Consider the following 72089-nt stretch of genomic DNA (forward strand, 5'->3'; position numbering starts at 1 on the left):
CTAGAAATGTAAGGCTCAAAATCTTTTAACTCTTTAGATTCAGTAAGAGCCAATTGATCCCACAAATCAGATATAGCAGCATAGAAATCTTGAATGCTCTGGTCATTTTGTTGAAGAGCACAAATATCATATTCTAACTGTTATTGTTTAGCAAAATTAGACAGAGTATATGTTGGGTCAAAAATATTGGTTTATACTTTACTTTTCTAGCAAAATGTATTTTTCAGTCATGTAATAGGTGTTTGCGGTTGTGTTTATGGCTGTGAATGGGTTCACGTCCGTGAACCCATTTACGGCCCATGTGTCATATATATAGATGTTAGGTGGGTGAGGAGTGTACGGCCAGAGGAGCTTAAGTGTGTGTATTCTAAGGTGTTCTAGAGAGAGAAAGGAGAGAAGGTGCAAGTGTGTGTGAATATTATGTATTGTTCATCATTCCCATCTTGAATACATCATAAATTCATATTATTCTTCTTCTCTTTCTTCTTCATTTGATCTGGCATCATTGTTTGATTGGGATTCCGCACCATCAAACGGATCTGATTGATACTCAAGCGAATTTGGAACTTACAAGTGGTATCAGAGGTTGGATTGTATCAATCATTTTGGCCAGATCTAGAGCGTATTTGATCTTATTTTTGAAGGATTTTTGTGTTTTTGGATAGATCTTTGAAAATTAGGGGGGGGGGGTTTGTTTTGCGTGTTTTTGATAAAAACAAGTTTTTGATCGAGTTTTGGAGCAAAAAGAGGTGAAAAACGCTATTTTTCTCGTAATCTGCGAAGTGTTCACGGCCGAAGGAGGGTTCACGGCCGAAGAAGCGTTTGCGGCTAGGGTTTCTCGGCGGCGCCCATAATCAGTTTGCGGCTAGGGTTTCTCGGCGGCGGCCGTAATCACGAATTAGGGTTTCTCGTTCGTTTACGGCCCACGAGAGTTTGTGGTCATCGGACAGTTCACGGACCAGCACGTGTTCGGCCCACTTTTGTTCAGCATTCAGCAGCCTCATTCAGTGTTCAGCAGCTTCGTTCATCATTCAAAAAATATTTGGGGTTGCCAAGATTCGAACTCGCGCTGCTCCCTTCCTCAAACCAATGTCTTACCATCTGATCTAGCATATCACACGCTAATCATCTTCCGTTTTTAAATCTTAGGGATTCGCTTTCTCGGTTCCTACTTTCACATTTTTAACATTTTCAACCCAAAAATCAATTTCTTTTCATTTTTTAAAATTCCATTTTCAACCAAAATTTTTGGTTTTTAAATTTTGACTTTCTAAATTGTCTTTTGACTTAAAATTTTGACTTTGACTTTAAACTTTGACTTTATCGTTTAACCTTCAAATTTTCAAATTTAGCTTTTCGGTTTGACTCTTAAGTTTGACTTTTCAAGTTTGACTTTTCAGTTTGACTTTCTAAATTTGACTTTTAAGGTTGACTTTTGAGGTTTTAAGTCAAAGGGCATATTTTTAAACAATGAGTTCCTCAAAAATTTCGGTCAATGAAGTTTCATGCTCTCAATCTTGTATTAAAACTATCAAATTTTTATGTGAACAGACTGATTTGATGCGTAGAGAGATAGAGGAACTAAAATATGAGGGGTATCAACTTAGGAAAGACCTGAAACCATTAAAAGAACAACTAGAGGCCAAGACTAAGGACTTTGGGAAACTACAGGCGGAGTACAGTGACAAGTGTGTCCATTATAGATATCTTAAGAAAGATTTTGATGCTGTGACTGCCGAACTTGATGCATTAAAAGCAAAATATAAAGATGTTGAATTCAACTTTAAGAAATTTGATGTGTCAAGTGAGGTAGTTGTATCGATGATTGAAAAACAATTAACATTCAAAGATAATCAAACTAAGGGGTTAGGGCATCACAGTCTACCACCTCTCTTCAATGACAACTATAACCCACCCCTTGAGACAAATAAGGAAGAAATTCCTACTCAGTTTGGCCAAACCCCTGAACCAGCTTCAGTTATGACTGAACAATCAGGGCCAACTGAGGGTGTTGAGATGAAAGATACTAATGTTTCTCCTTCATGTGCAGGTAAAGTAGTAGAGGATGAGAACAAGGAGAACACTATTAAACAAACCAATGACTCCTTGAACTCAGAATCTGTTGCTTCTAACTCAGTTACTTCTGATCAACATGATGTTGGTAAATACAGGCCACCAATTCAAGCTAAACAGAATGTCTGCTGCAAGTGTGCTTGTGGGAACAATAAAAGACAAGGCAAGGATACGCCATCAGGGGCAGGAAGAAACAACTTCCCAGTGAAGAAAAAAACATGTTTTCACTGTGGAACACCTGGACACATTGCTAAAAACTGTCCAAATCGCGCATACGTTCCCTACTATGCACAAGGATGGCAGAACGCGCCAAGAGGGAAATACCCGAAAAGAAGCCCTTCAAGTTCACATTTGCGAAATGGTGACTGGAATGCGAAAAAGGCCAAGGATTCATCTTCCAACAACAAGAAGGGTATGTCGGCCAAGAAATCCAATCCAAGAGATGCTCCAGCGAAATCAAGATCAGTCAAATCAAAGTCATCTCAACGATCGGCTTCCAGTTCAAAAGCAAGAACCGAGGCACCCATCCGCTCGAACAAGAAATGGGTTAAACCTAACTAGAGATGGGTACCAAAGGTTCAATCTCCTAAATCTCCTAATGCTTCTAATATTTCTACATTAACTGTTTGTGATAAGCAGGATATGTCGTGGGAGAGAGTTCCTTGCATAGATGACAAAGGTCAACCCAGTTTCAAAATGGACTGGGTTCCAAAGACCAACTGATCCCGCTCTGTGTCGGAGCAGCTATGGAAACATATCATCAGACTTCGGTTTATTGGTAGTGGTTGTTCCAGGCACATGATAGGGGACATCTCTCAACTGTATAACACTCAAAACTTTAAGTGAGAGTATGTGTCCTTTGCGGGAAAGGAAGAAAGGAAGGGGTCACTCATTGGGTTTGTGCTTAACGATGTGAAGAATTTTCGGATCTGTTCTGAGACTATGTGTGTTGTTCTCAGACCTTCTGGATGCAAATTCAATCAGTGACTTACGGTTTGAGTTTTCTTCTCGATAGTCCCGAGTTTATCTTAAACTTATTCATTTTGAAGACAATTTTTTATTTCCTTATATGTCTTTCTTTAGTAGGTTGTTTTGGGAAGTGATATCAAGATAAAGTGATAACCGGCAGTCTAAACCAGTGTAACGTACTGAATCTGAATTGTCTAGACTCTGTGTTCAATGTGCTGGTAGGCTCGAAGGATTCGACAGTGTGGATTTAGATAGGATTGTTTGGCCTGAACATACGACGCTCGGGTAGATTGAGCAGTGAGATAAACACGTGAACCCACGGGATACACTAAATTAATACGCATCTAGAACTATGGCTTAACTTTTCCTTGATGTACGGACTTATATCCTTAATTCTGGTTCTAATAGGGCGACTGGGGGGTTCTGATAAAGTAGGTCTGTAGGAAATTATTTTCTTGCTTTCTATTTGTCAGTCATATGTTGCTTCCTCTGCGTGATTGGAAGAGATCCGACCTGGATTGCAACATATGCAACTCTAATTCTACGCACCTCCTTATCTATGAAATTCTTTCTATCTGTTAGCCATATGCTGTACCCTCTACGTGATCGGAAGATCCGACCTGGGACACAACATATGCAACATTCTACCTCTCAATCCCTCTATCTCTGTTAGTCATATGTTGTCCCCTCTGCATGATTTAAAGAGATCCGACCTGGGACACAACATATGCACCTATTTCTAAATCTGACTTCCTCCTTAATAATTGTTTACTCACCTAAAGTAAGGAGTTCTTTGGAAGTTCTTGATAAGCAGGGTATATCGGGAAGTGGGGAACACGTTCTAGTGCAACTAAAATTGAACCATTTAGAGGTTGTCTGTAGATCTTGCTGCTTAATTTAAGTGGACAACAGTACCCGTGGTCGTCGTCAGCTAAATGGTATATTTAAAAAAATTTTGTTGATATCCTTTGTGTTTAAGTGGATCACAATACCGGCAATTGACCAGATCTATTCATGAAGGTGAAGGTACTGATAAACAAAGTTAAGACTGTCTCACAACTTTGATCCCAAATATTTTTGTTTTTGTTAAATTTGTTCATAGTTTTTCTCTATGTACAAATTTAGGGGGAGAATTAAAAAAAATCAAAATTCAAAAAAAAAATCAGAAAAATCAAAAATAAAAAAAAATTAGAAAATTAAAAATCCAAAAATAGTGTTATATTCTGTTTTATTTATTGTTCAGAAAAATCAAAAATCCAAAATATTTTTGTTTCTGTTTTTTTAATTTTTCCAGAAAATATGAAAAATTCAAAAATATTGTGTGCTAAGTTTTCTTTTAGTTTTGTTTTGTCTTGAAAAGTGATTTCAGATGTAGATGAGACTCATGGAGACTGTATCGAGATTTTCTAAGCCAAGGCTTCATCCGTGATCATCGAAGAATTCTCATTCGAAGGAGCAAGAAATGAAGACTATTATTTCAACATTCAATCCTTCAATCCCAGAAGCAAGGTGAAGCTGTACTTGAAGATTATGTGACAGATTGCATTGAAGCCTCCTCAATCAATTTGCTGCTATTCTTGTACCTGTTGGAGTGATCCAGAAGATTAGATCTCTCTATTATTCTCTCTGAAGATTCTCAAGCTGAAAGCGCCATTTTTCAAGAATCTTTTCAAGAAGCCTCCTCACCCAACGTGCGTTTAAAGTCAAATTCTGAAGAAAAGCCCAACTGCTCAAGATGAAATCATTTATTGAAGATTCATCAAGTTCATCTTGAAGCTGTGAAGAAATCAAAGACAAAAGCTGAAGCCAAGCTCCAAATGAAGATTGACAAGAAAAGCCAACTACTTTTTAGGGGGAGCTTGTTGGGTCAATTAGAAAAGAAAGCTATAAACCAAGGGGGAGACTGTTGGGTCAAAAATATTGGTTTATACTTTACTTTTCTAACAAAATGTATTTTTCAGTCATGTAATAGGTGTTTGCGGTTGTGTTTACGGCCGTGAACGGGTTCACGGTCGTGAACCCATTCACGGCCCATGTGTCATATATATAGATGTTAGGTGGGTGAGGAGTGTACAACCAGAGGAACTTAAGTGTGTGTATTCTAAGGTGTTCTAGAGAGAGAAAGGAGAGAAGGTGCAAGTGTGTGTGAATCTTGTGTATTGTTCATCATTCCAATCTTGAATACATCATAAATTCATATTATTCTTCTTCTCTTTCTTCTTCATTTGATCTGGCATTATCCGTTTGATTGGGATTCCGCACCATCAAACGGATCTGATTGATACTCAAGCGGATTTGGGACCCACAGTATACAGTCTCTCCAAGTGATTCCAAACTTCCTTTGTTGTGTCATATTTAGCCAACTGCATACCAATAGACCGAGTAACAAAATTATTAATCCAAGTAATTACCTTGGGGTTATCAGTCTCCCAAGAATCAACCAATAAATCAAACTTCTCAGCTTGAGGCACTGAGGGTTTGGCTTTAGTCCCTGTGACATAGCCCCACATATTCTTCCCACGAAGGAATTTCTTCATAACGTAACTCCAATACGTATAATTATTTCCATCTAGACGAGTACTGATTAACTGAAGGGAATCATCCTTTCCAGTCATGTTGACAATGAACAAATAACCACAATAACAATATAGCAATCTGAGAATGAGAGGAGTAACAAACCAGCGGAAGCAATTAATCGGACAACAAGAAATCGAACAACAACAACGAATCAACAGCAATAAGAAACGAATACCATCAAGAAAACGAAATTCACCAACAATGAAACATCAATAGTTTCGATCCGTGCCACAGATGACTGCTACAAAAGCATCTAACAACGTATCAAACCTCCGCTCTGATACCATGATAACATTGCCATATGATTATGATAAAGAGAATTTACAAGGGTTCTATATTGATATTGCCATATTTATACATATTTTTAGGCAATATTTGAATGAATTTTGATTAATATTTTGGTTATTTGCATAGATAAGTGGTACTTATAAGATCTAATAAATTTTGCAACCAAAAGAAGTCATCTTGAAGAAAAAGGACTAAAACCGAAAAATGATGGAACTTTGGAGGATTGGAGAAGTAAAGAAAATAGAATCCCACGGAAAAACTATAACCACGTCGTGGACTTCACTTACACGACGTGGCATGGGCGATTCTAGAAGATGAGTACACGGAAAGTCAAAGTCCTTTCCCGATAAGGATTCATCCAAATTCACGACGTGGAGTCCTAGTCCATGACATGGAGTTCAAAATCCCAAAAAGTATATATATCCTTGGTGTTTTACGACTTGAAAAGGTTAGCTAGAAAGAATAGAGAGTCCAGAAGTCGATTTTTAAAGGAAAAGAAGGCAAAAACTTAGTAATAACATCCAAGGAAGGAGAAGGAGAAGATCATAACTTTATTCTTAGTTTGGTACATTAATATGTTTTTAATAATGAAGATTGTGTGTTTGATTGTTACTATGAGTAACTAAATCTAGCTGCTTCTGTTAGCTAGATGAAGATTGAACTCACGGATTAGTTAATTGATTATGGAATTTTCTTGTTGGTTGAATGCTTGTGTTTGATTGTTAATACCTAGCATGTTAGAATTTGATACTTAAATTTCTTTAACTCATGTTCTGTGTAGTTTAGTGAATATTAAATTGCATGAACTTGACACCTAGTAATTTAGTGACAACTGAATTGCTAGAGCTAGGATCCAACCAATCTTAGTTAAGTGATTAAAGTATTAGTTTTGGCTGTTCTAGAGAACATATATTGTGACTATAGTATTGTGTTTGTTTAGTCAATCTTACATAGATCCAATAATAATTAATAATTGATTCTGTGTTAAATTATGTGTGACCATGCATAACTCTACATGAATTAATTCAACATTAGTAAATTTGGACTTGAATTGCTAATAATATATTAATTGGTAACCAACGAGAATTGTACATAATTAAGAGCTAACCATTGAGGGAAAGTGGATTCGAACTAACGTAAGTGTTTTAGTAATTGATTGAATTTGAATAGTTGAGAATTTAAGTCTGTCTAAACTTGCAAAATTAGATAAAAACCATTTTACTTTTGCTTAGAATTTTAGGTTAATTTAATAGTAAGTAGGTTAAATAATTAATTCCGTTCCCTGAGATCGATACCGGACTGTTTGTGCTATACAATTGCGAAAAGGTACAGTTCCTTTGGTCGAATAGCTAGTAGGATAGTAGGTAAAATCAGGTGTAGCTATTAGGACATATCAAGTTTTTGGCGTCGTTGCCGGGGAACAGCTAATTAGTTTAGAAATTTATTTTCTTTAGATTAATCGATCCTTTTTATGGGGTAAAACCTGCAAATAGTTAAAATTTTGAGTTAGTTTTTTTATTTCAGTACTGAACTCACGACGTGGACCTTAAGTCCACGACGTGAACTTAGTTATTTCACGTTTTTGTTTTTTCTTTAGATTTTTTTGCGACAACACGACGTGGTGCCCTTTACCACGTTGTGGTGAGCAGTCAGTAAACATTTTTATTTAGTTTTTGTTCAGTTTTATGTTTTTATTTTTGTTTTTCTTGCAGTAGTTCATGACCCGTGGATCCAACACACCTTTGATACCACCGCTTGAAGATCCAGAGTCTGCCCTTCACAAAATGACGGATAAAAACGTAGGAGAAAACCAACCACCAAAGAAGTCACCTTTCAAAGACCTTAAATCAGTTTTTGGAAAGAAGAAAGGGAAGAAGGTAGGAGAGTCGAGCAATCAAAAGAAAGGCGAGAGCAAGATTGAAAGCTTTGAACAAAATCCTAATCCAAAAAATCCCGAATACGAGACTGAACCCGAATTTGAAGAATGCGATTTCGAGGACGAGCAAAATAACGAGATGTCGAACATTGCTGATATGTCTATGGTGGTATACAAAAAAAGAATCCCAGAGGACACCGGTCCCGGTCTAGTGCAGCCCGCGATTCCAGCCACTACCACATTCGAGCTGAAGGGACACATTCTGTCCATACTAAAAGAAGTACCATTTTCTGGAAAGGATCATGAGGATGCTTACAAACACCTAGGTGAATTCAATGACATTGCTGACTACTTTAACATCCCAAATGTTCCGCACACTACAGTTTTGCTAAGAATGCTACCTATCACTTTCAAGGGAGCTGCCAAAGATTGGTTAAAAGCACTTCCACCCGGTGCAATTACCACTTGGGCACAGATGCGTGAGCAATTTTTAGAACACTTTTGCCCCCTTCCAAAGTTTCTAAACTTAAGAAAACCATAGCAAATTTTGAGGAACAACCGGGGGAGTCACTATACGAAGCATGAGAATGCTACAAGGGATTAATAAGGAATTGCCCCCAAAATGACGTGAATGAGCAACAAGAAGTATCTATGTTTTATGATGGGTTTAATGTCATGACAAGGCAACTCCTTGATTCTCAAGGACCATTGACTAAGAAAAATCCGGCTGAAATCAAGGAATTAATTGAAGAATTTTCCAAGCATTCTCGTGAGTACCATAATCCTAGACATGATGGGGCGAAGGGAATTAGTAGTGGAACATCTGAAGACATGGCTGCTATTCTGGCCATGCTAAACACTATGGATCGAAGGATGACAAAGATGGACCAGTCAATACATGCTATTAGAGTTGGTTGTGAAGGATGCAGTGGTCCACATTTGACTAAAGACTGCCACTTGGATGATAATGGAAATAAGAAGGTGCAAGTTTGCTATTCGAGTGGAGATAAATATGATGAATATTGGAGGAAGCCGAAGAAAGATTGGTTGCCGTATGAAGAACATAAGAAGAAAAACGAAGAAAAATATAGGCAGACTGACCGAGGCTTCTACCAAAAAGAGCAACCACCACCTGAAAAGAAAGTTGATCTTGAGTCCATGCTACACAGATTCATGGAGGCTTCAGAGAAAAGACATGATGAGAATGATGCGGTGATAAGGGAACATAAAAATCTAATGCGAGACCAACAAGCTTTGCTAAGGAATCACCAAGCTTCGATCCAAAATATCGAAGCCCGACTAGGTCAACTAACCACTTTTGTAAATGAAAAATTATCTCCAAAGATTACCGAGAAAAAACCTCAACCACATGTTATGGTTATCGAAACTGAAGAGGATACCATCTCTGAGTTCCTTGAAGCACTTGAAGTCGATCCATATCAGTCCGGACCAAAGCCGAAGAAGTCAAAAATATAAGAAAAGAATAGTGCTGAAACTTCGAACCCACAACATGGGGATTCAGTCTCCACGACGTGGGAGTGGGTCTGAACAGAAAATTTTTAGTGATGTTCAAGCTTATCATCATCCTTTACCATTTCCATCTCGAGCTCATATTCACCCACTGGAGCAGGAACATTTGAAATTTATGAAGCAAGTGAAGGATATTTCAATAAATACTCCTTTTATTGAAGCATTGTCTCAAGTTCCTGAATATGCGAAGTTTTTACAAGACTTATTAGACACTCGCCAGCAATTAGAAAAGAATTCCAAGGTGATCTAAGAGCAAAGTTCTAAAGTGATATTGGGAGAGTTACCAAAGAAGGTGGGAGATCCTAGATGCCTCACTCTTACATGTGAATTTGGAAATAACATGAAGACTTATGCTTTAGCCGATTCTGGAGCTAGCATAAATCTAATGCCTTTTTCATTCTATCAGAGGCTAAATCTTTCGGATTTGAAGGCTACAAGAATGACGATTCACATGACAAATGGTTCAGTAACTCATCCTCGAGGCATAATAGAGGATATATTGGTGAAAATTGGGAAATTAGTTTTTCCAATTGACTTTGTTGTTCTAGACATGATGGAAAATCATTTTTGTTCGCCCTTTACTAAATACTGCCAGAGCTTTGGTTGATATTCGCGAATCCAAACATACTTTGAGAGTTGGAGATGATGAAGTTACCTTTGGAGTGGAAGATGGTTTTCAAAGTAATAGTGCTCAAGGTGAAGTCTTCAACATTGATGAAGAAAATGAACTTGAGGAATTGGAAAAACTTATGGAAGAAGAGATTCAAAAAGTTAATGCACAAAGACGAGAGCATCTATACCAACAGTTTTTGAAGTAATTGCTTATAAAACTCCAACATCTTGGGTGAGTAAAGAGGGTGAATAAGATTTAGTATCAAGTGATGAGGACGAGGTTACTTCTGAAGAAAATAGACTAACTTTGGACAAGAAGATGGTACCCGTGGAGCTAAAGAATGTAGAAAAAGTGGGACATAAACTTATGGTGAATAAAGGAGTTAAGAGGAAGCTTGCAGAAAATGATGTAAAGGGTAAAAAAGAAAATTCTAAAAAAGCATTTCCTAGACGAGTTCAAGCTTATAAAAGTAAATGGAAGGAATAAAAGATACAAATGGTGATGGATACTCTGAAAAATTCAACATAAAGCGGCACGGAGTCCGGCTCATGACTCCAACAAAAAGAAGCGCTTCTCGGGAGGCAACCCGAGCTCGGTTTGAAATTCTTTTTGTTTTTGTATTTTTAGTTTTTGCATTTCTAGTTTATTTTTAGGATAATAATCATCTAAGTCATCTTAATGTTCAGAAAAGGCAGAAATCTAGTGTGGGGTTCATAAATATTGTGTAAAAGAATTTTTAGAAACAAAATTAATGTTTAAAGGAAAAAAATAGACTTTTTGTCATTTTAGCGACACCACGTCGTGGCCCAACAGCCACCTCGTGTTAAATTGATATGACCCGATGACTCTAAGACCAACAAATAAGCCCATGACGTGAATTCGAAATCCATGACGTGGACTTTAAAAAGTCACCGGGGGGGGGACCGGTATAGGATACTTACCTTTTGACCAACCCCATTTGTTCAACACACGCACGAATGAAGAACGCGCAACCCCACACCCGATTTTTGCATTCTCCTTCCACAATTTCTGGCGTTAAGTGTTTCATAACAACATTTGGTAAGTTTTGCATTCTGTAATTCTTGTTGATTTCCGCTCATTTTATGCATTTAGTGGTTAGCGTTGTTCTTACAGTTGAAATACCCGAAATTGAGTCGTTTGGTTGATGATTTTCCACTGCATGTATGATGTCAGACCTTAGATTGACAAAGTTAACAAACCCTAAGTGCTATTGTTGGTTCGTTTTGACCCTACTTGGAACGATCGGGATTCATGACATGAACCGTGTCCATGACGTGGATTTGACACCCACGACGTGGATTTTGGGCGACCAATTTTCTGTTTTTTTCTTGTTATTTAATCTCTTGGTGGGTTTGGTTTGTTTTGTCTGGTATTATTTATTTCTGGAAGAAATGGGTCCTCAAAGAGCAGTTCCACAAGAACAAGACCCTATTGACGTGTCAACTATGCACCCGCTCTACCAATTTCCTCAAAACCTCTATCGTGCTATGCTAAACAATTATACGAATCGGTTGGAGTGGTTGTACAACCGCGAGTTTGCGATTGCTCCTATTGTGGATAGGGCGTGGTTACGTGGGGTAGGGATGGTTGCGGAGTTAGAAAGGCATTGGTCGAAATGGTTTGTGGGAGATGGATTTTTGTTCACATGCAAAGTTTGGAGGAATCTCTTTGCTATTCAAGAACCCGTTTATCGAGAGTTATCGGTTGAGTTCTTCGCTACCATAAATTTTGAAGACAAGACCACCGATCCCAACTACAATTGGGCGCTTGCTTTTCGTTTGAGAGGTGTGTACTGCGAGTGTAAACTTAGGAAGTTTGCATGGCACATGGGACTTTACATCGAAGAAGATACACAATCACCATATTTTGTGCTATTTTTACAAGGTTGTAATCGAGGTTTCAGCTCGGGGGTTATTGATGTCGATTTTTGGAGAACCATTTCTAATCACGGGTATAATTCTCGTGATGCATGCGAAGGACAAATCCGGAATCCCGTTTACCGGTTTCTGCATCGCCTCGTCACTTTCTCTATCAATCATCAGAATCGCGGGGATAAGGTGCCTATTCAGAATTTGTTTCATTTGTGGAGCATAATTACACCCGACATTTTTTGTGACATCCCATATATGCTTTCACGACTCATGGGGAGGAAGACGACTAATTCTAGACCCGGTAGTCCTATTACGGGTGGACACTTAGTCACCCGACTTGCCCGGTCCTATGGTATCTTGAGTCCTAATTTTATTAGGAACCTCACGCGCTTTCCGGACAATGGATTGACTGTCCAAATTTTGAGTGTAATGCGGGTCGTGGTGAATACGGGAGGAGGTTTTGTTATACCTCCAGAGGACATTGAGCAACCCGTAGAAGAACAAGGGGAACAACCTAGGCAAAGAGGGAGGCGCAATGTTAGAGCCCACAGAGAGAGAGGCCAACCACAACAACCACCTCAACAATTTGAGGGTGGGATACTGACCGATCCATTTCAAAGTCGGGTGGGTTTGTATTTGGATAATCTCCATGGAGGTGTCAATTACAACACCCAAGTGCTCGACGCTTTATGTACACATATGCATATGGAGCGACCTCCCACAATACCACCTCATTGCCCATACATTCCAACATGGGAAGAGTTATGGACGAGACAAGGAGACAGAGCAGCAACAAGTGGAGCTCAAGGCGATGTTGATGACTATTAGTTTTTATTTTTATTTTTTGTTTGTTTTTTGAAGTTTGTTTGGTTTTATTATGTTTAAGACTCATAACCAAATTCTGGATGATTGTTTTCTTTTCCTCTATCACTTTCCTTGTTGCAGATTTCGTGAGCGGGATGTTAAGAGTTAGAGATAGGAGTTTTCGAGAGAGGCCGTATCATTTAGAGTTATGATTCGAGATCCATTTTCTTTGATAAGTGTGGGTTTATATTCATGAGAGAAACAAGTAAACAATGAGGGAAGAGTTACGAAGTTTAAGAGTGTTGAAAGCGTCTCAAATTATTTATATAATAAAGTTGATTCTGTGACACGCAGTTTACATGACGTGGACTATAACTCCACGTCGTGAATCCAGTATACATCACGATTTCAGACAAGACTTTTTCTCGACATCACGTCGTGTTCTTTACTATCATATCGTGGAAGTAAGATTTATAAGATTCTTTCTCTCGACCATACGATGTGGCGTTTGCTTTCCCACATTGACAAATTATGCTTTTGAAGATTTTCTACACTACATTTGTTGAAGATTAAAGTCTCAGATCCACATTTTTGTCGGCACATTAAAGCGTATCAATGAGATCCAAGTTCCATTCTCCATCATTAAAGATGTCCTAGTTCAAGATGTTCAAGTTATCTACACGTTCGGAATTCGATCTCGCCACTACTACCCTATGGGAGTCTGTTCCTTTTTCTTCCTTTTCTTGTTTTTAATTTATTTTATGCATACAATGAGGGCATTGTATGTAATAAGTGCGGGGTAGGTGGTCGAAAAAGTAAATTACTAGAAAATTTTAAAAAATTAGTAATAGATTTGAAATAATAATCTAAAATTGAATCTAGTGATAGTTAAAAACTTAAGTTGCTAGTATTATTTGGGATGATCCAATGCGAGCTCAAATGTTTAATTGAGCCAACACATGTTATAGTATATTTATGGCTTCCCAAGTTTTAGCGAAAAGTCATGAGATATGAAAGGTAATCTGTTAGTTTATATGACATAATAAGTTTTGCAGCCTGTACCTGAAATCTATCCAGGAGAGCTTATGTAGTCATTGCACTTAGACTAATACCTCAAACCTATAAAGGTTGAAGTTAAGCTCCCTTGCTTAATCATGTAGGATTTGAGCGAAAAAAGTGAGTTACAAAAAAAAGAGAAATTACCGAAAAGTTGAAGAACTTTGGAGCTCTCAAGTATGAAGATAAAAATATTAACATTCTGAAGAATCAAAAAGTTGAAGATACCAAAAATCAAACAAAAAGGTGGTGAATTCAAATAAATCAAAGATCAATTATTCAAAGAAGTGAAAAATTCCAAAGAGCTCCATTGTGGTATCAAAAGTTGTAATTTTTCTAGATTATGTATGCTTGGGTGGCTTAACCAAAAATACCTTGAATTTAAGAAAGATGTCTGAGGATTGATTTGGAGGGTTGCAAAAATGAGTGTCGTATAAGCTAAGGGGTGAAGGTTCATAAGGATTGTGAGTAGCTAGGATTGAGGAAGTTTTAGGAACCTTAGACACAAATATGCTGTAACATCCCAAAAATACAATCCAAAATTTTCATTTTTAATTTAATAATTTATAAAACAGATTATTGAAAACATCATCGAGTTATCTCATTTCATAAAAACCCATAAGTCACATGTCTCAAAAACATGTCATAAGATAATAATGTCAGAGTAAAAATCCCAAGAACATCATAGTGCGCAAAATCGTGGTGTGATACCCTGCAGTTATGCCGGCTCCTTTCCCTTCGAAGAAGAAGTACCTGAAACCAAAACTGTAAACAGTAAGCACGAAGCTTAGTGAGATTCCCCATCATACCACATACTGCCTAGCATATCTGGGTGTTGGCCTACCCCTTCGGTCTCTTTCAACCGGTAACTGCCTAGCATACCTGGGTGTTGGCCTACCCCTTCGGTCTGTTTCAATCGGTAACTGCCTAGCATATCTGGGTGCTGGCCTACCCCTTTGATATCTTTCAACCGGTAACCGGGGACTATTTTACCCCTACCACTACCACATAATGTCCAATCATATATACATAAGTCATATACTGCCTAGCATATCTGGGTGCTGGCCTACCCCTTCGGTCCTTTCGACCGCTAACAGGGTCTATCCTACCCTTCCTACCACTATCGCATAATAACATAACATACTAGCACATAAAGCATAACAGATAGTGGCATACCAGACAATTATCACAAAGACATTCATCTAACCTATAATCAACTACTAGCGGGCCGGTATTGGTGCCTTCGACCCACTTCTATTGGAAGGTAACTCACCTCAGTGTTGTAGAGTAGCTGAACTGTCCTCGGCTCTGAGATCGACCCCACTCAAACTCCTATACATATCAGATTTCCTTTAATTACCCTTTCATACTCATCCCCCTTAAGGGTCAATTTTGGTCAAAGTCAAAGTCAAAGTAAACATCCTGGTCAAAGTCAACAATCTGGTTGACTCAACTCGCCGAGTTGGTCCATCAACTCGTCGAGTTCCATAATCCATAAAACCCTGAAATCTCGATCTTACTTGTCGAGTCCTTTCATGAACTCGTCGATTTCTTCCCTGTAATAGAGTTGGGACTTTTCAACCCAAATCTTCGAGTTCCTCCTTGAACTCGTCAAGTTCTTCAGTATTCAAAACCCAAAAACCATGGCCAACTCGCTGAGTCATCTCCTAGACTTGCTGTGTTTTCTCAATAATAGAAAAGGTCGGGGGACCACGATCCAACTCGCCGAGTTGGATGAACAACTCGTCGATTCGTCTTAGTCTAAATCCATTCAGTCACTTCCAATCAAGTTCAATGCTTCCAAACCATAGATCTTGTCCCCTGGGGCAGATAAATCACGTAAGGATGGTTCATAAGTTGCATGGGACCTTCATGGCTATAAAGTTGGCACCTTTATGCCATGAAGTCCCTTAAAGTCTCTAGATCTGAAAGGTTTTCCCCACATTGGACGTCCAAGTCCGAAAGACTAGTATTCTTAGACCAAAACATGGAGAAATCACTCTAAAACTAGATCTAAACATTGAATAGACAAGATAGGAGCTTTATACCTCCAATGAACCAGAAATGGAGCTCAACTTCTGGATCTACTCTTCTCCTTCACGTCCTTGCTCCTTCTTCAAGAATCCTCTTCTTCAATTTCACAAAGAATACACAAAAATGGCTCAAAACACTCAAAAATGAATTAGGGTTTCGTGGCTAGGGTTTGGGATGATGAAGGCTATAAATGAGGCCAGCCTTTGAAGGTCAAGATGTTTAAATAGGGTGCTAAACCCTGAAAATTAGGGTTTCATTCTGGCAGCCCTACTTGTCGAGTTGAGTCCTTCAACTCGTCGAGTAGGCTTTAAGTTCCGCATCCAAATTCCATTCCTACTCGACGAGTTTGGGGCCTCCAACTCGTCGAGTTGCTGTACAAAAATGAATAAATTTGATTTAAAATATATAACAGGAACCGGGGATTACAAATCTCCCCTACTTATTTTAGACTCATCCTCGAAGTCTGATGCGTCTGGAAATAGCTCTGGATAGTGAGCCCTCATCTCATCCTCCGACTCGCAGGTCCATTCTGAGCCCTTGCGGTGCTGCCATTGCACCTTCACTAACTCTACCCTTTTGTTCCTCAGATCCTTCGTCTTCCTGTCGAGGATGGCTACCGGTCGCTCGATGTACTTCAGGCTATCATCCACCTGAATATCCTCTAAAGGCACCAATGCGGAGTCTTCCACCAAGCACTTCCGCAGCTAGGAGACATGAAAGGTGTTGTGGATCTGACTAAGCTCGACTGCCATATCCAGTCGATACGCCACCCGACCCACCGGGGCCAATACCCTGAACGGACCAATGTATCTGGGGCCCAACTTGCCCCGCTTCTTGAACCGGATGACACCTTTCTAAAGTGACACCTTCAGGAGTACCATATCTCCTACCTGAAGCTCAAGGTCTGATCGTCGTCTGTCGGCATAGCTCTTCTTCCGACTTTGGGCCATTTTGAGTCTACTCCGAACCTGCTGGATCTTTTCCATCGTCTTCACTACCACTTCGGTACTCCCCATGACCCTCTGTCCAACCTCACCCCATCATATCGGCGTTCTGCACTTCCTCCCATAAAGCATCTCAAAGGGAGGACGGTCGATGCTGGCGTGGTACCTATTATTATAGGAAAACTCTGCCAAGGGAAAGTAGGTATCCCAGCTACCACCAAAGTCTAATACGCATGACCACAACATGTCCCCCAAGGTCTGGATGGTCCACTCACTCTGACCATCCATCTGTGGGTGAAAAGTCGTGTTAATGTGCAGACGAGTACCCAACTCGTCATGAAATTTCTTCCAGAATCTGGAAGTAAACTGTACGTCTTGGTCAGAAATCACGGAAACTGGCACTCCGTGTCGAGCTACTACCTCTCTGATGTAGATGTCAACCAGCTTCTTAGCCTAAATGCTCTCCTGGATCGAGATGAAATGAGCACTCTTGGTCAACTGATCCACGATGACCCAAATTGAATCTACACAGGGATATCCAACGGCTGCGTCTTGCCGTGAGGTCTCTAGTGCTCGACCTTGACCTTCCTACAGGTCAAGCACCTCTCAACGTACCAGGATACATTCGCTTCATGCAGGTCCGCCAGTAATCAGGACAAAGATCTCTATACATCTTCGTCGCCCGGGATGGATGGAAAATCTGGACTTGTGCGCATCCTCCATCAGGATCTGGCGCACACCGCCTGCGTACGGAACTCACACCCTGCGGTGAAGTGTCAACAACCCGCGGCTATCATAGTCGAAGGAGGAAATATAGCCTACTATACGCTCACTCTTCCAGTGTTCCTCCTTCATAGCCTCCTGTTGGGCCTCCTGGATCTGCTCCAAAAGCGGAGTCACTAATGTCATCCTCAGACAGATGTCTCTGATCGGGGCTGCGAATGCCTTGTGGCTAAGTGCATCTGTAATGCCCGTGTTTCTAGGCTAGGCATTAATGATGATGTAATATCCTAGGTTAACCTTTGTAAACCGTTGTGAAATAATAAAAATGTATTATTTTGAGTATTATGTGTTTTATGCTTAATTGTGTAACTTAAATGAATTAAGAACAAGAATAAGCGTAATAATAAAATATTAAATAAGCCCGATATCTATGAAGGAATTTGTAGTGGTCGTGGCAAGGTTTCCGAAAATATAAAGAATGCCGAAATCCGAGTTATAACGAAGAAGTTATGACCTGTCGAAGTTTCGCGACAGAACCGGTACGACACTGTGTGACGTAAATAGTGAATTTAAGATAGAGCGATATTTAGCCTTAGTGATCTAAACAAAAGTCGTACAATACGTTAAACCGAGAGCGTGCATAAAAAGAACGTCTAAATCTGACTTCTATAAGGAAGTTATGATTTTTCGAAGTTTCGACTTAGCGGTATGCAGCCCAAAGTTCAAATATGAGATCGAGTGATTTTTAGCCGAAACAATCTAAACGAGAATTGAAGATCTCGTCGATAGTAGTCCAACGTTAAAAAGACAGACGAAAACAGACGTCAGATGAAGGAGTTATGAATTTCTAACGAAGTTTGTGTCCCGGCCTACTAAAAATAATATAATAAAAATAAAGTCAAATTAGCCGACAGAGTCTAAATGAAAGTTATAGAGCATAATCTCACCTACACGTGTATATAAAGAACGTCGAAAACGGAGCTCGTATACGAGATATATGAATTTCTGAAGTTCGGGGCACGAACTTCCACCACTGTCAGAGTTCACGACGTGAATAGGGTGTTCACGACGTGAACAAGTGATGGACGCTTCCAAAGCAAGTGGTCTGATGACGAACACCATGACCTGTGCAAAACCAAACTCACGACGTAAACATTTGAGGTTCACGACGTGAATTCAAGATTTCAGCCCTATAAATAGAAATTGAAGGGCAGCTGATTTTGGTTGCTACTTTCTTACTTTCTCACTCCCTATACCCTCTCTAGCTGTCTTGAAGTACCCCCGAAGCCCCGGTATCATCCCGACACCCGAAGCGAGTCCCGAAGCCCCGAAGATCCCGAGAAGAAAAGAGTTTTAAGCCGAAGCTCTGCCCGCGAGAAGCCCAGTTTATGAAGATATCCCGGTTTCATCAAAGAATACTACTTAAAGAGCCGTAGTGATGTCCGATAATCGTCTTATCAAGTGAGTGTGTAGTTACTTTCACCTTACACATAGATATGAAGTATTTGTTATAAAATACGTGCTATGTGTGTGTGTATATATATATATATATATATATATATATATATATATATATATATATATATATAGTTTGTTTACTTGAGATGGATGTTGAATGAATGTTTTATACAGGTTTTTAAATGATTTAAACTATATATGTAATTTATATCTACCAATATGTTGGGTAGAACATGGGTAGATGAAATAGTTGGTGTGTGAGGAAAGATGAGTTTGAGGATGAGACGAAATATGATATAGATCATGAGATGAGGGTGATAGGTGAAAAATGAGTGAAACATTTACCCGAAACGATGGCCCCATCATTCAGCAGAGTAGGGATGACAACCACAAACTATTCTAGACAGTCTAGTGGAACACTAGCAGGCTCGCGACTTGTAGGTGTTGTGGACTTGATGTTCACCGGTGTACTCTAAAAACCCATTGACCTGTATTACGAGAGGAGTCTCGAAAACGATACTGTCAATAAACGAGATAAACCTTGGTAACTATGGATTTAGTGCCTGTTGAGAAAACCTTGGCAACGATGGATTTCATGGCGATTCGTTAGGATAATCCTTAGGAATAAATGAACGAGGAATAGCTGATTCTTAGGGTAAATCTCTATGAAATAAAAGGAGATAATGGGGGTGGGTAATTGGGTTGATTGTTTGATGATTGAAATTAATATAATTATTTATTGTGGGTTGAAAACCCTATATGCTCACCAGGCTCCCAAGCCTGACCTACTCAATTTTATTTGTATTACAGGTAGTGGCGCGAGAGCATAAGTTGGATGAATCATCAAGTTATTTTGTTTATAGGCATGTAGTTGTATATAACTGTTGTAAGGCTTATAATGTGCATTTTATGCTTTTGGTCTGTATCAGAACATGACATCCCGAGTTTTGTTATATATGAAAATATATTTCTTTAAGAAATGCTTTGATAAATTTTATTTTATCATATTTTGTTTTGGGAACAAATTCCGCAACTCTTTTAATCAAAGGATTACTCTAAAATTATTTTAAAAAGCATATATTAAATCGGTATTTTCTGGCCGTGATTTTGGGGATGTCACAGCATCAGCCACAACATTGGCCTTCCCCGGGTGGTAGAGGATCTCATAGCCGTAATCCTTCACCACATCTAACCACCGACGCTGCCTCATGTTCAGACTCAGATGATCTATGAGGTACCTCAACCTCTTGTGGTCTGTGTAAATGGTACAACGGACCCCATAGAGGTAGTGTCGCCAAATCTTGAGGGCGAAGACAACCGCCCCCAACTCCAAGTCATGTGTCGGATAGTTCGCCTCGTGAGGCTTCAACTGCCTCGAGGCGTAGGCGATGACGTTACCTCTCTGCATCAACACTGCACACAAACCCGAGATGGACACATTCCAGTATACTTCAAAATCCTCAACACCCGCTGGTAGGGATAAGATCGGCGCCTCGCACAACCTCTGCCTCAAAGTCTCAAACGCTACCTACTGCTCAGGCCCCTAGCGAAATACAACGGCCTTTTTCGTCAGCCGGGTCAAGGGTGCTGCTATCTTGGAGAAATCCTGTATTAATCTCCTGGTATAGCCTGCTAAACCGAGGAAACTCCGAATCTCAGATGGAGACTTCAGAACCTCCCATCTCATCACGGCCTCCACTTTGGCCGGGTCGACCAAAATACCGTTTTGGTTGACAAGGTGCCCCAGAAACTGTACCTCGTGCAACCAGAACTCGCACTTGGAGAACTTGGCATACAAGCTCTCCCTCCTCAGGGTATCCAACACCTCCCGAAACTGATTCTCGTGTTGCTCATGTGTCTTGGAGTAAACCAAGATGTCATCAATAAAGACTATCACAGACCGATCCAACATCGGTCTGCATACGCGGTTCATGAGGTCCACGAACTCGACAGGGACATTGGTGAGCCCAAATGGCATCACCACGAACTCATAGTGTCCATAGCAAGTCCGTAAAGCAGTCTTCTATACATCCTTATATCCGAATCTCATCTGGTGATAGCCTAAACGCAAATCGATCTTCGAAAACCAAGACGCCCCTTGAAGCCGATCGAAGAGATCATCAATCCTAGGGAGTCGGTAACGGTTCTTCACCGTTACCTTGTTCAACTCTCGGTAGTCTATACACATCCGATGCGACCAATCCTTCTTCTTCACAAACAGGACCGAGGCTCCTCAAGGCGAACTGCTCGACTTGATAAATCCATTGTCTAACAACTCCTGCATCTCGGGAGGGGCTAACCGATATGGTGCCTTGGCTATCAGAGCCGCACCAGGGACTAGGTCGATCCTGAACTCCACCTGTCTCTCCAGAGGTATCCCAGGCAACTCCTCCGGGAACACATCTAGGTACTCCCTCGCAACCGGCACATCACTGACGGTCGCCTTACCCGCCTCTCGGGTATCCATGACATAGGTGACATAACCTGTGCAACCCTGCTGAAAGTAGCGCCTAGCCCTCGCTGCTGAACACAAAGTTGGCCCACGCTGCGGCCTCTTGCCCTGAATCACCAACTCTCCCCCACTCGGGGTCCTGACACGCACCAACTGCTGCTCACAGTCGATCACCGCCCCACTAGGGCTCAACCAATCCATGCCTATAATAACCTTTTTCCCATGGAAAGGTATGGGAACCAAATCCACAAGGTAACGCTCGTCATACATCCTTAAAACGCAATCTCTGTAAACCTCGGATGCCCGAACAGATCGGTCGTCAGCAATCTCAACCTCTAAAGGACAATCCAACATGCCTGAAGACTCAGGAAACATCTTGCTAAGTGCAAGGGATACGAATGATCGGGTAGCCCCCGAGTCAAATAACACCTATACTGGGATACCGTTCACATGGAACGATCCTAAACAGAACACATAAAACATATAACTTAAATATCATAACCGACATGTAATAAGAGTTAGGGAGAAAAAAACATACCCGTCACCACATCCGGTGCGGCACGCGCCTCTTCCACGGTCATCTGGAAGGCTCGGCTCCTCACCACTAGAGCATCTGTCTTGCCCTATCGGCCATCCGTGACCCACTCTCCACCATCAGTTGCATAAGAAGTCCCTGCTATCTCTCCCTAACTAGCTCGCGAATACCATTACATATTCCTAAGACTAGATAATTCTTCGAATGAGAGGTCCTACCCTACAACGGTTGGACTCAGACAAGAGCTGCGAAATAGGGTTAGACCTAACCTTCTGAATTTATTTAGTCCTCGTAATATGTAACTTAACATATTCGTTTACTAGTTAATTAAAGATCACTAAGACTCCTAAAAAGCACAAAGCAAATAGCATTCGGACATTGAGTAACCAAAACCAGGCATATCCTAACCAGACTATCATATCACTGACTAGTCATTACTATCATGCAGCTCAATAAGCACATACAACAGGAATATAAGGCATATTCCTAGATCCTTAGCCCTAATCTAGCATGCAGTTCTCATACACATATAATAGGCATATAAGGCATCCTTCCTAGATCCTTAGCCCTAATCTAGCATGCAGTTCTCCTAATAATATCATATATCGTAACAAACATGTATGGGTATCTTGGGGAAAACTTACTTGAGCTCGGCCGATTCCACGCATCACACACCTTGTTCTTTCTCACAACCCTTAAATTTAATTTTTGAAAAATTATTTTCTTAGTAAAAATTTTCCAAACCCTCGATTTGAGTCCAGACACCCCCGAAGGTGTGTCCGAATCCCTCAAACCAAGGCTTTGATACCAACTTGTAACATCCCAAAAATACGGTCCAAAAATTTCATTTTTAATTTAATAATTCATAAAGCAGATTATTTAAAAACATCATCGAGTTATCTCATTTCATAAAAACCCATAAGTCATATGTCAAAAAAACATGTCATAAGATAATAATGTCAGAGTACAAATCCAAAGAACATCATAGTGCGGAAAATCGTGGTGTGATGCGCTGCTGTCATGTTGAATCCTTTCCCTTCGAAGAAGAAGTACCTGAAACCAAAACTGTAAACCGTAAGCACGAAGCTTAGCGAGTTCCCCCATCATACCACATACCATACAATAACATACTGCCTAGCATATCTGGGTGCTGGCCTACCCCTTCGGTCTCTTTCAACCGGTAACTGCCTAGCATACCTGGGTGTTGGCCTACCCCTTCGGCCTCTTTCAACCAGTAACTGCCTAACATACCTGGGTGCTGGCCTACCCATTCGGTCTCTTTCAACCGGTAACTGCCTAGCATATCTGGGTACTAGCCTACCCCTTCGGTATCTTTCAACCGATAACCGAGGACTATTTCACCCCTACCACTACCACATAATGTCCTAGCATATATATATATATATATATATATATATATATATATATATATATATATATATATATATATATATATATATATAAGTCATATACTGCCTAGCATATCTGGGTGCTGGCCTACCCCTTCGGTCCTTTCGACTGGTAACAAGGTATATCCTACCCTTCCTACCACTATCGCATAATAACATAACATACTAGCACATAAAGCATAATAGATAGTGGAATACCATACAATTGTCACAATGAGAATCATCTCAACTATAATTAATTACTAGTAGGTCGGCATTGGTGCCTTCGACCCACTTCTACTGGAAGGTAACTCACCTCAATGCTGTAGAGTAGCTGAAATGTCCTCGACTCTGAGATCGACCCCACTCAAACTCCTACACATATCAGATATCCTTTAATTACCTTTTCATACTCATCCCCCTTAAGGGTCAATTTTGGTCAAAGTCAAAATCAAAGTCAACATCCTGGTCAAAGTCAACATCCTGGTTGACTCAACTCGCTGAGTTGGTCCATCAACTCGTCGAGTTCCATGAACCCTAAATCCTGAAATCGCGATCCAACTCGTCGAGTTCTTTCATGAACTCATCGAGTTCCTACCTATAATAGAGTCGGGACTTTTCAACACAACTCGTCGAGTTCTTCAGTCTTCAAAAACCAAAAACCATGGCCAAATCGCTGAGTCATCTCCTAGACTCGCCGAGTTTGCTCTATAACAGAACAGGTCGGGGGACCACGATCCAACTCGCCGAGTTTGATGAACAACTCGTCGAGTCCTATTAGTCTAAATCCATCCAGTCACTTCCAATCTTGTTCAATGCTTCCAAACCATTGATCTGGTCCCCTAGGGCTGATATATCACATAATGTTCTTATATTTACTTGTATGCTAGGACTACTTGGCTCAAAAAGCCAAAAGGATAGTTCATAAGTTGCATGGGACCTTCATGGCCATAAAGTTGGCACCTTTATGCAATGAAGTCCTTAAAAGACTCTAGATCTGAAAGGTTTTCCCCACATCAGACGTCCAAGTCCCAAAGACTAGCATTCTTAGACCAAAACATGGAGAAATCACTCTAAAACTAGATCTAAACATTGAATAGACAAGATAGGAGCTTTATACCTCCAATGAACCAGAAATGAAGCTCAACTTCTAGATCTACTCTTCTCCTTCACGTCCTTGCTCCTTCTTCAAGAATCCTCTTCTTCAATTTCACAAAGCATGTACAAAAATGGCTCAAAACACTTAAAAATGTATTAGGGTTTCGTGGCTAGGGTTTGGGATGATGGAGGCCGTAAATGAGGCCAACCTTTGGAGGTTAAGGTGTTTAAATAGGGTGCTAAACCTTGAAAATTAGGGTTTCATTCTGGCAGCTCTACTCTTCGAGTTGAGTCCTTCAACTCGTCGAGTAGGCTTTAAGTTCCGCATCCAAATTCCATTCCTACTCGACGAGTTTGGGGCCTCCAACTCGTTGAGTTCCTGTACAAAAATGAAAAATTTTGATTCAAAATAAATACCAGGAACCGGGCGTTACATATGCGCATTGAGGTCTTGGTATAATGGTTGAGTTCAAAATGGATTGTCTTATGTGATATTGGTGATGTAAGTAAGACTTAAAAATAATTAGTTTTGCTTGAGGGCAAGCAAAAGATAAGTGTGGGGTCTTTGATATTGTCATATTTATACATATTTTTATGCAATATTTGAATGCATTTTCATTAATATTTTAGTTATTTGCATAGATAAGTGGTACTTATAAGATCTAATTACATTTTGCAGCCAAAAGAAGTCATCTTGAAGAACAAGAACTAAAAGCGAAAAGTGATGGAACTTTGGAGGCTTGGAGAAGTAAAGAAAAGAAAATTCCACGGAAAAACTATATCCACGTCGTGGACTTCACTTACACGACATGGCATGGACGATTCTAGAAGATGAGTACACGGAAAGTTGAAGTCCTTGCCCAATAAGGATTCATCCAAATTCACGACGTGGAGTTCAAAATCCCGTAAAGTATATATATCCTTGGTGTTTTACGACTTGAAAATGTTGGCTGGAAAGAACAGAGAGTCTAGAAGTCGATTTTCATAGGAAAAGAAGGCAGAAACTTAGTGATAACATCCAAGGAAGGAGAAGGAGAATATCATAACTTTATTCTTAGTTTGGTATATTACTATGTTTTTAATAATGAAGATTGTGTGTTTGATTGTTACTATGAGTAGCTAAATCTAGCTGCTTCTGTTAGCTAGATGAAGCTTGAACTCCTGGATTAGTTATTTAATTATGGATTTTTCTTGTTGCTTGAATGCTTGTGTTTGATTGTTAATACCTAACATGTTAGAATTTGATACTTAAATTGCTTTAACTCATGTTCTGTGTAGTTTAGTGAATATTAAATTGCATGAACTTGACACCTAGTAATTTAGTGATCATTGAATTGCTAGAGCTAGGATCCAACCAATCTTAGTTAAGTGATGAAAGTATTAGTTTTGGCTGTGCTAGAGAACATATATTGTGACTATAATATTGTGTTTATTTAGTCAATCTTACATAACTCCAATAATAATTAATAATTGATTATGTGTTAAATTATGTGTGACCATGCATAGCTCTACATAAATTAATTCAACATTAATAAATTTGGACTTGAATTGGTAATAATATATTAATTGGTAACCAACGAGAATTGTCCATAATTAATAGCTAACCATTGAGGGAAAATGGATTCGAACTAACAGAAGTGTTTTAGTAATTGATTGAATTTGAATAGTTGAGAATTTAAGTTTGTCTAAACTTGAAAAATTAGATAAAAACCATTTTACTTTTGCTTAGAATTTTAGGTTAATTTAATAGTAAGTAGGTTAAATAATTAATTTTGTTTCCTGAGGTCGATACCCGACTGTTTGTGCTATACTATTTGCGAAAACGTACACTGCCTTTGGTCGAATAGCTAGTAGGATAGTAGGTAAAATTAGGTGTAGCTATTAGGACACATCATCAATGAAAAGCATAAAGACTACAAAGAATAAAACGGAAAAAAATACTAGATAGACAAAACCCTAATGGACTAAAAACCGTAATGGGCTAAAGGCTAAAGGGCCCATAAATAAGTGGGCTAATAATAATATATAGGCTAACATTATGTATGTTATGCTGTGCACGAGACTTATGTATGTTATGTTGTGCACGAGACTGAACATAAAACACTTTGTTAGTGTAGTGTCATGGTATATGGAAGATTCGTGATGGGATCGTTTAGTTGCGTGCAAACAGATATCTCGTCACTTGAGAGGAACTTTAAATATGTAAGTTTTATTTAAGTTGGAACAGGTGTGCAACAAAATAGAAGAAAAAAACGGAACAATGGAAATTGCTTGACTACTAAACTTTTACTAATAAACGAGACCACTAAATTCTTGATCTGAAACTTCTACCCTATTTATACTAGACATAATTGAATCCTAAACAAACACAAAAACAAAAACAAGTCCATATCAAGTTTCCTAAAATAAAACAAACTTTCTTTTAACCGATTAATCCAACAATCACCCCCTTAATCGGTTAAGCCACTCGTTCAAAACACTGTCGATTCCTCTTCGATTAGACCCGCTTCTTCCTTTTCTCATTTAGGACACTCGTTTTTATAGTGACCAAGCTCACCACATTTGTAACATCTAACGTGACTTTTATCCCGAACACGTTCATTACCATCTCGACTTCTCCCGGACCCCCGACCTCTTCCCCGGTCACGTCCAAAGTCATCCCGATTTGAACGTCCATTGCCACAATGCTTACAAACATGTAATTTTTCTTCATTAGCCAATAATAACCCACCTTGAGTGTCCTCCACTTTCTCGGTTCCTCTTATACGCTCCTCGTATGCCTTCAATCTACCAACCGCTTCATCGAATAACATTGAATCCAACTCCAAACATTGCTCTATTGAAGCCACGATTTGAAGAAATGACTTAGGCATCGAATCTAGTAACATTTTTACCAAATAACATTCTTCAAGCTCATATCCAAGACTCCTTGCTTTTGACGCTAAACCGGATAATTTCCTCACAAAATCATCAACCGTTTCACCCTCCTTCATGCGTAAACGTTCAAGCTCTCTCTCTTTAACGTTGCAAGCCGAGCCCTTCTCACCCGATCCACTCCAAAATACCGTGTTTTCAGCCCATCCCACACTTTCTTTGGTTCGGTGTAACTCGCCATTTGCAACACCATGTCTTCGGGTATCGCTTGAAACAAAAAAGCAAGAGCTTGTTTTGACTTTTTATGATCCAATGTTTCACCCGCCTTTGGTTCGACCGTCTCCTATATGCCGTGTACATCCATAATCGACTTGACTTTGACCACCCACACCGGATAATTCGTTGGAGTCAAAACCGGAACTTGATACGTCATTGAACCTCGTTCTTTAACCAACGACATCCTTTTCTCCTTAACCCCGACTTCTCTAATCAAGCTTGTTCCGAGAGCACTCTTCCACCAAACAACAAGACAAGGTCACGACCACCTTTATCGTCTTCCGTCACCCGCAAAACGAACCCGCTTTGACGTCTTCCCGTTCGTTTACTCCGCGCCTCCGGTTAGTCTCTCGCAAGCCCGATTAAAAGAAACCGGGGTTGCTTCTAATTAACCTCGAATCAGACCCTTTCAACGAAACCCCTCTGATACCAAGTGTAAGTTTTATTTAAGTTGGAACAGGTGTGCAACAAAATAGAAGAAAAAACGGAACAATGGAAATTGCTTGACTACTAAACTTTTACTAATAAACGAGACCACTAAATTCTTGATCTGGAACTTGTACCATATTTATACTAGACATAATTGAATCCTAAACAAACACAAAAACTAAAACAAGTCCATATCAAGTTTCCTAAAATAAAACAAACTTTCTTTTAACCGATTAATCCAACAAAATATCGGCCTCATTTATGATAGTGTCTAAGAGTGTATGATAGCCATATACTCAAATTACTACTTTGTTGCAAATGTGGACGAGAGGAGATTGTTGACCAGTAATGTAATCACGTTCGGGTAATGTGGTTGTTAGTTGGAAGACTACACTTTAGCCTTCAGTAATTGGTTTTTCCATGACCAATGCCGAGTAGGAAGCCTACATTCACTTCAGTGTCTTCTACTAGCTATTTGGTGTCGTTGTAATTACAACTGAAGGCTACACTTCAACATCTCATGATTTGGAAGGCTTTAGCTGTTATTCCAACCAAATTATCAACACTAGATTCTTCAACCAAATTTCTTCTTCAATTCTGGATTTGTTCCCGTTGTTACAACAAACACTATGCTCACTATTTGTAACTTGCTAAACACGATGAGATGTCAGTCATGACAACTTTTTGATGTATTGTGGGTGGAACTTGTTTTTTAAATAAAGTGTGTGTTACGCCTCCCTCAATCAACATGCACTTACCAAAATGCATTTGGCCTAGTGGTATGGTGTGTCCTCCCTCCTAGAGGAGGTTGAGGGCTCAAGTCTCGTTTGAGAGATAGATGGTATTAAGGTGTAGCTAATTAAGAGTATATTAGTTTTCCATTAAAAATAAGTCAACATTCAGATCCAGTTTTCAAATGAATCAATGATATTTTCTGATAGTTTCAACTTAAATGCAATCTTGTGGAAAGGTATTGAAGGCTGTTTGTATTATAGTATAAAGCCCAATATTATTAACAGGCGAACCATGAGCCTATGTCACAAAGTTGTCTCGTGCACACATCCTAATTGTGTTAGAGGTCCATGAATTTGGGCATGAAAGTTTATTGGACCATGGGGTGCTGAGCTGAAGGAATGTCAACCCTCTGCTGCTTTTATATATAATCGCCAGAGACATGGTATTTGTCGACTGGATGATATTTCCACATCTCTCGTTTTAAAGAAATATATATATTAAGAAAATGAAAGACACAGTTACACGAATTCCTTTAATAACATTAGATACCTCTTCCATTAACAGAAGTGGTACAAAAGGCAATAATAATATAGAGAAAAGGCAGGAATCTTCTATCCTCAGATGACTCAATTGTGGGGATGGGTTAACAACTGATAGCTAAGTTTGGGGAAGGCATGAAAACTACTTTCTAAGTATCATAACAAGCACCACATACTTCTCCCTTTTCCTGGATAGATTCCTTCTGAAATCTTGCAGGAAGTCCATGCATCGGGACAGGAAATGGACCATACTGAATCCCACTTTCAGATCCCACCACTTCCCATCTGCAACCACAATCATCAATATATGAATTTCACTCTTTGTTATTCAAAACATAATTCTAGTACTGTGTCATATGGGTTTGATTAAAATGAAATCCCAATCCCATACCTATATTTAGTGACTAAATGGTGAATCATAATGAGCATTTCCAGCTTAGCAAGCTCATTTCCAGGGCAAGCATGGACTCCGCTTCCAAACGGCATAAATGTGTTCGGCTTTGGTGCAACCTTCATATGCAACAAGATTTTTTTTTTCAAAACAATTATATATAACAATTGCACCATTAATCAAATCTCACTGATCTTACCTCGAATCTTGAAGGGTCGAATTGTTGAGGATTGGGAAAGAATTCAGGATTGTGATGGATATTCCTAAACAAAGGCATGACCTTCCAGCCTTTTGGTATTCGATAGCCTGTTTCAAATTATTGGGTGTAGTTTGTTAAACATCGCAGTCTATTAAGGAGAATTACATAGCTATGTGGACAGTAGTGCAATCAAAAACCCGAGATAAGAAAAATCATAAGCTAACAAAACTTCCAAGATGATCGTGTGGGACTGTTATCTTACCCTTGTATTCGACATCAGTATCTGCCTCTCGAAATGTGAATGATATAATGCTTGCCATTCTCAAGCTCTCCAATATCACCTAACATATATACACACATCGAGAAAACTTTCAACACATAAATAGACACATGGGTACCCTGATTTCTGTGTATGTTCCCCCATCCATGTCTGGATTTGATATTTACTTTTGCCTTGTGCATGAAAAGTCTAATTGCTATAGAAGAACTTGTTTGTCAAAAGTGCATACCTTGTACGTAATTGGCATATTTCTAGTCTGGGCCCATGTCAACTTAAGATGACCATCATCATTAAACTTGTAGATAACCTTCTGCTCAGCCTACATAGACATAAAGTTTTATTATTATAATATTTCATGGGAAAATCCAATACTATGAGAGAGAAGCTCCTGCTTTTTTAGAGAGAGAATTAAGCAAATGCGTCATTTTACCTTTACAGTCTCCAGAAGTTTCGGGTGATCATGCAGATATTTCAGAATCCATGTCAATGCACTGGCTGTTGTGTCCTGAGCAGCAAACAGAACTCCAATAATGTTATCAGCAATCTGATCTTCACTCAAGGTTTTACCATTATCATCTTTCGAGTTCATTAAACATCCCAAAAGGTATTTCTCTGTTGCCCTCTTTTCTTTCCTCTCAGAGATGATTTCCCTCAATATCTGCTGCAGCCGTTTCCTCGCCTATATATAAAGAGTGTTGGCATTTGGTTAAGTACGCAAGTCTGTCAAAACTCGAAAGGCAGTTTCGCTTTTATATAACGTTATGTCACCAACTTTAGACTTAGTTTTCAACTTTCAAGTAAGAAGATGTTATTTTTGGATGCTTCGAAAGGAAAATGGACAAAAGGCAAATGAAATATGAAAAAACTTGACTTACCAAAAAAGCCTTTTTGAAGGGTGTGCCTGGTAATTTTGTTGGGAAAGAGTTGTAACCTTTGTCTACTATGCTGTAGTTTTGCTTTAGTTGCTCTTTCTGGCTGGCCTCCAAGTGTCCAAATATAGCGAGTATACCAACCTCGAAGGATAGCTGTAATCAAACAAGTATGTAATTATCAATTCCCCAAAAAGATTATTGTAATGTACATAAAGATGTAGACAAAAACATTGGTGTGAATTCAATAAACCCAAATGAAAGATGACATATATAGGAGGAAAAACACAGAACATAAAACCAACCCTTTTCATCTCATGAAACGTTTGGACAATTCGGCTATCTGCCCATGAGTCCAACGCGGATACGACCATTGATTCAATATCTGGAACCAAACTTCGGAGATTATCAAGTGATAAGGAGCCCTGGACTAGCTTCCTTAAGCGAGTGTGGTACTCCCCTTGATGGAAAAACAGTGCTAAAGGACCAATCAAGTTTTCTTTACTTTTTGGGTACGTGGGCTTGAACAAGTGAGATTGTGTTACCAATACAAACCGAGCTGCTTCAGGGCTAGCCAACATGATACTAGGACAACCCAAAATATGGGTCTTGAAAATCTCACCATACCTGAACAATCCGCACAAAAGAACAAGTCTATGGCGTTAAGAATTGCTGAGATAATACAATATACTACATCGAAAGTTAATTTGAAAGGAATTAGTCGTGATAGACCTTTTCTGTTTTGTAGCGAAGAAAACATTTGGATCTTGAGAGTAAAGTTGAAGTGTTTCACCGATATACGGCCAGCCTAGTGACCCTGGAGGGAGCTTATTGGTGGAGTCCCTTTGGTTCCTTCTTACGAAAATGTAGCAGATAAGTGCAACAATGAGGAACACGAAGACATGCAATAGTATGATTCCTTCTCTCTCCTCCATCTGTTTAAGTAAAGAAGCAAAGCAGGAAGTTTTGTTGTCTCTCGTACCAAAATGTAAGTCTTGGCATATGGCTTATATATTGGATGTGGAAGGGGGTTTATATAGAAAATGGACTATGACCTACAAATAAGAACAAAATCTCCGGGATTTCATCATTTAATGAATTAATTATATATATTCCATTTATAAATATTGAAATCCAATAACTAATTTTTTCTATTAAAGAAAGACTCGAAATTTAGCAATAGAATAAATATCTGATTCGATGGTAATTATGAGTTATGACAAATATTTTTTAGCATTTATGATTTCTCCTTAAACCCATAATTATTAGATTTAAAAACTAGATTAGAGGCAAACAGTGTCCACTACTGTGGCTACGTGTTTCTTGATTGTGCTAGAAAGAAGACTTTTAATTGTCGGCTAGGTTACTTCCTCTCTCAAGGTTTCATCACTTTTCTATAGTAGTTGGGAGAATTAATTGGTGATCCGTTGAATTGTTTACCTAGAAACAACTAGCGATTTCCATTGACTTTACTGTCGTTCCTATTAGCATGATGAATGACGGTAGAACATCATCTAGCAATGGATATTTGGTGTTTGTATAGTGCTAGTAAATGGATGGTGGGTTTAGTTATGTTCTTCGATCGGATGATGTATCATGTTAGCATGCACGTAAAATAACCGAGTATCAAACATAATGACATGATGTGCATCAATCAGTGGCGGATCTAGTAAAAATAACTAGGGTATGTAGTCCATTAGTAATGGATCTATAAATATATATGTTATTTCAGTAACATGCGGCGCATATAATGGGTTATTGTGGCCGTAGCCCAATAATGTTTCGTATATTGGTTTAAATGGTCCGTCGTGATTTTATTTTGCCTTAAAATATACGAACTTGTGTTTTACCGGTTAATTTCGTATCTGTACCCGTTTTTGAAGGTTACACTGCCTTATCAATTGCCGACTAAGCAGGTGAGTCAATAATGACTCAGTGGTGAGTCAACTCATCATTGCTATGTAAGCCAAGAGTTATTACGCCTAAACACAAAATCGAACTTCGTGTTCTTTATGAGAGAGAAAAGCAAAAATACCCAAACCTTTGGTTCTTTTGTGTTCATCAGAGAAAAAAGCAAGACACAAAATAAAAAACACCCAAACAAAGTTAACACAAAATTGACTTACGGATGCAAGAAAAAATTTCAAAAAATGATAGGGATCTCCAAAAATGTTAAATAATACAAAAAAAAAGGAAAATGTAATTGTTGCTTATTAAACTTATGTCTTTTACTCGATCTGGTCACTAATGTATTTTTTTGCGTAATAGGTCATTAAACTTACAATTTACTTTTTTATTAAGTCATTTTCGTTAGTTTTTTAACAAATCATTGTTAAATCAGTTTTCCAAAATTACATTAATGGTTCCTATGTTTTCAAATTCTTTCGTATTTTCTCCTAATCCAACCGCATACATGCTTATCCATTTCAATTCTGGTGACATCCATCTTCTCTGATGACCCTTCCATCTCTGACGACATTTCGTGTTATTAATTAATAAAAATTTGTTAGGTAGTTCTTGGGAGTGTGAGTTTTAACTATCTCCTTTATTCACTAATATTTTGGATTTTTCAATTCATATCTCCATCATGTGGTTGTCAATATGTTTAATGCTTTTTGGAGATACATATATGTGCAAGATTTCGCTAACTTAAGAAATTAGCATTGAAAAAAAATAAAGAAATCAGAACATATAACTGAAGAAATTGGCATTGAAAGGTCTCTAATTAAATTCAATGATCGGTTTCGCTAACCTGATTCTAAGAGAAAATTCCTAGAGATACCTCCTCCTCCTGTTTTATCTAATATTTAGATTTCAAAAAGTGGTGGTGACAAATGAGCCAAACAACCATCATCAGCATTAATGTGGATGTCTACCTTTTTCTCCACTCCATTTTTCATATCATAATAACACATATCCTTACAGTATTATCAAGAAAAACAAGCGTAATTTAGCCATAAAAAGTAGGGATGAGCATATGCGGATACCAGGCTAAATTCGATAGAACCGGAATCGGACCGGAACCGACGGTTCCTGAAATATTGGAACCGGAACCGGCGGGACCGGTTCCGGCTCCGGATACCCGTTTTCTAATTTTTATAAAAAACTTTTTATTGAAAAAATAACTAGATAAAATAATAGTTTGACAAATTATCAAATATAAGATATCATTCATATCATATTAGGTGGTTTAAGCTTATGTACTCCAGGCTAGAGAGCAAAAAAATAACATTTGGCCAAAAACATTTTAATAGAGTATCAATATAAAACTCGAATTACAAAAAGGCATGTGATTCACATCTATGTTTATATAAAAAACATAGTCCAATAACCTTGATTTTGTATATTATTATTTTCCATAGTGTTTTTTTAAAATACCAACATTATATGGTATCTATTGTGAATAGTTATTATAAATCCAAAAATATGACAACTATGATGTTGATTTTAATCACGCTGTGTTAAAATATTTTTCAATCAAATATGTGCACACCATGTTCATATATATATATATATATATATATATATATATATATATATATATATATATATATATATATATATATGACAAAATTACAAAAATGGTCTCTGTGGTTTACCAAAAGTCACAAAGTTAGTCCCTATTAATTTTTTTTTGATGCAAATGGTCCTTGTGGTTTGCGAAACTTGCAAAGTTGGCCCTTTTTACTAACACCGTTAGTAAAACGCCGTCAGGGACTAAATCTGTAAGGACATTTTCGTCTTTTCAAGTATAGAAAGACTGAATTCGTGACATTTGACAAACCACAAGGACCATTTTTGAAATTTGTTTGAAAAAATAAATTAATTTGTTGAAGGTAGGGGGGAAGGCTCGAACTCACGACCTCCACCCCTTTATTTGTCCAAAACCTTAACCAGTTGAGCTGATTGCTCAATTGGTTATAATACCCTAAAACTAATTTATATAATAACAAAAACGTTAATATTTAAATAATAAATAAATTACAAAAACATTTTTTTACATAACTTTTTTTTTAAATAAAACAAAAAGTATTTTAGTCGTGTTATAAAAAAAATTGTTTTTAACAAATAATTTGTATGTTTTTTTATGTATTTATTTTACGTAAAATATATTTTTTTATTTTCTTTAAAAAAATAAGTTTTCGTATAAAAAATATGTTTTCGTATATTATATTTTTTTATGTATTTGAAATAATAATAATTAACACTACTCATGACATAAAAAAAAATATTAATTATTTTGGGTCGTTAGTTCTAAAATACGTATTTCATCTTTTTTATAAATATATATAACCGAAAAACGTTAATATTTCATCTTTTGGGTCGTGAGTTCGAGCCTTCCCCTCCCCCCCCCCCCCTACCTTCAGCAAATTAATTAATTTTTTCAAACAAATTTCAAAAATGGTCCTTGTGGTTTCTCAAATGCCACGAATTCAGTCATTCTATACTTAAAAACACGAAAATGCCCTTACAGATTTAGTCCTTAACAGCGTTTTACTAACGATGTTAGTAAAAAGGGCCAACTTTGCATGTTTCGCAAACCACAAGGACCATTTGCATCAAAAAAATTTAATAGGGACTGACTTTGTGACTTTTGGTAAACCACAGGGACCATTTTTGTAATTTTGTCTCTATATATATATATATATATATATATATATATATATATATATATATATATATATATATATATATAACCGGTTCCGAAGGATACCCAGCGGGTAGCGGTTCTGAAAAAAATAAGAACCGGAACCGGAACTGCTTAAGACGGTTCTGGGAGCATCATCTATTCAAAACGTATCAATTTTTTAAAAAAGTGTAAAAATATAATAATAATAGAATGAATAGTGAACAATAACGCCGAAATGTGGAGTTTGAGATTGGAGTTGTGGGAGAGATTCATTGTATGTGTGGGGTTGGATTAGGACCAAATGTCACACCCCCAAACTGAAACGGCGGAAACATTCGGGGGTGGATGACGTCATACGTAGTATCACAACAATTGCATCATAGTAATCAAAGTAAACACAACCATTACATTGAATATATATATATAAAAGATATTTACATCTGTTTGATTCATATTCATATACATCAAAAGTATATCAAAATAATAAGACGTGACTCTATATGCTCTGTATTCTCAAAAGTCTGCTGAGGTACCTGTCTACTGATTTCCTGAGAATACAAGAGATTTTGAAAAGAGAGTATCAGCATAAAAGCTGGTGAGTTCATAAGCATGTTTTTGTGATAAAAACCAGTTAATGAATCAGTGAAAATGTTTATATGTTTCCAAGAAAATCCCATATTTTCTAATGTATGAGTTTGTTGCAGTGATCTATAAGTACGAAAACCCTGGCTATCACCAGTATGTATAGAATGTTCAGTTGGAAAACCCCGGTCATTACCAGTATGTATAGTAGTTCTATTAATTAAATAAAACCATGTGTTTTATCCCCTGGAACCCTCCAATATAATGTATAGTAGTTCTATTAATTAAAATAAAACTAATGAAAAATGAAATCCCGTAAACGATAAGTTAGTTTGTACTATTGTGAGTCGTATAACCATGCTTGATATGACTGATGACCTTTACGACGTTCTTCAGGCGTCGAACGGTATGATATTTGTCACCCCAGGCATGCCTGCCTAACTGTAGCTCGCAGTTTAGGTGTGAGATCGTCAGTCCCGAATAGATCTATTCACAAATCTCACGCTCTCCCTCCAGGAGAATCTGATTATACTAAAAGATAGGATTTAACATGCACCTTGAAAGGTACAAATGAAGAGTTGTCTCACAATCATGTATTAACTAATTTACATATAGTTCTGTATTGTTCTTTTGTGATTAAATCAGTTCGTATACTTTATAGAGTAATAGTTACCCGAGAGATATAAATATGTCATAATTTATATGTTTAACAATGTATAAGCTCTGAATTTGTAAAACTGTATATCGAAAAACCCCAAACTATACCTGTTATAGGTTGCATGATTATTATGTATTTGGTTCATGCATTGATCCGAAAACTATGCAATTTGGCAATAAGTTGAAATGTCCCTTATGCACAGCATAATACAAAAGGGAATAAATTTCTAAATATTTTATAAAATGTGGAAAATGTATGGATATATCAATTGCATCAGTTTTAACCGTGTTGGAATCCTTTTGTATAAAATTCACAAAAATCATTTGTGTTTGGCTTGTACTCTCCCCCTGAAATATTGAAAACAGTAAAAGCATAGGGGTATGAACTCACTATTGGTTGTGTGAAATGTCGAGCAACAAAACTGGGAGTGAAGATCCTCGGGTTGATGTACGCGGCACTTAACGGGATCCTAATATCAATTAAATACATATGTGCATTTATTAGCGAAACCATTATTTATAGTGTTGGAAAAACACTTGCTTTTGGTTGAGGAATGTTACCGGAACTCGATTGGATCGAAGAAAGCGGGTTTTCAGTCAAGTTCACGACTTGGGAAGGTTTGCGGCCGTGAAGGGGATTACGGCCGTGAACTGTTCTCGGCCATGAACAGCCCCTTGAAGGGTTTACGGTCGTGAACGGTGTTCTTGAAGGAAATATGAATGTTTGAAGGGTTCACGGCCGTGAACAGATTGCAGCTCTTGAAGGTTTGAAGATTTGAAGGGTGTACGGTCGTGAACTCAAGAACAGCTAGCACTGCTGAATTCGATGAAAAACGCGTTTTAGATGTTCCACAACAACGCCCAAATGTGATTCTTGATGATTTTCGGAAGAAAAGAGGGTATTTTGGTGTTTGCGGTTGAGGGGTTAGAGAGAGAATGGGAGAGTTTTCGGCCAGAAAAGTGTAAATGAAGGGTAGGTGTTTATATGTATAGGGGGTTTTCATGGTCGGTGGTGGGGTCCACCCACCGAGAATGGGTTTACGGCCGTGATCAGGTTTACGGCCATGATCGAGTTCACGGCCGTGAACACCAGTCAGGCCGATTTCTGCTGATTTTCGAAGGAGACTCGGGTTTTCGTGCGATTTTGGTTCCGACTCTTATATTAAATTATATAACTTAAATGATTTTTCCCAAACCTTAAGAATTTGACGGAACTAAATAAAAGACAAAATTTATTTATCGGACTTGGCTAACGTTAACAGAAAAAGGCTCGGGTTGTCACATCATCCCCCCGATAGAGGGAATTTCGTCCCGAAATTCTAACATAGATTACAAATCATGGACTCGGAAAAATATGAGGGTACTTCTGTTTCATTTGATCTTCGCGCTCCCAAGTGAATTCAGGTCCCCGCTTGGCATTCCAGCGGACCTTGACTATCGGTATGCGACTTTGTTTCGTTCTTTTGACTTCTCGATCCATGATTTCGACTGGTTCTTCCACGAAATTAAGGTTCTCGTTGATCTCGATATCATCAAGAGGGATCACTAAGGTTTCGTCAGATAGACACTTTTTAAGGTTCGAGACGTGGAATACGGGATGGATATTTCTAAGCTCTTGGGGTAAACGAAGTTTATATGCTACGGGACCGATCCTAGCGAGGATCTCGAATGGTCCTATGTATCTCGGATTTAGCTTTCCACGCTTTCCAAAGCGTATCATGCCCTTCCAGGGTGAGACCTTCAACAGGACGAGATCGGTATATTTTACATCACGCTTAATATACTATAATTTATGTAAAATAACCGATTTTATCTAAGAATGGTGCTACTTTGACATGTATTTGAATTATGTTTGTAGGTGGTAAATATGATGAAAATGGTACAAAAAGATGCAAAAAGAAGTTCAAGGAATTACACGAAGAGAAATCAAGATTGAAAACAAAATAATTGAAGATGTTCGGGTTTGGAAAGACGAGAAAACAAAATAAAAAAATAAAAAATTGTATTTTTAAAATAATTATAATTTAATTAAAATGATTTATTTAGGAAATAATAATTTTATTATTTTCTAAATAATTTAATTTAATTAAATGTATTTTTAATAAAATCAAAATAAAAATAATATATAAAAAATCATGTTTTTAAAAATAAAAATAAAAAGAATTTAAATTAATTAATGAGGTTTAATTAAAATAAATTAGTGGGAAATAATTAATTATTTTCTAATTAATTTATAGTAATTAAATTGAATTTATTTAATTTAAAAAAAATGAAAAAGAAAAGAAAAGGCCCCAGCCAAGCCAAGCCAACCCAAGCCAAGCCGAAGCCGAGCTCAGCCGGAGCCAGCCGAGCCAATCTAAAAGCTTAATATTCCTAGATCCAAATAATTCCATCTTTTTAATTCTTTTGAATTCTTTTTCATAAGATTTAGATTGGATCTTAGATCCAATCTAAAAGCTTAATATTCCTAGCTTTATTTCATTCTTTTTGGTATTTAATTTTCCAAAAATTCACTATAAATACCACCTCAAAATCACCATTTCAAACACACCTCTTACATTCTTACACATCTCTTACATTCTTACACACCTCTTACATTCTTACACACTCTCTTACACACTCATACACTCTTACATACTTCATATACCTCTTATACCAACCTATTTTCATACCACCACTTTCTTTAGGAAATTTCTATATTTTTTTGGAAGAATTTTAGTCTTCCAAATTCTTTTCTTTTTCCAAAGAATTCAAGCCATCAAAGATTCAAGACTTTTCAAGATTCAAAATCAAGACATCAAGAATTCAAGAATACAAATATGAGTTTGTATAAGTCTACAATGTGCGGCTAAATCCTATCGTGATCGCAACCGGGAGTAGGTTTTAATTCTTACTTATTGTATTATTTTTGGGTGTGAACATTTGAATTTGTTGAATATTATTTGTGGATTTTGTTTATGTTTTTAACATTATAAAATCGTTACACTTATTTTATTCATTTATCAATTAATTATTCCAAGTTTAAAATAATTTTAAGTGATCTCCCCACCGTGCCAAATCATCCAATAGCGGTGTGTAGGACGGAGGGTGCGGTTACACTTATTTTCTATTTTGGACTTAGACTTTAATTGAATCGACTATGAAAAATTAATAACACTCATTTCTAATTCATATAATTATTAATTCTGAAACCGGAAGCGATCATTTTTTTTAATTGAATTAAAATCATATATTTTTTGTTTGTCATCATATTTATAAATCTCAAATTAATCATTATTTCTTTATCGTTAAATCAAAATAGTAACTAAACTATTAACCATAAGCTCCTCTGGATCCGACCCTTACTTACCACTCGCTAGATTAGTGGAAATAAGGTTTATTTTTGACGCGACAACGACCGCTCGTCAAATTTTGGCGCCGTTGCCGGGGAGCTATTGCGCTTAATATTTAGTTTTTTATTTTAAATTAAAAAAAAAAAAATTAAAAAAAAATTAAAAACAAAATTTTTGATAAAAAATTTCACATTTTCTTTCTAGTTGTTTATTTGATATATATATATATATATATATATATATATATATATATATATATATATTAGTATAATTTTCTAATATATATATAAAATAAAATAAAAAATCACAATTTTTTTTTTGATTTTTAAGTATAATTTCGAAAAAATATATAAAAAAAATATAATGTTTTTTTTCTTTTTTGTTTATTTGATTTTTTTTATAACTTCGAAAATATATAAAAAAAATATAAAAAATACATATAAAATAATTTATTTGATTCTTATAGTCTTTATTTATAATTGTTAAATTCCTTTTACGCGTTTGTATTTTTTTTTTGTTGTGCATGTATACTCGTTATTCGAGACGATCCTCTCCATTGTTTTTTAACTCAGAAATCGAAAGAGCGGCAAGAAGAAATCGTGTTACTCACCGCGCCTTAATTTTTGAAGAAGCCAACAAAACCGACGACAAGATGACAGACCGAAAAACCATGGGAGATTTTGCACGACCCTCACTTGACGGGACCAAATCATGCATTAAACGACCTGAAGTAGGAGCTACAACTTTTGAGATCAAGATGCATGTGATCCAAATGGTGCAAAATAGTGCGCAATTCGATGGCTCACCCGATAGTGACCCCAATACACACATCACTAGTTTCTTGGACATTTGTGACATGTTCAAGATGGATGGAGTAACTGAAGATGCAATCCGACTACGCCTCTTTCCTTTCTCTCTACGAGGCCGTGCCAAGAGGTGGTTCTCAACATTACCCGCTGAATCCATCACCACTTGGGAAGACTTGGCTGACAAATTCCTAACCAAGTACTTTCCACCATCAAAGACAAACATGATGATCAATGAAATCCTTTCATTTCAAGCTGAAGATGGCGAATCGCTATACGAAGCATGGGAAAGATACCGAGAGCTACTCCAAAGATGCCCACATCATGAGCTACCTATGTGGAGGCAGGTCCAAACATTCTTCAATAGTTTGGACATTCATACACAACAATCACTCCATGCAGCTGCCGGAGGTTCCATAAGGAACAAAACACTAGAAGAAACTTATGAACTCATAGATGAAATGGCAATGAATGGCAGTCCCGCTCATTCGGTCCAATATCGTGGCAACAAAAACAAACAACTTAAATTTGAGAGTGTACATCAAACCGATGAAGTGCTGACTGAAGTCCTTTCCCAAATGCGGAAACTGAAAACTGAAATCAGTCAACTTAAACAAAACCCTCAATCTAATGTTCAAACTGTTTGCAGTTTATGTGAAGGACCACACAAGACTAAAGACTGCAGAAAAGGGAACATGTTCGCTCAAAACAATGATAAAGTTGAAGAAGTCTTTTATTCTTCCGGTGATCAGGCTGACTTGAATGAAGAAAGGCGAAATTTCTATAGACCACAACAACAACACAATCAATTCAACAACCAAAGCAACAATGACCGATGGAGGAACAACAACAATTCAAGTTCAAATTGGTGGAACAACAACAACAACTTCAACCCAAACTGGCAAGGCAACAAGGTCAGCAACAACAATTCGGGCCAATCCAGTCAAAATCAACATCATGGGCCAGTTTCTTCTCAAGCAAATCATGGAAAGACAAGTGAACCATACCATGATAAGCAAATGGAACAATTGATGAACATGATGAAGGAAAGTCTCAAGCAAAATGAAATTAACTCCAAATCAATTTCAATACTTGAGAAGCAATTGGGACAAATAGCAGAGCAAATAAATCGGCGACCACCTGGAAACCTTCCGGGCACCACGCAAGTAAATCCTCAACACTCAAGAGCTTCAACTAGCAACACCACCACCACCAACACCAACAACAACGCACATGTAAATGAGGTAACTATTCTGCGTAGTGGTAAATCATATGATAATCAAGTGCATAAGCCTATACCAAACTCGTTAAAAAATCCTGATGAGGTTTTAGTGGAGGATTATGTATCTTCTGATAATGAAAGTGAAAAGACTCTTAAAACACCAATTGAACGAGAACATAAATTGAAAGGAAAATTGCATGAGTCGGAACTGTCTAAAGTTGGGGAAGGACATGTGGAGACAAATACCACCCCTTACCCAACAGATTTGAAAAACCCAGAAAAACAAGTTTTAAAAAAAAATGATGATATTTGGGAAACTTTTCGACAAGTCAAAATTAACATCCCACTTATCGATGCCATTAAGCAAATTCCGGCTTATGCTAAATTCCTCAAAGATTTATGTACTCAAAAGAGACGTCACCGAATTCCAACAAAATCAAACGGTACAGCACATGTTAGTGTCGCTTTGACAGGAATACTTCCACCCAAATTAAAAGATCCTGGAGCACCCTTAATTACAATTGAAATTGGAAACATAAAAATCAAAAAGGCACTTCTTGATCTTGGAGCAAGTATCAATGTCCTTCCTGGTAGTTTATATGATAAATATGACCTTGACCCATTGCAACCAACTAACATTACTGTGTCCATGGCCGATTTGTCACTTAAATTACCACGGGGGATGTTGCCTGATGTCATAGTCAAGGTGGAAGATTTTTATTACCCAGTTGACTTCATAGTTATGGACTCTGAAAAACACTTCAAGGACAAACAACAAAATGTCATTCTCGGTTGTCCCTTTTTAGCAACTATAAATGCTCAAATTAGTTGTCGAGATGGTGCAATTGACGTGACTTTTGGCAACCGCAAGTTGAGACTACAAGCCTTTGGACCCAACGCTAACTCTCTAGATCATAATGATTGCTTTATGATAGATACCATCGGGGATTGTGTTCACGAGCATACCGCAAATATGCTCCTGGACATAACCAATGATTTGGAGGATGTTTTTTGTGACAGTGACAGATCTCAATCAATTGAAGATCAAAAAGAGTTTCTGAATGCTATCCATGGTCGCACGTCAACTTGGTCAAATAATTTTGATGATCTCCCAGATTCAATTGATTCAAAGATAAAGCCATCATTGGAAGAACCACCAGCATTGGAATTGAAGTTGTTACCGAAGCATTTGAAATATGCCTTTTTGGGAGAAAATCAAACGCTTCCGGTGATCATTGCATCAGATTTGACAGAGGAACAAGAACAAGCATTACTGAAGGTGCTTAACACATACAAAGCCGCAGTTGGATGGACAATTGCCGATCTTAAGGGAATAAGCCCAGCAGTTTGCATGCATAGAATCATTACCGAACCGTCGACAAAACCATCAAGAGAGACGCAAAGAAGAACGAACCCTAATATGAGGGAAGTCGTGAAGAAAGAAGTGTTAAAGTGGTTAGATGCCGGAATCATCTACCCAATCTCTGACAGTGTATGGGTTAGCCCAACGCAAACCATTCCAAAGAAAGCTGGCGTCACGATCGTAGAAACTTCAAGTGGTGAAAAGATAACCACTCGGCCGGTAACCGGGTGGCGGGTTTGTATTGATTATCGCAAATTAAATACTGCCACTTTAAAAGACCATTTTCCTTTACCTTTCATTGACCAAATAATAGAGAAATTATCAGGTCAAAAGTTTTATTGTTTTCTGGATGGGTATTCTGGATACAATCAAATACCTATACATCCTGAAGACCAAGCCAAGACTACTTTTACATGTCCCTATGGTACTTTCGCATTCCGACGAATGCCATTCGGATTATGTAATGCCCCTGCCACTTTTCAAAGATTAATGACTAGTATTTTTTCAGACATGGTCGGGGAGTCCTTGGAAATTTTTATGGATGATTTCTCTATTTTTGGATCAACATTTGACACATGTCTCCAACAATTGGTAAAAGTTTTGAAACGTTGCACGGAGACAAACTTGGTTTTAAGTTGGGAGAAAAGTCATTTCATGGTTAAAGAAGGAGTTATACTTGGGCACGTTGTTTCTGAAAGAGGATTTGAAGTTGACCATGCCAAAGTACAACTCATTTCCTTACTACCACCTCCCACAAATGTCAAAGGCGTGAGATCTTTTCTTGGACATGCAGGTTTTTATAGACGATTCATCAAAAATTTTAGTGCGATTTCAAAACCTTTATGCAATTTGCTCTCTAAAGACGCACCATTTTCTTTTGATGAATCGTGTATGAAATCCTTTCAAAATCTAAAGGGACAACTTTCCCAAGCACCAATATTGCGATCACCTGATTGGTCACAACCTTTTGAAATCATGTGTGACGCAAGTGATTATGCGGTTGGTGCTGTATTGGGGCAACGGGTGAATAAAAAGCCCGTTGTAATCTCTTATGCTAGCAAAACTTTTTCCGATATACAATTGAATTACACAACAACGGAAAAAGAGTTGTTAGCAGTTGTCTTTGCTTTAGACAAATTTCGCTCATATGTTTGGGGGTCAAAAGTTGTTGTTTTTACGGACCATAGTGCTTTGCGTCATCTTATGCAAAAGAAAGATGCAAAACCGAGGCTTATTAGATGGATATTGCTACTACAAGAATTTTACTTAGAAATTCAGGATAAGAAAGGAAGTGATAATGTAGTAGCTGATCACTTGTCCAGACTCCCCATTGATGTATCAAGCACTTTCAAGGAAGAAATTCGGGATACCTTTCCCGATGAACAATTATTGAACATCAATGGATTACCTTGGTTTGCTAATATTGTGAATTATTTGGCTACAGGAAAAATACCAGAGTATTGGACAAAGCAAAAGATGAAACATTTCATGGCACAAGCAAAACGGTTTATTTGGGACAATCCAGACTTATTCAAGATTGGACCAGATCAAATAATTCGGAGATGTGTCCCTGACCATGAAATTCAAGATTTATTGGCTCATTGTCACTCATACGCATGTGGAGGACATTTCAGTGCTCAAAAGACGGGTCACAGAGTTCTAGACACGGGTTTCTTCTGGCCAACAATTTTTCGTGATGCGTATGTGTTTGTTAAATCCTGTTTGAAATGCCAACAAGTTGGGGGGATCTCAAAAAGAGACCAAATGCCATTAAACCCCATCTTGGTTGTTGAAATATTTGATGTGTGGGGAATTGACTTTATGGGTCCTTTTCCAACTTCTTTCGGCAATATTTATATTTTGGTGGCTGTCGATTATGTCTCAAAGTGGATTGAAGCCGAGGCCACCAAAACAAATGATCACCATGTTGTTTGTAAGTTTGTCAAGAAAAATATTTTTGTGAGACATGGTATCCCTCGTGTGATCATCAGTGATGGGGGGTCACATTTTAAAAACTTTAAATTTGACAAACTACTCAAACAACATGGTGTGAATCATAGAATTGCCACACCTTACCACCCTCAAACAAGTGGTCAAGTGGAAGTGTCTAATCGACATATCAAAGAAATTTTACAAAAAACCGTTAGACCTGACCGCAAAGACTGGTCACTTCGACTAGACGATGCGCTTTGGGCCTATCGGACTGCTTTCAAAACACCGATTGGCACAACCCCTTATAGACTTGTTTATGGAAAAGGATGTTACTTACCGGTTGAGTTAGCACATCGAGCATTGTGGGCCATCAAAGAAGTAAATTTGGAGTATGATCAAGCAGGAAAGGAACGAAAACTACAATTGAGTGAACTGGAAGAACTCCGGGATGAGGCATACAATAATGCTGTCACATATAAGTCCAAGATGAAAGCATTCCACGATGCAAAATTAAAGATCAAAACTTTGGAAAACGGACAAAAAGTGTGGCTATTTAATTCACGGTTAAAGCTTTTTCCCGGGAAATTGAAAAGCAAATGGTCAGGACCATATGAAGTAGTTGATGTCACACCTCACGGAGCGATTGAGATCAAAGATGAAAAAGGCGGTGAGTCATTCAAAGTAAACGGGCATCGTCTCAAGCCCTATATTTCATCCGCCACACGACATGAGGTACAAGTAGAACGGGTTGACTTTTTACAAGAACAACCCACTTACGTCATCTAGTTTTTGCTTCGAGGTAACACGTCTGGCTGAAGACATTAAACTTAGCGCTACTTCGGGAGGCAACCCGAGAACTTTGTGGGTATGTTCACTGCAAACCCTCACGAGACTTCACTCGTCCATTAGGGTAACCTAGGGGTTTAAAAGGCTTGTTGCACATGCCAAGTGCAATCGCGATCCTCAGCGAAAATGATGGATTTATTTTATTTGGTGTGTTTGTGGTTTATTTCATTTTATTGTTTTATGGTTTTCTTTTGTGTTTTACATCGAGGACGATGCAAAGTTTAAAGTTGGGGAGGTATACTTAAATGAGAAAAAGGCGACAAACCAAATATGCTGCAATTTTTGGTTTTGATGGAGCCCAACAAGAAAAAAAAATTCAACATTTTTCTCATATTTTTGAAGATATAAAAGCCTCCTCTACCAAGAACTATCAGGCGATCTCGATTTTTTGTTTGTTTTGTGTTATTTTTTTAATATAAATAAGAAATTATCCCAAAAAGGAAAGAATGTAATTGTGTTAGTATGTTAGTGTGCTTTTACCAAATTATAGCAGGAAACATAAAAAAAAAAAAAACATTTTGAAGCACCAATTAGTATTACTTGTATGGATATAGAAACAAACAATAGGATGCATAACAGTGAGAAAGTGGACCGTAACAGACTGATACATTTCATGCAGTAGATCAGCTTTCTAGAACTTGTTTTAACTCTATTTTAAGAATACTGAATATCAAAATGATAAAGGCAATTCATTTATTTTTATTTTTAGCCAATTAACCCTTAAGCCTACCCATTTGTATTTAAAATCCCTGTTGTTAACCACTTTGAGCCTTAGCCTGTTCGTTTCTTAAGCAGATTTAAGCCATATCCCAAACACTTTCCTACCATGTCTTTCGACTTTATAAGCAAAGTTTTATCATTTCCGTGTATGTATTTGTTATATATATTGTTCATATTTTAGCGAGTCAAATAAATTGTGAAATTTCAGAAAATTTCTCTTGCTTGGTTCTAAAAAATTGGTTTAATATATATATAAATTGAAAAAGAAGACAGCTACCCCTTTATTTGAATGTTCTCTTTTTGTTTGTGTAAGTATTTATAGTTTTATAAACTTAAGGTTAGATATCAAGAAATTAACGTTGTTCGAAACATTTTACACAAATTTTCGACATTTTTAGAAAATCTAAACCTAAGTTTAAAGTTGTATGATGTGAGATTTTTTATGTGTTATTTGTTATTTTTAGAAAATCAAAGTTTAGAAACAAATCTAAAGTTTGAGCTTCCATATTTTGATATATATCTGTTGTGTTCAAAAAAAAAAAATTGTTAAAAATAAAAGTATAGCGTTAGTGAAGGTTAGTTAGAAATATTTTATATGTTTGTAAACGTTTGCAATTTTTGTTTCAAGTTGAGTCCATATATATACACTTTGGGGTTTTGCTGTGCAAAAAAAAAAAAAAAAAAAAAAGATTGAAAAAGAAAGAAAAAAAAAAAAAGAAAGAAAGAAAAGAAAACCAGAACCAAGCATTTTAGTTTGAATAACTTTTGTGTTTTTGTTAATAATACAATTTTAATTTGAAATGACATATCCAAATAATGTCATGATTTTTAAGCTGAACATAATCCAAAAAGATTTTTGTCTTATCTAAACGTTTTGAGTCATGATAGATAAGTTGTAGATGTTATTAATGTTTGTATATAGTTGTATTGTATTTATCGAGTTGTAATAATTATCTTTGTTGTGCTCTTAAAGTCTAAAAGACCCAAGTCACCAATCCAAAAACATCCCTACCCTACCCTTAGCCGAACATTACAACCTGAAAGTCCTTTTGATTGATATTTAAGTAGTCTCTAAGTAGAGGTAGATCAAGCCTATGGTAAAGCGATATCTTTAAATCGACCTTGAGTGTAAACACGTCCCCACTTCAAAGAAAGAAATGTGACCTCATCCTAACACTTGTTGCTATATCTTGATCAGGTGGTATTGATTGGTGTTATTTAATTCTGTTATGGTTCCATGTGAAAACTAGTTTATAATTCATATCTTTGGTTTTCAAAAACATCAAAGAAGTTTTCTAGCACGCTAATCAATTACATTTGGATCTTTCTCGGGACGAGAAAGAGATAAGTTGGGGAGGTTTGATCGGTATATTTTACATCACGCTTAATATACTATAATTTATGTAAAATAACCGATTTTATCTAAGAATGGTGCTACTTTGACATGTATTTGAATTATGTTTGTAGGTGGTAAATATGATGAAAATGGTACAAAAAGATGCAAAAAGAAGTTCAAGGAATTACACGAAGAGAAATCAAGATTGAAAACAAAAGAATTGAAGATGTTCGGGTTTGGAAAGACGAGAAAACAAAATAAAAAAATAAAAAATTGTATTTTTAAAATAATTATAATTTAATTAAAATGATTTATTTAGGAAATAATAATTTTATTATTTTCTAAATAATTTAATTTAATTAAATGTATTTTTAATAAAATCAAAATAAAAATAATATATAAAAAATCATGTTTTTAAAAATAAAAATAAAAAGAATTTAAATTAATTAATGAGGTTTAATTAAAATAAATTAGTGGGAAATAATTAATTATTTTCTAATTAATTTATAGTAATTAAATTGAATTTATTTAATTTAAAAAAAAATGAAAAAGAAAAGAAAAGGCCCCAGCCAAGCCAAGCCAAGCCAAGCCAAGCCGAAGCCGAGCTCAGCCGGAGCCAGCCGAGCCAATCTAAAAGCTTAATATTCCTAGATCCAAATAATTCCATCTTTTTAATTCTTTTGAATTCTTTTTCATAAGATTTAGATTGGATCTTAGATCCAATCTAAAAGCTTAATATTCCTAGCTTTATTTCATTCTTTTTGGTATTTAATTTTCCAAAAATTCACTATAAATACCACCTCAAAATCACCATTTCAAACACACCTCTTACATTCTTACACATCTCTTACATTCTTACACACTCTCTTACACACTCATACACTCTTACATACTTCATATACCTCTTATACCAACCTATTTTCATACCACCACTTTCTTTAGGAAATTTCTATATTTTTTTGGAAGAATTTTAGTCTTCCAAATTCTTTTCTTTTTCCAAAGAATTCAAGCCATCAAAGATTCAAGACTTTTCAAGATTCAAAATCAAGACATCAAGAATTCAAGAATACAAATATGAGTTTGTATAAGTCTACAATGTGCGGCTAAATCCTATCGTGATCGCAACCGGGAGTAGATTTTAATTCTTACTTATTGTATTATTTTTGGGTGTGAACATTTGAATTTGTTGAATATTATTTGTGGATTTTGTTTATGTTTTTAACATTATAAAATCGTTACACTTATTTTATTCATTTATCAATTAATTATTCCAAGTTTAAAATAATTTTAAGTGATCTCCCCACCGTGCCAAATCATCCAATAGCGGTGTGTAGGACGGAGGGTGCGGTTACACTTATTTTCTATTTTGGACTTAGACTTTAATTGAATCGACTATGAAAAATTAATAACACTCATTTCTAATTCATATAATTATTAATTCTGAAACCGGAAGCGATCATTTTTTTTAATTGAATTAAAATCATATATTTTTTGTTTGTCATCATATTTATAAATCTCAAATTAATCATTATTTCTTTATCGTTAAATCAAAATAGTAACTAAACTATTAACCATAAGCTCCTCTGGATCCGACCCTTACTTACCACTCGCTAGATTAGTGGAAATAAGGTTTATTTTTGACGCGACAACGACCGCTCGTCAGGACGCGGTCAACAACCTGGAACTCCAAAGGTTTTCGTCTCTTATCGGCGTAGCTCTTTTGTCTATCTCTTGAAGCTTTTAGTCGTTCTCTGATTTGTATGATCTTTTCTGTGGTTTCTCGGATAATTTCTGGACCTGTGAGAGTCCTATCGGGGACTTGACCTTTGGCTAGCTGCGTGTCACCTACCTCAGCCCAGCACAGAAGGGATCTGCACTTACGGCCATAGAGGGCTTCAAACAGCGCAACCTTGATGTTGGGATGATAGCTGTTGTTGTAGGAGAACTCAACCAAGGGCAAATGGGTGTCCCACGACTTGCCAAAGTCTATGACACATGCTCTCAACATGTCTTCTAATGTCTGAATGGTCCTCTCACTCTGCCCATCGGTCTGTGGATGGTAAGTTTTGCTCATTTCCAGCTTAGTTCCAAGAGCCTTCTGCAATATCTGCCAAAATCTCGAGGTGAATCTGCTATCCCGATCAGAGATAATGGACACAAGCACACCATGCAGACGAACTATCTCTTGGATGTATATTCGTGTCAGTCTCTCCATCTTGAATGTTTCTTTGATTGGCAGGAAGTGAGCATATTTAGTCAATTGGTCGACAATTACCCAGATGGTATCGTACCCACTCGGAGACTTGGGCAATTTAGTGATGAAATCCATCGTAACTCTTTCCCACTTCCACTCAGGTATTTTTGGCTGCTGAAGTAAACCTGAGGGCTTTTGATATTCCACATTCACCTTGGCGCAAGTCAGGCACTTGCCCACGAAGGTAGCGATCTCTGATTTCATGTTTGGCCACCAATATAGCTTTTTGAGATCCAGATACATCTTATCCGAACCTGGGTGAACGGAGTAGCGAGTATTGTGACCTTCACTCATGACAACCTCTCTGTAACCACCGAACTTCGCGGTCCAGATTCGGTTCATAAAATAATAAACTCCGTCTCCCTTGATCTCTAAGTTCTTTTCCATTCCCCTCAATGCTTCATCCACCACGTTCTCTGGTTTTAAGGCTTCCAACTGAGCCTCTCTGATTTGTGCGGACAATTGGGAATGGATGGTCATTGTAAGTGCCTTCACTCTACGACCTGAATACTCTTTCCGGCTGAGGACATCTGCTACCACATTGGCATTGTCGTGATGAAAGTGTATTTCACACTCATAATCACTGAGTAGCTCTACCCATTGTCGTTGCCTCATATTCAACTCTTTCTGATCGAAGATATGTTGTAGGCTCTTATGATCGGTGAAGACAGTACACTTGGTTCCATAGAGATAATGTCTCCAAATCTTTAACGCAAAGACCACTGCTCCCAACTCCAAATCGTGAGTTGTATAATTGACTTCGTGTGCTTTCAGCTATCTCGAGGCATAGGCAATAACCTTTCCTCGCTGCATGAGCACACATCCTAGGCCCTGATTGGATGCATCGCAGTAGACCACGAAGTCCTCCGTCCCTTCAGGCAGAGACATGATAGGTGTGCTAAATAGGGCATGCTTCAATGTTTGAAACGCAGTGTCTTGCTTTTCTCCCCAACTAAAGGGTACACCTTTCTGAGTCAGGGTGGTTAAAGGCTTAGCAATCCTGGAGAAATTCCGGATAAACCTGCGATAATAGCCGACAAGAGCCAAGAATTGACGAATTTCTGTGGGCGTCTTCGGAGCTGACCAATTCTCAATCGCCTAGATTTTGGAAGGGTCCATGTGTATGCCTTCCTCTCTAACCACGTGACCGAGGAAATTGACTTTTCTGATCCATAATTCACACTTAGAGAATTTTACATATAGTTTCTCCGCCCTTCAAGTTTCTAGCACTAGTCTCAAGTGTTGTCTGTGATCTTCCTAACTCCGAGAATAGACAAGTATATCATCTATGAATACTATTACAAACTTGTCTAGGAAAGGGCGGCACACCCGATTCATCAGATCCATGAATACTGCGGGTGCGTTGGTTAGACCAAAGGGCATTAGTACAAACTCGTAGTGACCATAGCGAGTTCGGAATGGTGTCTTGGGAACATCATTCTCATGGACTCGCAACTGGTGGTACGCTGATCTCAGGTTTATTTTTGAGAAATAGCCGGCTCCTTGGAGTTGATCGAAGAGGTCGTCGATTATGGGTAGGGGATAACGGTTTTTGATGGTAAGCTTGTTCAGTTCACGATAATCTATGCACATCCGAAAGGATCCATCTTTCTTTTTCACAAATAAGACCGGGGCTCCCCAGGGTGAGGAACTTGTGTGATGAATCCCTTGCTGAGTAGCTCATTGAGCTGGCTGGATAACTCTTGTATTTCTGTTAGCGCTAGACTGTAAGGTGACTTGGCTATGGAGGTAGCTCCGGGGATTAAGTCGATTCGGAACTCGACTTGGCGCTCGGGAGGGATTCCGGGAATATCTTCGGGGAAAACATCAGGAAAGTTGCAGACTTCGGGGATGCTCTCGAGGTCTTTAACTTCTTGCCTCTCATTAATGACATTGGCTAGGAATGCATATCACTCCTTTCGCAGATATTTCTGGGCTTTGATGCATGAAATAATACGAAGGTTTGAGCTGAGTTTATCACCATAAATAATAAGGGCTTTGCCAGATGGCAGATTGAGGCGTATGGCTTTTTCGTAACAAAGAATATCCGTACGATTGGGGCTCAACCAATCCATGCCAATGATGACATCGAAGCTTTTTATGGAAATTAGCATAAGGTCGATTGGAAAGGAATGGTCGTTTAGGGTAAGGGTACAACCTATGAATACGTCGTTAGTGCTCTCTTTCTTTCCGTTAGCCATCTCGACAGTAAACGTTTCGTTTAAAGGTTGGGATTTATGTTTGAGAAGATGCTTAAATGCATGACTAACAAAACTTCTCTCCGCACCAGAATTGAAAAGAATGGATGCATAAGAGTTGTCGAGGAGGAACGTACCCGTAACAACGGTGGGATCAGCGACTGCTTCCTCCTGGCCCAAGGCTAGCACTCTCCCTGTGTTGCCAGCAGTTGTTGCCTTGGGGCAATTTCTATTGAAGTGCCCGATCTCCCCACAGCCATAACAGGCTTGACCAACGCCCGCTCCAGGAGCCTGATTGGTTGGTTGGGCTGGCGTCTTGCAGAATCGAGCTGTGTGTCCCTTCTTACCACAACTATTGCACAACATCTCGCGACACTGCCCATGATGATGAAAGTTGCACTTGTCACACCTTGGAAGGGTACCAGCATATCTACTGGCAGGTGCTTGAACTGTAGGGGTAGTAGCAGGAGTGGTAGCAGCATGAACTGCCACTACTTGTTGTTTCTTGGAGGGCTCCTGCGAGGACTGGCCCTTACACTTGTTTCAAAACTTTTTCTTCCCACCACTCTCCTTTGGTGGTTCAGGAACGGCTGCCACTTCATCAAGATCAACCCCGTGATCTATAAGAGTTTGCGCCAGACACTGGACACTGTCGAATGTGAGAGGTTTAGCAGCCAAAACATTTCCTTGAGTTGAGGGCGTCAATCCCCAAATGTACCTCTCTATTTTCTTGCTTTCCGGGGTGACCATCCCCGGACATAGAAGAGCCAGATCGCATAATCTAGCTGGATAAGTAGCAATGTCGGAACGCTTCATCTTTAGGTTCCAGAGCTCGTGCTCTAACTTTTGCATCTCGCCCCTTGGGCAGTACTCAACAAGCATAATCTCTTTTAAGCTCTCCCAACTCATGGCATTGGCTATTGGCCGAGTTAGGGATTTGAACCGGCCATTCCACCAAGTCAATGCTCTATCGGTGAAAGTACAGGCGGCAAACTTCACCTTGCTTGCCTCAGAACATGCACAAATCTCGAAAATTGATTCGATCTTCTCGAACCACCGGGTTAGGGCAATGACTCCTCCATTGCCGTCGAAGGATTTGGGCTTCGCATTCATGAAATCTTTGTAGGAACACTCCTTCGGGTGTCCCTGATCGCTATCAAAATTTCGGGGATTCATTTGCGACATTGCAGCAGCCACAACGGTTGTAACTGCTGCCTGGAACATGACAGGATCGAACTGAGGAGGTGGTGGTGGCGGAGGATCGTTGTTCTGCTTGTTGGGTCTCTTGCTGGGAGGCATCTTTCTCTAAAAGATACAAGGGAAAAATGACGATAATCCTTCTATGCTGATCATGAATTGGATATTTTCGAGCAATATATGTCTAAACCCTACTGCGATAACAGAGATCTACAATAAAGGTTTACTATCAATAACAAAGAATTGCAGACCATTCATTTGTGAGGATTAGTACTACTTGTGCAGTGTTATAGAATAATAAAATACTCCAATAGTATTTTAACTACGTGCTACATTAGTACATGATTTTGTGAGTTTTAGACTTGTTGCAACACCACAGTCACTCCCAAACACATGTTGGTCATATCTCGGACAAGTATAGTTGATCAGGTTATATTGGCCCCACATATGACTACATAACTATTCAGGTTTAACCGTAGTGTCCAACTTGCCCTAAATACTTTTATGTAGTTCTTACTATGTTATAGCTTCTTGTACATATGTATACTTGTATACTTTTGTAAAATACTTAAATTTTAAAGTATACTTTTAGTTTCAGAGAGCTTCGGCCCCTTTAGTGTTTATAGTTGTATACCATGTAAGTCCTGATATACTTAGTTCACTATAAACAAGAGCTCTGATACCAATCTGTCACACCCCCAAACCGAAACGGCAGAAACATTCGGGGGTGGATGACGTCATACGTAGTATCATAACAATTGCATCATAGTAATCAAAGTAAACACAACCATTACATTGAATATATATAAAAGATATTTACATCTGTTTGATTCATATTCATATACATCAAAAGTATATCAAAATAATAAGACGTGACTCTATATGCTATGTATTCTCAAAAGTCTGCTGAGGTACCTGTCTACTGATTTCCTGAGAATACAAGAGATTTTGAAAAGAGAGTATCAGCATAAAAGCTGGTGAGTTCATAAGCATGTTTTTGTGATAAAAACCAGTTAATGAATCGGTGAAAATGTTTATATGTTTCCAAGAAATCCCATATTTTCTATTGTATGAGTTTGTTACAGTGATCTATAAGTACGAAAACCCTGGCTATCACCAGTATGTATAGAATGTTCAGTTTGAAAACCCTGGTCATTACCAGTATGTATAGTAGTTCTATTAATTAAATAAAACCATGTCTTTTATCCCATGGAACCCTCCAGTATAATGTATAGTAGTTCTATTAATTAAAATAAAACTAATGAAGAATGAAATCCCGTAAACGATAAGTTCGTGTAACGCCCGTGTTTCTGGGCTAAACTTTAGTATAGTGATGTAATAGTCAGGTTCAACCATTGTAACTCGTTTTGAAGTAATAAAGATGAATTATTTGAGTATTATGTGAATTATGTAAATTTATGTGTTTTATACTTAATTATGATTATATAATAAATCAAGAACGAAAATAGGCGTCAAAAATAGAATGTTAGATAAGCCCGAAATCTAAGAAGAAAGCTTTAGTGGTCGTGACAAGGATTCCGGAGATATAAAGAACGCCGAAATTTGAGTTATAACGAAGAAGTTATGGCTTGTCGAAGTTTCGCGACACAACCGGCACGCCACTGCGTGACGTAAATAGCGAATTTACGATATAGGACTTTTTAGCCCTAGCAATCTAAACGAAAGTCGTAGTGTTCGTTAAACCGAGAGCGTGCATAAAAAGAACGCCCAAATCTGACTTCGTATGAGGAAGTTATGATTTTTCTAAGTTTCGGATCAGCAGTGCACAACCCGAAGTTCGAATGTTAGACCGAGCGATTTCTAGCCGACACGCCCTAAATGAGAATCGAAGATCTCGTTAATAGTAGCACAATGGTAAAAAGACAGACAAAAACGGACGTCAGATAAAGAAGTTATGAATTTTTAACGGACTTTTCGTGTTCCGGCCTGTTAAAAATATAACTTTAAATATAGATTCAAAATTAGCCGACTGAGTCTAAACGAAAGTTGTAGAGTACGGTATCACCTACGCGTGGATATAAAGAACGTCGAAAACGGAGCTTGTATGCGAAAGTTATGATATTTCAAAGTTAAGAATGAAATTTGCGAGACTGATGCGAAGGTACGCCCCGCGTAGAAAAATTACGATCAGCAGTCTCGTAACATATGGTCCGAAGAAGCCCACGTTGCCCTAGCCGAACCTCGCCATCTATCCCTTCGTACGCGGAGCTTTGGCTCGTACGCGAAGCATAGTGAGTACGGGCAGCGTACTCCGAGGAGTACGCCCAGCGTAGACCGAGGCCAGCTCCTATAAATAGGATGCGAGGGCTAGCCAAAAACTCACACCTCCCACTTCTTATTTCTCTCTCTACTCTCTCTCTAACTTCCCCAACCCCCCCCCCCTAAATCCTAGGGTACCTCCCTAGCATTAGAAGGAAGCCCCGGAGCACCCGAAGGCTCCGAGAAAAAGAGTTTTTCGGTTTGAAACTCTGCCCGCGCAGAGCCCGGTTTTCAAGCAAACCTCCTGGTTTCGTCAAAGGAGATTATTTTAAGAAGCGAAGTGCTGTCCAAATCTCTCCTTATCAGGTGAGTGCATAGTCACTTTCATCTTACACATAGATATGAAGTATTTTATATAAATTATGTGCTATGTGTATAAATATATGTTGTCTGTTTACCTGAGATGTTTGCCGGATGAAAGATCTGAACCTCTTTCTTTTCAGATCTGAACTTCTTCCTTTAGATCTAAAATTTTCTTCAAGATATGAATTTTCTCCTTCAGATCTATATTTTCCTTCGGATCTAAACTTTTTCTTTTTAGATCTAAGACTTTTCTTCAGATCTGAATGGTATATGTATTTTTGTCAGATCTAACCCTTTTCTTTCAGATCTGAACTTTTTACTTCAGATCTTGACTTTCTCACTGCAGATCTGAACTTTTCAGATCTAAACCTGATATATGGATGATTTATACTTGTGATCTGTACTGGATGAAAGATCTAAACTTCTATATTTCCAGATCTGACCTTTTCTTCAGATCTAGAGTGTATATGTATTTTATGCTTTGAAAGTATGATGAAAGATTTAGACTTTGTTTTTCAGATCTAGACCTTTTTCTTCAGATCTGAACCATATATGTATTTTCTTTACAGATCTAAACTATTTCTTCCGATCTGAACTGTATATGTATTTCACATCTACAAATATGTTGGGTAAAACATGGGTAGATGAAATAGTTGGTGTGTGATGAAAGATGAGTTAGAGGATGAGATAAAAGGTGATATAGATTATGAGATGAGGGTGAGATGTGAAATATGAGAGAAACCTTTACCCAAACGATGGCCTCGTCATCTAGTTGAGTTCGGATGACAACCATGGACTATTCTAGACAGTCTGTGGAACACTAGCATGCTCGCTACTTGTAGGTGTTGTGAACGATACGTTCACCCGGTGTACTCTAAAAACCCATTAACATGTATTGCAGGTGGACTTCCGCAAATAATACTGTCGATAAATGAGAGCTATGGACTTAGCACCCATTGGATGAACCCTGGCAGGTATGGATTTATTGGATGTTGTATAAACCTTGGCGACGATGGACTTCGTGCCTATTCCTTAGGAAAACCCTTAGGAGTGAGTGATAGATGATTCTTAGGGTAGATCCCTAGGAATCAAAGAAGATAATGGGGATGGGTAATTGGGTTAATTGTTTGATGATAAAACATAATAACTTTATTATTGTGGGTTGAAAACCCTATGTACTCTCCAGGTTTCCCAACCTGGCCCACTCAGTTTATTTGTACCACAGGTGTCGATATAAAGCTACATTACACTAAGGGATTAAAGAGATGTAGATCACTAGTGTAAATGAATGTAAGTTCTGTTTATGCTTATGTTTTCGTATTGACGTTGACATCCCAAGGTTTTAAAAAGAATAAAATACATTTCTTTGAAAATGCTCTGATAACATATTTATCATGTTTTTCTGGGAACAAAATTCCGCAACACTTTTCTTAAGAAGTTAGTCTGATTTTTATTAAAAAGCATAAACTAAATCGGTCTTTTTTGGCCGTAAAAATGGGGATGTCACAGTTGGTATCAGAGCATTAGTTTAAGCGAACTAGGAATTTGTAGGATTTCTAGACTTAAACTTAGAATGCTAAGCGATGATTGTGAGATGAGTGTCTACCATATTTCAGACACGAGCACTAGTTTATTTTAGGAAAGATGTCTTATATATTATTATTTGATCGGATCTATGGTCTGTTGCTGACCGGATCTGGAAATATTATGTGTACAGGTTTCTAAACGTTTGATTACGGTATTAGAACTGACATGTAACTTTTCGGAGTGATAAGGAGATTTATACGTCTATCATAAATAAATATTTTCTATCTAAATCCTCGTCACTACACACCGAACGTCTGATTTTGGTGTATAGATCGACATGGTGAGCACTCGAAATGGATTCGGAAACGGTAACCCGCAGCCTAAGCCACAAGTGATTGAGAGAGCACCAGACGTAGCAGCTGCACCTGAGCCAATCACGATGGCAGGAGTACATGCAATGGTGCGAATGATGTTGGATCAACAGATGGAAGAGACAAGGCGTTTACTTCAACAAAGTAAGAACGAACTTACTGTGCCGGTACGCCAGGCACCAACTCTTGAGGCAACCATCTGGGTTGCTAAGTATATTGAAGAAATGATCAACGACAGGACTACCAACAAGGTTGAAGTTGGCAAGAAGAGGAAATTTGAGGGGTCTTCAAGGTCCAACAAGAGAAACATGTTCTCAAAGTCTGGCAAAGGAGGAGGTAAAGAAAAACGGTGTGAGAAGTGCAAAAATAAACACTCTGGAAGGGAGGTGACTTGCTTCAAACGTGGAAGGACTGGGCATTACGCCAATGAGTGTACATTTAGTAAGAGGGTGTGCTACGGTTGTTGGGAAGAAGGACATATTTCTAAGGACTGTTGGAGAAAAAAAGAAGCCGCAAGAGCAAATGCGCCTCCAAAGCCGAAGGCAAGAGCATCTCAGACAATCCTCGATGAAGAAGGTGACAACGCAAGGAATCACGAGTGAGGATTTTCTATCCGAAGATCAAGATATGTAGTACCCATGCGGGTAGTATCATATGATGTAGCCTATTAGAGGCATAGTCTAGGGTGAACTTGAACACCTATGTAATCGTTTCAAGGAATAATACAAAACCTTTGTTTTGCTATCTGATGTGTTAAGCTGTTGTTTGATTTTCTTTAATGGTGACTTGGAAAACTGCGAGACAATACTTGGGACGAGTATGAGTAGGTGTGAATGGTAGTAGAGGCCTATACTACCGGAAGCACAGAACTCGCACTTGGATCAGGGAAGGTCACAAGGTTACCAAGAAGCTAGTAATTGATTTCGTTTTGTTCATATCTTTCATTACCATCGTTTCGGTAATGACTAAGAAGATGATTGTTATTCCGACCCAAGAGGTCATATCGAATCGAGTCCGACCAAGATGAGTTAGTCATGTGGTTCAGAGAAACAAGTCCGATGTAGTATTCCACTCAAACTAGAAGATTGAAGTATCGCAATCATTGTTAAAGTAAGAAGCTTGTAGATAGAAGTATTACATGCTAGAATGTTATATTATCACATTGGAACACGAAGGAAGGTATATTATGTTCAGGAACTCGACTCTAAAAGACTTGAGTCTAATCAGTACATAATACGATAAGAGGTCATTAGAACATGACCCATCAGTCTACTATGATAATCAAAGGAAAGAACTTATCTTAATTTTGTTAAGAAGAAGGAGGAGTCTCCAATAAGGATCGAGATTGTGACTTGAAGGTTACAATTGAAAGTTCAACATGGGATAGGGAGCGGGTGCAAGATCGAGCACCGCCTGCAGACAAGAATTCCAAAAGTTAGATACTCATTCGAAGGAAACATAATAGCTACGACTATTACCTAGGATGAAGAGATGAAGTATGGAGTCATCATACAAGTCATGTTGGTGTTTCCGAGAACGGAGTTGAAGACTTCGTAGTCTGTAGCGATGCATCTGGAGCTGGGTTGGTTTGTGTTCTAACCCAAAGGGGTAAGGTGATAGCACATGCATCGAGACAATTGAAAGAACATGAAAGGAACTACCCTACTCATGATCTGGAGTTGGCAGCGGTAGTATTTGCACTAAAGATATGGAGGCATTATATTTATGGCACGAAGTGCAAACTTTTCACTGATCATAAGAGTCTTCAGTATCTCTTTGATCAAAAAGAGTTGAATATGAGACAACGACGCTGGCTAGAGTTGCTTAAAGATTACGATTGCGAGATACTTTACCACCCTGGTAAAGCAAATGTTGTCGCCGATGCTCTAAGTCGAAAAGTCAATCTTGAAAGGAAAAGGCCAAGAGCATTAAGAATTGAAGTTGTCTCAACAATTGTGGAAAGCATCAAGAAAGCTCAGGAAGAAGCTTCAGAGAAAAATGACCGAAAGGAAGAGCGTTTGGGCAAAACGCTAGTGTTCGGTACAAACAATCAAGGATTGAAGGTATTCCAAGATAGGATTTGGGTACCTAAGACGGGAGGAATAAGAGATCTTCTGATGGAAGAAGCTCACAAGACCATGTACTCACTTCATCCTGGCAGCACTAAAATGTATAGGGATCTGAAACCCTACTACTGGTGGCCGACGATGAAGCTCGATGTTGCGAAGTATGTGGCCGAGTGTGTAACCTGTACGAGAGTTAAGGCACAACATCAGAAACCATATGGGAGTTTAGAACCTTTACCTATTCCCATGGGTAAATGGGAAGACATTACTATGGATTTTGTCACTAAACTGCCCAGAACGGAGGACGGTCACGATATGATTTGGGTAGTCGTTGATCGGTTCACTAAGAGTGCACACTTCATAGCAGCTAATGAAAGATGGTCTATGGATAAGTTTGCCAATGCTTACGTGAAGGAGGTAGTAAGACTTCACGGTGTTCCTTTAACGATTGTATCAGACCGTGATAGCCGTTTCACGTCAAGGTTTTGGAGGAGTCTACAAGAGGAATTGGGTACGAAGTTGTGTTTAAGTACAACTTACCATCCGCAGACTGATGGTCAGAGTGAAAGAACGATTCAAACATTGGAGGATATGCTAAGATCATGTAACCTGTAATTTCAAGGTAACTGGGATGAGCATTTACCTCTGGTAGAGTTTTCCTACAACAATAGTTACCATTCGAGCATTAAGATGGCACCTTATCAAGCCTTGTACGGACAGAAGTGTCGTACGCCGTCTTGTTGGCTTGAATCTGGGGAAAAGCAGTTTATGGGCCCCGAGATAGTCCATGAGACTGCTGAAAAGTTGAAAGTAATCAGGGAGAGGATGTTAGCAGCTCAGGATCGTCAGAAGAGCTATGCTGACAAGAAAAGACGACTGATGACTTTTGAAGTTGGGGATTCGGTTTTGCTTAAAGTCTCACCGTGGAAGGGACTTATAAGATTCGGGAAACGAGGAAAGTTGAGTCCAAGGTTTATTGGACCGTTCAAAGTTCTTCAGCGAATTGGGAACCAAGCTTACAAGCTCGAATTACCCGAAGAACTAGATGATATTCATAACACCTTCCATGTGTGTTATCTGAGAAAGTTCATGGGAGAAATTCCCCACATAATTCCAATTTCAGAGTTAAGGATGGATGAAAATAAGAGACTAATAGAAGAGCCGGAGGCGATTGTTGACCGTAAGACGAAGAAGTTACGACGCAAGATGGTCGAGTTAGTGCTTGTGCAATGGAAACATTCGAATGGTCCAAATCTCACCTAGGAAACGGAGAGTGACGTGATGAGTCGCTATCCGCATTTGTTTGCTGATGCATGATTCCGGGACGAAATCATCCTAAGGGGGAGAGAATTGTAACGCCCGTGTTTCTGGGCTAAGCATTAGTATAGTGATGTAATAGTCAGAGTCAACCATGGTAACTCGTTTTGAAGTAATAAAGATGAATTATTTGAGTATTATGTGAATTATGTAAATTTATGTGCTTTATACATAATTATGATTATATAATAAATCAAGAATGAAAATACGCGTCAAAAATAGAATGTTAGATAAGCCCGATATCTATGAAGAAAGTTGTAGTGGTCGTGACAAGGATTCCGGAGATATAAATAACGCCGAAATCCGAGTTATAACGAAGAAGTTATGGCCTGTCAAAGTTTCGCGACAGAACCGGCACGACACTGCGTGACGTAAATAGAAAATTTATGATAGAGGACTTTTTAGCCCTATCAATCTAAACGAAAAGTCGTAGTGTTCGTTAAACCGAGAGCGTGCATAAACAGAACGCGAAAATCTGACTTCGTATGAGGAAGTTATGATTTTTCTAAGTTTCGGATCAGCAGTGCACAGCCCGAAGTTCGAATGTTAGACCGAGTGTCACACCCCGAAACCGATGGCGGAAACGTTCCGGGGCGGGGTGACGTCATGTAGAGTATCACAACCAATGTACATAGCAAGCATAGTAAACACAACCATTACATTACATGAGAAAGTTTTACATTTGTTTGAAAATATAGTACTACAAGTTTTCTTAGATACATTAGTTAGATCAAAAGTAGAGACGAGTCTTCTATATGCTCCGTCTTCTCCAAAAAGTTAGTAGGAGTACCTGTCTATGGATGCCCTGAGAATACAAGCAGTTTAAAATATCAGCATAAAGCTGGTGAGTTCATAAGCGGTCTGTTTTCTGGAAAAAGATTCAGTTTCCTTTAGTTTCATGAACAGTTGATATCCAAGAAAATCCCGTATTTTCTTATAAAAGTAGTTTGGTTATCCCTTTGTTACACAATTTGAATTAAGAAAATCCTGCAAATTTCCTTATGAAAATATGATTTGATTTCTCGTTAGATGTACCATACAACCTTGTTTATGAAAAGTTACGTTATCCCAAGAAAACCCTATGTTTTCTTATGAAAAATATTCGTTGGATTATTGATCCTGAAATGATGTGTACGAGTATCTACCATACTTGTATCGATTAAGTGAAACATACTGAATGACTAGTATCCCGTAGTAAGCGTATTAGTTTTGACACGTACACAAAACTAATAAGTAAGTAGTGAACTAGTAGTAATCAAAGACAGTTATTACTAGGAGGTTAGTTCACTAGGTTCGTTATTACTTTATCAGTAAATCTCCATTATCTAAGTTGCGAGTTCCATAACCATACGATAGACTAGATATGGAAATAAGAAGTCCATCATCATTTTATGACTTTTGTCACCCATGGACCTGACGATCCAACTGTAGCTAGCAGCAGGGTGCGGGGTAGTCAGCCCCGTATAGATCTATACACTCAAGTCACGCTCTCCCTCCAAGAGATTCTGGTTACGGGAGTAGTCCTCCACTCTCGTATTCCGTGTGGAGTGTTACCGAGGACGTGTCTCCAATCATAAGAATAATGATCTTTACAAGTAATACTATAAAAAAAATCCTGGTTTATGAAATGACATGAAATCCTTGTGAAATGTAAAAATGTAACATTTTATAATGAGTTTCACCATTTGTTTTGAAAACTAACTCCACGAGTTAGACGGTTGGTTAACACGGATTTCAATGTTTAAAACATATTGAACATGTAGTTATGTTATACGAAATAATAGATTTGAGTACAAGTTTCCTTGTACTTTTGCTTGTACTCCCCCCCTGAAAACATGAAAAACATAGAAAATGGTGTAGGGGTATGAACTCACCTGACGAGAATGTGCCGATTTAGATGCTAAGTATCAGTTTAGGGCTTGAACACGCGTGAGGTTCCTATGTAACATGAAGAGATACATAATTGTATCTATTTAGACTTTGATTTACTAGGATAGTAGGATAATACACTCCGAGGCACGAAAACACTTCAATTCAAGTGTTAGGGATGGTACGGGTTGTATCTAAGGAGTGTAGGGCCTAGGTAAGGTGTTTACTCTTCAAGTGTAAACCCTTAGGGGAGTTTACGGTTTAAAGACCATATCCCCCATGAGTTTGCGGCCGTAAACTCATGGGTGTGGTAGTTTGAGTGATCCAAGGTCTCATCTTGCACATAGGAAGGATATAGGGTTGATTCGAGGGCTTAGGAAGTGATCGGGACATGAAATGGCCTAGGAATTAGGGTTTACGGTCCTTGGACCACCCTTAGGGAGTTTACGGTCATAAACTCATGGGTTTACGGTCCTTGGACCACCCTTGGGGAGTTTACGGTCGTAAACTCATGGGTTTACGGCCGTAAACCCACCCTTGTCCATGTTTGTCCATTTTCCAAGTGTTTTGGTGGTTTGTAGGCCATTCATGCAAGTTCTAGACTCAAATACAAGCCATGCAAGGTGTTTGGAGCATTAAAACACCCTTGGAAGGTGTTTACGGTTTTGGGAGACGTTCCCAAACCGTAAACTCAAGTTTATGCTCATTTGGACATGTTTTAGGGTTCTAAGATCATCCAAGAAAGTTTCAAGGCCATTAGACATGCATTGGAAGGGTTAAGGAGCATCAAAACCCCATGAAAGGGTGTTTACGGTTCTTGAACATTGAAGAACCGTAAACTCATGTTCATGGCCAAAAATTCATGATCTTGTGGTTCTAACTCCATGCATGTAAGGATCTAAGCATTAGAAGAGGTTTGGAAGGGTCTTGGGGATTCAAAACCCCCTTTGAAGGAGTTTACGGTTTTTGGGAGGCTCCCCAAAACCGTAAACACGAGTTTTTGATGCATTTGAGAGTTTAAGACATGGATTTGCATGCATGTTAGGATAAACAACTAGTTAGGAAGGATCACTTACCAAATTGGAGCTTGAAAGTGAAGATTTCTTGAGAGGATTCGTTTTCTAGAGAGAGAGTAGAGAGAGAAAGTTCAAGTGTGGGAAAAGCTCAAATGGTGGTCACTCCACCCTTTTATATGTCTAGAGTTAGTGACCCGGTGGAAATACACCCAACACCGACATTAAACGGAGCTTAATATTTTACCCGGGTAAATGACCATTACCCGTATTAGTCGTAGTCTAGAAATTCTCAAAAGTTTTAGATAAATATTTCGTTTCAACACATAGGAAATCATAATAATTCTAAATGAGTTATTTAATTTGAAAGTTAACGGAAAAACCCAAAATAAAATAAATTTTATTAACGACATGGGTTATGTTAACGGAATATCTTTCGGGTTGTCACATTATCCCCCCGTTAGAGGAAATTTCGTCCCGAAATTTAGAATTTAGATACAAATCATGGAATTGGAAAGAGATGCGGGTATTTCGTTTTCATCGAGTCTTCGCGTTCCCAAGTGAATTCGGGTCCCCGCTTGGCATTCCAGCGAAGCTTCACTATCGGGATGCGGCTTTGTTTCGTTCGTTTGATCTCTCTATCCATGATTTCGATGGGCTCTTCCACAAAGTTCAGGTTTTCGTTGATTTCGATCTCATCCAGAGGAATCACAAGGGTCTCATCAGAAAGACACTTTTTAAGGTTTGAGACGTGGAAGACAGGGTGAATATTGCTAAGTTCATGAGGTAATCGGAGTTTGTAAGCTACGGGACCAATCCTGGATAGGATTTCGAAAGGTCCTATGTACCTTGGGTTAAGTTTTCCACGCTTTCCGAAGCGTATCATGCCCTTCCAGGGTGAGACTTTCAACAAGACACGGTCTCCAACCTGGAATTCCAAGGGTTTTCGTCGTTTATCGGCGTAGCTCTTTTGTCTATCTCGGGAGGCCTTAAGTCGTTCTCGGATTTGTACGATCTTTTCAGTGGTTTCGCGGATGATTTCTGGACCAGTGAGAGTGCTGTCAGGGACTTGTCCCTTGACCAGCTGCGTGTCACCCAACTCAGCCCAGCACAGAGGGGATCTGCACTTGCGGCCAGAGAGGGCTTCGAACGGCGCAGCCTTGATGCTGGTATGGTAGCTGTTGTTATAAGAAAATTCAACCAAAGGAAGATGAGTATCCCATGACGCGCCGAAGTCGATGACGCAGGCTCTCAACATGTCTTCCAAGGTTTGGATGGTTCTCTCACTCTGTCCATCTGTTTGAGGATGGTAAGCTGTGCTCATATCCAGCTTAGTTCCAAGAGCCTTCTGTAGTGACTGCCAGAACCTAGAAGTGAACCTGCTATCCCGATCGGAAATGATGGACACAGGTACACCGTGCAGTCGGACCACCTCTTGGATGTAGATTCGCGTGAGTCTTTCCATTTTGAAGCTTTCTTTGATAGGAAGGAAGTGAGCAGATTTGGTCAGTCGGTCGACAATTACCCAAATGGTGTCGTACCCACTTGGAGATTTGGGCAACTTGGTAATGAAATCCATAGTAATCAATTCCCATTTCCATTCAGGTATTTCAGGTTGAAGAAGTAGACCGGAGGGTTTTTGATATTCGATCTTCACTTTGGCGCAAGTCAGGCATTTGCCCACGAAGGTAGCGATTTCGGCCTTCATATTTGGCCACCAGTACAGTTTCTTGAGATCCAGGTACATCTTATCCGAACCTGGGTGTACGGAGTATTTAGTATTATGAGCTTCGTTCATGACAACCTCTCTGAAGCCTCCGAAATTTGGGGTCCAGATCCGGTCCATGAAACAATAGACTCCATCGTTTCTGATCTCAAGATTCTTATCCATTCCTCTCAGGGCTTCGCCTGACACGTTTTCTGGTCTTAAGGCTTCCAGCTGAGCCTCTTTGATTTGCGCGGATAAGTGGGAATGGATAGTCATAGTCAGTGCCTTCACCTTACGACCTGAGTATTCTTTCCGGCTGAGGGCATCTGCCACCACATTGGCCTTGCCGGGATGGTAGCGGATTTCACACTCGTAGTCGTTGAGTAGTTCAACCCATCGCCGTTGTCTCATGTTCAGCTCCTTTTGGTCGAGGATGTGCTGTAGACTTTTATGGTCAGTAAAGATGGTGCACTTAGTTCTGTAGAGATAATGTCTCCAGATTTTTAATGCGAAGACCACAGCTCCCAGTTCTAGGTCGTGAGTCGTGTAGTTGACTTTGTGTACTTTCAGCTGTCTGGAGGCATAGGCGATGACCTTGCCTCGTTGCATTAGAACACAACCGAGACCTTGATTAGACGCATCGCAGTAGACAACGAAGTCTTCCGTACCATCGGGAAGGGACAGGATAGGTGCGCTGCACAAGGCTCGCTTCAGTGTTTGGAACACAGCGTCTTGCTTTTCGCTCCAACAAAAAGGTACACATTTCTGAGTTAGAGTGGTTAAGGGTTTGGCAATTTTGGAGAAATTTTGGATAAATCTGCGATAGTAGCCAGCGAGACCCAAGAATTGACGGATTCCGGTGGGTGTCTTCGGTGCTGACCAGTTTTCTATCGCTTTGATCTTGGAAGGATCCACGTGTATGCCCTCCTTGCTTACCACGTGACCAAGGAAAGTAACCTTCCGGATCCAGAATTCACATTTGGAGAATTTCGCGTATAGTTGCTCCGATCTAAGAGTTTCCAACACTAGCCTCAAGTGTTGTTTGTGATCCTCTTCGCTTTTGGAATAGACAAGTATGTTGTCGATGAACACGATAACAAACTTGTCCAGAAATGGACGACACACCCGGTTCATCAAATCCATGAACACCGCCGGCGCGTTGGTTAGACCGAAGGGCATAACTACGAATTCGTAGTGACCATATCGAGTCCGAAAGGCTGTTTTGGGAACGTCACCCTCATGGACTCGCAGCTGATGGTACCCTGATCTTAAATCTATTTTGGAAAAGTAGCTAGCTCCTTGAAGTTGATCGAAGAGGTCGTCTATTCGAGGAAGAGGATAGCGGTTTTTGATCGTGAGCTTGTTCAGCTCTCGGTAATCGATACACATTCGAAAAGATCCATCTTTCTTTTTCACGAATAAGATCGGGGCTCCCCACGGCGAGGAACTCGGTCTGATGAATCCTTTACTGAGCAGCTCATTGAGTTGACTAGATAACTCTTGCATTTCTGCCGGAGCTAATCGATAAGGAGATTTGGCTACGGGGGTAGCTCTGGGGATTAAGTCGATACGAAACTCCACTTGGCGTTCAGGAGGGATTCCTGGGAGATCCTCTGGAAAGACATCAGGAAAGTTGCAGACTTCGGGGATGCTCTCGAGGTCTTTAACTCCCTGCTCTTCGTTAATGACATGGGCTAAGAATGCATAACACTCCTTCCGCAGAAGTTTCTGGGCTTTGATGCACGAGATGATGCGAAGGTTTGAACTGAGTTTATCCCCGTAGATTACAAGGGTTTCATCCGAAGGAAGATTGAGACGGATAGCTTTTTCGAAACAGAGGATGTCTGCACGATTGGGGCTCAACCAATCCATGCCAACGATGACATCAAAGCTTTTTATGGAGACTGGCATAAGGTCAATGAGAAATGAATGGCCGTTTAAGGATAGGGTACACCCTACGTATATCTCGTTAGTGCTCTCTTTCTCACCGTTAGCCATTTCGACGGTAAACTTTTCGGTTAATGGTTGGGATTTTTGTTTAAGAAATTGTTTGAATGCATGACTAACAAAGCTCCTTTCAGCACCAGAATCGAAAAGAATGCATGCATAAGAGTTGTTGAGGAGAAACGTACCCGTGACAACGGTGGGGTCAGCGACTGCCTCTTCTTGTCCCATGGTTAGAACTCTCTCGGTGTTATTGGTTGTTGCTGCTTTGGGGCAGTCCCTCTTGAAATGCCCGATCTCCCCCCAGTTGTAGCAGGCTCGACCAACACCCGCTCCAGAGGCTTGATTTGTTGGTTGGGCTGGGGTTCTACAAAATCGCATCGTGTGCCCCTTCTTGCCACAGCTTGTGCATGACATCTCCCGGCACGGGCCGGGATTGTGGTGGTAGTTACACTTGTCACACCAAGGAAGGGTGCCAGTGTACCTGCTGGTAGGAGCCTGGGAGGCAGGAGTAGCAACAGGGGTAGTAGCAGCGTGGACCGCTACAGTTTGCTGTTTCTTTGAGGATCCTTGCGAACCCTGACCCTTTCGTTTGTTCCAGGATTTCTTCTTGTTTTCACCGCTCCCTTTAGCCGGATCAGAGGCGGTGGCTATCTCCTCGGGATCGTCGCTATGATCAATCAGAATTTGTGCCAAACACTTGGCGCTATCGAAGGTTTCCGGCTTTGCGGATAAAACATTTCCCTTGGTTGGCTGGGTCAGCCCCCAAATGAATCGTTCGATCTTTTTGCTTTCCGGGGATACCATTCCCGGACAAAGGAGTGCTAGGTCCTCGAACCTAGAAGTGTAGGAGGCAATGTCAGAACCCTTCATCCTTAGGGTCCAGAGTTCGTGTTCGAGTTTCTGCATCTCGCCCCGTGGGCAATACTGGGCTATCATGAGTTCCTTCAGTTTGTCCCAACCCATGGCATTTGCCACTGGCAAGGTTAAGGACTTAACCCGGCCGTTCCACCAGGTTAATGCTTTGTTGAGGAAAGTGCAAGCGGGGTACTTCACTTTGTTGGATTCTGAGACTGCGCAAATCTCGAATATGGACTCAATCTTTTCGAACCATTGAGTTAAAGCAATAACACCTCCTTTTCCGTCGAAAGATGTGGGTTTTGCGTTCATGAAATCTTTATAGGAGCACTCCTTTTGGTGTCCCTGACCACTTTCCTGTAATTGAGGATGCACACCACTTCCCTGACCACCAGATCCACCGGAATTTATTTGCGACATGGCAGCAGTCACTGCAGCAGTAACAGCTGCCTGAAACATGACAGGATCAAATTGGGGAGGAGGCGGTGGTGGGGGAGTGTCGTTGCTTCTCCTGGTAGATCTCCTTCGGGGAGGCATCTTGATCTGAAATGACTAAGAAAGAGGAGGATGGAAATTTAGAGATAGGAAACAAGGATATATCTCATAATAATTTTTAGAGTGTTCTACTAAGCGATAGGACAGGAAAATTACTTAAAGTAAGTAAACTATCGCTAAGGGAGGAATGAGTAGTAACACTCGGAACGGATTTCCATGGGGTATTTGGTTCGGACTAAAATACTCCCATAGTATTTTATGTTGAATGGATATTAGGTAAGTTATAGGCCTGCTGTACACCACAGTCACTCCCAAGCACATGTTGGTCGTGTCTCAAATGAATATAGTTGATCAGGCTATATTGACCCTAGACATGGCCACATAACTGCCCAGGTTTAACCACAGTGCACAACACCCAAATTACTTATGCTTTGTTCTCTTCGCGACACAGATTTCGGTACTCGGGTATACTTGTATACTTTTATAAAAATACTTATATTTTTAAAGCATACTTTTAGTTTAGAGCACTTAGGCCCCGTAGTGTTTATAGTTGTATACCATGTAAGGTTCGGTATACTTAGTTCACTATAAACAAGGGCTCTGATACCAATCTGTCACACCCCGAAACCGATGGCGGAAACGTTCCGGGGCGGGGTGACGTCATGTAGAGTATCACAACCAATGTACATAGCAAGCATAGTAAACACAACCATTACATTACATGAGAAAGTTTTACATTTGTTTGAAAATATAGTACTACAAGTTTTCTTAGATACATTAGTTAGATCAAAAGTAGAGACGAGTCTTCTATATGCTCCGTCTTCTCCAAAAAGTTAGTAGGAGTACCTGTCTATGGATGCCCTGAGAATACAAGCAGTTTAAAATATCAGCATAAAGCTGGTGAGTTCATAAGCGGTCTGTTTTCTGGAAAAAGATTCAGTTTCCTTTAGTTTCATGAACAGTTGATATCCAAGAAAATCCCGTATTTTCTTATAAAAGTAGTTTGGTTATCCCTTTGTTACACAATTTGAATTAAGAAAATCCTGCAAATTTCCTTATGAAAATATGATTTGATTTCTCGTTAGATGTACCATACAACCTTGTTTATGAAAAGTTACGTTATCCCAAGAAAACCCTATGTTTTCTTATGAAAAATATTCGTTGGATTATCGATCCTGAAATGATGTGTACGAGTATCTACCATACTTGTATCGATTAAGTGAAACATACTGAATGACTAGTATCCCGTAGTAAGCGTATTAGTTTTGACACGTACACAAAACTAATAAGTAAGTAGTGAACTAGTAGTAATCAAAGACAGTTATTACTAGGAGGTTAGTTCACTAGGTTCGTTATTACTTTATCAGTAAATCTCCATTATCTAAGTTGCGAGTTCCATAACCATACGATAGACTAGATATGGCAATAAGAAGTCCATCATCATTTTATGACTTTTGTCACCCATGGACCTGACGATCCAACTGTAGCTAGCAGCAGGGTGCGGGGTAGTCAGCCCCGTATAGATCTATACACTCAAGTCACGCTCTCCCTCCAAGAGATTCTGGTTACGGGAGTAGTCCTCCACTCTCGTATTCCCTGTGGAGTGTTACCGAGGACGTGTCTCCAATCATCAGAATAATGAGCTTTACAAGTAACAGTATAAAAAAAATCCCGGTTTATGAAATGACATGAAATCCTTGTGAAATGTAAAAATGTAACATTTTATAATGAGTTTCACCATTTGTTTTGAAAACTAACTCCACGAGTTAGACGGTTGGTTAACACGGATTTCAATGTTTAAAACATATTGAACATGTAGTTATGTTATACGAAATAATAGATTTGAGTACAAGTTTCCTTGTACTTTTGCTTGTATTCCCCCCCTGAAAACATGAAAAACACAGAAAATGGTGTAGGGGTATGAACTCACCTGACGAGAATGTGCCGATTTAGATGCTAAGTATCAGTTTAGGGCTTGAACACGCGTGAGGTTCCTATGTAACATGAAGAGATACATAATTGTATCTAATTAGACTTTGATTTACTAGGATAGTAGGATAATACACTCCAAGGCACGAAAACACTTCAATTCAAGTGTTAGGGATGGTACGGGTTGTATCTAAGGAGTGTAGGGCCTAGGTAAGGTGTTTACTCTTCAAGTGTAAACCCTTAGGGGAGTTTACGGTTTAAAGACCATATCCCCCATGAGTTTGCGGCCGTAAACTCATGGGTGTGGTAGTTTGAGTGATCCAAGGTCTCATCTTGCACATAGGAAGGATATAGGGTTGATTCGAGGGCTTAGGAAGTGATCGGGACATGAAATGGCCTAGGAATTAGGGTTTACGGTGCTTGGACCACCCT

At 38.8% G+C, this 72089-nt stretch overlaps 2 protein-coding genes and 1 non-coding gene across 3 annotated transcripts; all 3 read right to left on the reverse strand.

Moving 5' to 3' along the window:
• Window positions 1-8305: 8305 nt before the first annotated feature.
• Window positions 8306-8412, reverse strand: LOC145122891 (small nucleolar RNA R71). Its single transcript, XR_013714788.1, has one exon. It is a non-coding gene; the product is annotated as a small nucleolar RNA R71 (small nucleolar RNA).
• Window positions 8413-26829: 18417 nt separating this feature from the next.
• LOC145122489 (uncharacterized) lies at window positions 26830-27644 on the reverse strand. Its single transcript, XM_079058087.1, has 2 exons — window positions 27556-27644; window positions 26830-27451 (listed from the first exon to the last, which is right to left on the reverse strand). The coding sequence occupies exons 1-2, from the start codon at window positions 27642-27644 to the stop codon at window positions 26830-26832; spliced, it is 711 nt and encodes a 236-aa protein (XP_078914213.1).
• Window positions 27645-29102: 1458 nt separating this feature from the next.
• LOC145119721 (abscisic acid 8'-hydroxylase 4-like) lies at window positions 29103-31896 on the reverse strand. The gene is made up of 9 exons (XM_079055436.1): window positions 31635-31896; window positions 31208-31529; window positions 30909-31058; window positions 30464-30712; window positions 30263-30352; window positions 30016-30094; window positions 29754-29860; window positions 29555-29673; window positions 29103-29448 (listed from the first exon to the last, which is right to left on the reverse strand). The coding sequence occupies exons 1-9, from the start codon at window positions 31835-31837 to the stop codon at window positions 29313-29315; spliced, it is 1455 nt and encodes a 484-aa protein (XP_078911562.1). The 5' UTR covers window positions 31838-31896; the 3' UTR covers window positions 29103-29312.
• Window positions 31897-72089: the final 40193 nt, after the last annotated feature.

Source organism: Lactuca virosa, chromosome 6, assembly GCF_052849685.1.
Source record: "Lactuca virosa cultivar CGN04683 chromosome 6, Lactuca_virosa_CGN04683_v6, whole genome shotgun sequence".
NCBI classification, from domain to species: Eukaryota; Viridiplantae; Streptophyta; class Magnoliopsida; order Asterales; family Asteraceae; genus Lactuca; species Lactuca virosa.

Bases quoted from the DNA above. Each gene is read 5' to 3' on its own strand.
- LOC145122489 (XM_079058087.1), bottom strand. From the start codon at position 27,644: ATGTCGTTGGTTAAAGAACGAGGTTCAATGACGTATCAAGTTCCGGTT. The intron at 27,452-27,555 runs GTCGATTATGGA...TTTTGTTTCAAG, and splicing joins GTGTGGGTGGTCAAAGTCAA to CGATACCCGAAGACATGGTG.
- LOC145119721 (XM_079055436.1), bottom strand. From the start codon at position 31,837: ATGGAGGAGAGAGAAGGAATCATACTATTGCATGTCTTCGTGTTCCTC. The intron at 30,713-30,908 runs GTAAGTCAAGTT...CTTTATATATAG, and splicing joins CCTTCAAAAAGGCTTTTTTG to GCGAGGAAACGGCTGCAGCA. The intron at 29,449-29,554 runs GTATGGGATTGG...TTGTGGTTGCAG, and splicing joins CATTTAGTCACTAAATATAG to ATGGGAAGTGGTGGGATCTG.